The sequence below is a fragment of the Barbus barbus genome (assembly GCF_936440315.1).
Source record: "Barbus barbus genome assembly, chromosome: 24".
Classification (NCBI taxonomy): domain Eukaryota; kingdom Metazoa; phylum Chordata; class Actinopteri; order Cypriniformes; family Cyprinidae; genus Barbus; species Barbus barbus.
Window position 1 is genome coordinate 6,615,252 of NC_136752.1, and position 60,679 is coordinate 6,675,930.

The following is a 60,679-nucleotide window of genomic DNA, read 5'->3' on the forward strand; positions in this document are numbered from 1 at the left end:
TTCTCGAGGAATGGCTGAGGGTGGAGACATGAACATCCCCTCCGAGACTTCTCACAACATAGCAGAATGTCACCTAGGAATGAAGGGGTGTGGGGACACTGTCCACGATGGTGCTCTACGCACCTCCAACTACCTCAGCTTTAGTGTGCGTGCAAGTAAAAGTGATCGATAAAGTGTCTGCTGTCTTCCCCTGTCCATTCGATCAAAACAAACTCTTATTCATGATTTTCAAAAATGCATAATAACCACTGCCCTGTTGTATGCACACTCTTCTGGAGCTTCCCACGGGAGAATTACAGCATCCCAGCAAGTTTGTCTTACACTGTAAATGATTAAATGAATTAATGGAAAGAATGAAAGAATGAAGAATGCAAGTTCATTTCAGTTAAAACAACCCAGATTTTTAGTCCGGGACTAGGCTTAAGCCTTGTCTGTGAAACCAGAGGATTATTACTTAAGATATTAAATCTGAAAAAGACTTTCTGGAAAGAAAGTATAAAAATTAAGTGGTTTTATGCTTTAAAAAAAATCTGCTAATGAGGTGAGAAAAATTGAACCTTAATTCAAAGTTTGCTTTTCTCATCACACTGGCAAATATTTTTCTATTCAACAAAAATTCACTTATTATTTATTTATTAATTAAATGAAAACAAGATGTATCTATTTAATTTAGTATCTCGAGTAAATAATGTTTTAGAATTTATACTGGAAAACAAAACCAAAACAATTTGAGGAATTTTTTTATTTTAATTTTTTTTTTGCTGTGCAACAAATTAGAACATCATAAATAAAGTGGTTAGATTAATAGTAATGATGCAGGGCAATGCGGCTTACCTGCCTAATATATTATTTTGGCTTAAAGAGAAGACCAACATTCAAACAGTACGTAAAACACCAAGCTGCGACCATACATAAAATACTAAACAATCTCCCTCCCCGTAGAGCCGTCTGAGATGGAGAGGTCGCTTACCTGTAATTACTCCATGATTTGCTGCCCTCATTGGGACCGCAGCCAGCTTTTCTATACTTTTATGAGGATTTTGTGTGTTTCTTGTGGTCGTCGTGTTGCAATTAAAACTGTCTCTGAGCTTTGGGTGGCAAAGGCGCTGAGACAGACACAACTCGAAAGGAACGTCTCGCTGCAGGCACCCATGAAAAGCACAGGATGAGAAAAGCACAGTTAATTATGCTTGACAGGTAACTATTAAATAGGATTTTTGTCCAGGCCTTGGAGGTCTCTCTGTTGTAAATGAAAACATACACATATAATGCCCACTGAGACACATAGGGTGTAATTAGCTCCCAGTGATGCTGCTGGGCTGATACCTGGGCTGCTCATGTATATGCGAGCGCACAATCAATTCCCCTTTTTGCCTGTCTTCTGTCTTTATTAGTTGTTTGCTGTAACAGGTCATCACCGCAAGACTTTTTCCACTCAGACTTTGATGTGGGATTCGTGCGTCGGCCGCCAAGGCGCCTGTGATGGAAGACTGTGCCAAATCGGACCTTATCTCTTCTCATCCTGTCATCCATTCAGCTAAACGTAATCACAGAAGCCTCCATGTGAACGCTTTGGATACAATAAAAGATTTTGGTCACATAAAAGGTATTACGCCTAAGGCCACAGACTTTCACAGGAGTATTTTATGTTAGATGTGTTGGCATCCCCCCCTCCGCTGTAATAGCGTGGGGCCTCCAGTCTGTTTCGTTAAATTGCCTGCACATGCTATACATTCCGACAAACAATGTTCTTTTTATAGCAAATGGAAGGCAAATCTACCTCACTTTTCTCTGGTTTTTATTATTTTAGCGATACTACAGTGAAAGTACCATGAAAAACATTGTATAATCTTATAATGTCATCATATATTCCAAAGCCATGCACATTAAGTAAGAGCGTGCACAGCCATTTGTTATTTGTGACCCTCTGCAAATTATTTGCCATACGAGCAAGCGCTACACTGGACCACAAAACCAGTCATAAGTCGCATGAGTAGTGTATGGGTCAAAATTATCGATTTTTCTTTTATGCCAAAAATCATTAGGATATTAAATAAAGATCATTCCATGGAGATATTTAGTAAATTTCCTACCTTAAATATATCAAAACTAAATTTTTGATCAGTAATATGCATTGCTAAGAACTTCATTTGGACAACTTTAAAGGCGATTTTCTCAATATTTCGATTTTTTTGCACCCTCAGATTCAAGATTTTCAAATAGTTGCATCTCGACCAAATATTGTCCTATCCTAACAAACCATACATCAGTGGAAAGCTTATTTATGTATAAATGAATGATGTATAAAACTCAATTTTAAAACATCGACCCTTATAACTGGTTTTGTGATCCAGGGTCCCATTTGAATGTGTAAGACTTCCAGTGATATTCATTGTTTAGAAAACAGTCTGTTGTGCTACTTGATATTGCAAACTGGTATTTTGGTATCATATTGTTTACATTTTTACCATATTACTGGTTTGTAGCACAAATAGTTTTAGAGTTTACTTATACTTCAGTTATTTGTCGGCTAATGAATCAGAAGTCTCGTAAATTTAGGATGCTGCAAAATAATGTGGATAGTGGATTGCTGTTAATATAAAAAATGTTTATCTCTACACGCAAAAGTCAAAGTGATAGGTCAAGGACAGTATTTAAATGTGTGCTACATCCACATGAATCTAGACAAAATGAAGAAACAGCATTTTCACATTCACATTTCGCAGAGCATTTCCGTCCACACTAGCATTTTCAAGCTCTTTCCAAATGTTGGTCATTCGCACTGAAACGTCTGAAAATGCTTAAATCACTTTACTGCGTATGTGTAAAACATCATAAACGTTCACTGAGCTGATGCCAAGAAACCAGATGTAATACATTCCTCACACCATTATGGCGCAATCATTTTATTAGCAAAAAAATCCCACTATTCACTGGTGTGTCCAGGTTGACCACAGTCTAAAATGCAATTGCTGTTATGTTTTGCCTAGGGCTGTCAACGTTAACGCGTTAACGCATGCGATTAATCTAAAAATTTTAATGCGTTAATATTTTTTTAACACAAATGAATCGTTTGATAAGTTTTGGCCACAACTTTTTGCCGTCATCGCAGCACGGAAGGTAATCATTGCCTGCGTACAATGTGCATACTATCCATCCTAAATTCTATGTGATATTAGTCATTTTCAATAGGCCTACTATTTAGGGCAGATAGGGTGTAGAGTATGCACATTGGGATGCAGAGATTGTGTGATTATGAGGCCGGGCTCGACAAAAGTGAAGCAAACGCAGAGAGAGAGAGCGAGTATCCGAGAGAAAGAGAGAGAGAGTGAGAGAGAGAGCGAACCAGTGTTGCCAGGGTCACGGTTTTCCTGCACAATTGGGCTATTTTGAAAATACAGTCGCGGGAAAAATTATAGAGCCGTGGGTTGCAGTTTTTTGGGCTACTTTTATAATGTACTGCGGCCGCCCAAAGTGTAGCCTATATATACACAATTTGTCAATTAATGTTGATTTACTTGAGTTGAAATGACACTGATTTATTCTACAGAAGCATAAACCACTGATTATTACATTTTTAGATAACGTACAGATATATATCAAACTCGAATCAATATTTCCCAACTTAATCATGTCCACATATTTATTCATTTGGTGAGTAGTCATGTAATACGCAAGATAATGAACACTCACACCATCACTGTCACAAAATAAACCTGACTGGGTAAACCAGAGTTTGTTTTGCAATAATGACCGGCTGACTGTACATTATCCCTTACTTAACAGTCTTGTGACTCATAATAGGCCTGCCTTAAAAGGTTTCTTACAAGGTTTATCGCTAAAAATCAATCACTCATTCAGGAAATGAAGGGGATTTTTGCTCTATAATTCAAGGAACGTTTGTTAAGAAAGTAAAACGCAATGAAAGTAATAGCTGAAATGTGATGTAATATCAGCTCTGCTGTATGAAACTGCAGGAGCAGAATTCTTCAGCGGAAGACAACCAACACAGATGTTTATTCCAGTTCACAGTGGGAGTTCAGAAGTTTCATTCTCCAGCTCGCAAAGATGTCTGGAGAGGAATGCCGAGCTTCCAGCGCAAGGCCAGCCAAAGTCAGGAGGGCAGAAATAGTAAGAGGGATTAGAGAGAGAGGACAGCCCTGACTATTCACTCCTGGCACGAGCAAGACAGCCACCGGTACAAGTGAGGTTTTTTATGCATTCAATTTAAGTTTAATTACTTAAATCTCTGAGAGGGCACACAGGAAGAAAGCCCGGGCGTTTGTATGGAGCAGATTACCCCACTGCCCTGCCAAGCCGGCACATAGCTGCATCATAAGATAGAATTCAAATTCAAATGTGGGCTAAAGAAAATGCAGCTGTCACCCCTCTGGCCTGCGAAGCCCCTGCCGGATCAAAGATGAGCTGTCCTCCCTCTCTGCCTGTGTAAAAATGAGCTGTCCTCCCGTTGCCAGTGTCTCATCTCCCTGCTCGTCTCCCTGGCGCTCCTAATCCTTTGCTCCTGACGACACACTGACAGTCTGAATGAAGGCATTAACCCTGGAAAATAATTACCAATTAAAGCAAAGCACAAAAACATGAGCAGGTACGGGAAGTGTAGGAGCGGGCCGTGTTGTGCTTTAATCCCTGCGTCTTTTGGTATAACCTGTTTCACGCCGTCTACTCACGGACATACGTCTCACTACATGAAAACACCTAAGAAACACACGTCTGACTCTGTGGTGCGGTCTGTGTCTCTCATCTTAAAAAGTGGACCTAAAATGAATGTGGTTCAAGCTAGCGTGCAACCGCACCTGACTTGCTAATCCGTATCCAGGTAAAACGATCCTAAATCCACAGCCCCCTTCCTTCCCTTCTGATCGGCCCTGTGCTTTGTTAAGCCTCCGCCATTGGCCTGTGAAGGATCAGACGCTGAGATCCGTTCAGAAAGACCAGTCTGGCAGAGGACCAGTCGTTTGACAAATTAATCTGGTCTAAACGGAGGGGGGAAAAAACATGTTGACATTCTGACTCACCTCAGGACTTTAACAGATAGTTCTCACATAAGTCACAAGTCTGCACACAGTGACATCTGACAGGGATGTGAGATCAGAGGTGTGGAATATCTTTTAGACAAACAGGAAATCTGAAACACAGGAAATAATTGCAACTCTCAAATAAGGAAGGAATGATCAAATAATGCAAATGAGCTACTGTTCCGAAACCTAGTGAGCTGCCTATATGAGCGTTTTGAAGCAGTATGTGCCTCAACATATCCCTTCAAGATATTGGTAGACAGTGAGAGAAATTAAACTGTAATTTTAAAAATAATTATTTTACATTTGGGCTATGTATTATTTTGCTTATAGTGTTGCGGTGATGTTATTTTTGTAGGCCAACCCAGAAGGATTTTCCCCATTGGGTTTTGGATTATTGAAGAAAAATGGATTATGAACTTTTTTGTATTTTGAAGCCAAAATAAACAATCAACAGAAGTAAAAAGCTAAATGGCCTTCACTATAAACAAACTGCATTATGACTGCAACATCACCACCATTAAGCTTCCAACAACTAAATCGATCTTTTCTTTAATTTTTTTAATTTGCTGGATGTTTTGAGTTAGAATAGTTAGCAAGAGCATATTTAGAATACAAATGAGGCTGTGAAAGTGGACTAGTGAGTAGATGAATTTATCTGTTTCGGTGTGATGACATTTAATGTCCCCGACAACCTCTGCAGTCCCATTTAGGCTGTTGTTAGCAACCTTTTTCAAGAAAGAAAGCTTTAAAAAATCACATTACTGATGTATTTTATGTTGTAGAATAAAATATCTTGAGCTTGTATTAACCACAGACCTTACTGCAGGCAATTAAGCAAAAACCCATTAAAGAACGAATGAATGAATGAATGAATGAATGAATGAACTTCAAGACTATGGTACCGGAAGTGCTAAGAAGCGGGTGGGAGGGTGGGCATTTTCGAGGAGCAGGCACTGGGGGGCACATTCGAGGAGCAGGCGCTGGAGGATCTGACGAATTCCGCTCGAGGACCATCTTCGGACGACAGCGCTCTGCACGCGTTGTTGAGGTTTGCATCGTAGAACGCACAGAGCGTGTCGTCCGGATAACTGGTCATTTCCGAGAGGGCCAGAAACAGTCTGGTATGGTCCTCGAGCGAACGCTCCCCCTGCTCCAGCAGGGGGAGGAATTCGGGGCGAAGGAGGGGATCCATGTGGGAAACAAAATGGAAAGAAAAACACTGAGGGAAAAACAGAAAACAAAACAGAGGGCAGACGCAGAGGTCACTGCATTTAGGTCGGTTCTTCTGTCACAATTCACCAGGGAGCACGGAGCAAGGAGCAAGGAACGAGAAAACGAGGAATGCACAAATCACGAAACTTTAATAGTCCAACAGGAACACACAAAGCACAGGGAGCACGGGCAAGGAAGACATTCAAGAACCGGCAAACACTAACTGAAAGGACTGGGGCTTTTAAAGACAGGACAAACAGGGGAAAACAAGACACACCTGGACCAGACTGGGGAGAAACCGGGTCACGTATTTGCAGTGTGTTTCTGTATTTGTTTGTGTTCTGAGTATTTGCAGTGTGTTTCTGTATTTGTTTGTGTTGCGAGTATTTGCAGTGTGTTTCTGTATCTGTTTGTGTTGTGAGTATTTGTAGTGTGTTTCTTTATTTGTTTGTGTTGTGAGTATTTGCAGTGCATTTCTGTATTTGTTTGTGTTGTGAGTATTTGTAGCGTGTTTCTATATTTGTTCGTGTTGTGAGTATTTGCAGCGTGTTTCTATATTTGTTCGTGCTGTGAGTATTTGTAGCGTGTTTCTATATTTGTTCGTGTTGTGAGTATTTGCAGCGTGTTTCTATATTTGTTCATGTTGTGAGTATTTGCAGCGTGTTTCTATATTTTTTGTGTTGCGAGTATTTGCAGTGCATTTTTGTATTTGTTTTTGTTAAGAGGATTTGCAGCGCATTTCTTTATTTGTGTTGTGAGTATTTGCAGTGTGTTTCTGTATTTGGTTGCTTTGTGAGTATTTGCAGCATGTTTCTATATTTGTTTGTGTTGCGAGTATTTGCAGCGCATTTCTATATTTGTGTTGTGAGTATTTGCAGTGTGTTTCTGTATTTGTTTGTGTTGTGAGTATTTGCAGCATGTTTCTATATTTGTTTGTGTTGTATTTGCAGCACATTTCCTTATTTGTTTGTGTTGTAAGTATTTGCAGCGCATTTTTTTATTTGTGTGTGTTCCAAATGGGTCACTTACAAGGTTCCATTTTGGTTAACTATAGATAGTAGACAGCAAGGTAGCTCAGTGGTTTTTGGAATCTCGAGTCCTTCCAAATAATCGGTTGTGGCTAGAAGGGATACAGCTCCGACCAGAAACAAACAATAAAATAAATTTTCTACCTATTAGATTGTGTTTTATTAACTTCTAAACCAATTACGCTGTATTGATGTGCGCATGCCCAGTAGCGCCATACGTATCTTTTCTAGTCTTAACCCAAATAATCCGTCCCAATATGCAAAGCAGGCAGTTGGCAGGTCAACAAACACTGTAAATCAAGTACGCTCTCTGTGAACATTCCTGCGTTAATGTCAGTTCTCTGACACAATAATACAGTATACCTGAAACGGCTTCCCATGGACCTGATTATCATTTGACATGTCACTCTTCTGGTATTTGACTGATGTTGGCCGCTGTGATTAATTGAAGTTAATTCTTGCCTTGTGGCTTTGGGTGTTGTGGTCAGTTTACGCATGCAAAGAAACAAGGGTGGAGTATTGATTGGAAATAACAAAGAAAGTCTTTTATCTCAGAGATGGTGAAAACATCAATTAAATCAGCTGCTAAATAAGGGAGTGATAAATTCTTTCCCAATCTATATACTTTATTCTATTAGTGAGTCAAACCATAAAGGTTTATTTTGATAAAAATCAGCTTACAGAAGGTGTGGTGACTGTTACTCTAGTTCAGCCCAAACCTGTGTGGCCACATTTGTCTTGTTACCCAGATGCATCATTGTATCGGTGGTCATCAAAAACTTTCCCATGACCATTTAATAGCCACATATATACTGATCAGCAGATGTGTCAAAAACATTTAGATTGCAGGTCCTATTGGACAAAAAGTCACCATATGTAGGCTGATTTTTTTTTTAAACCATGCAAAACACATGCACAACATAGTGCTTTTAAAGCCCATTTTTCAAACATAAAAGTTGTATCTTTAAGCTGATTTAATAAGTACTATTTTGGTATTCAGCTTTTCCATCACAGGAATAAATTACAATTTATAATATATTAAAATAGATGAAAAAGCTATTTCAAAATAATACTACAAAATCATACATAAATAAACACAGCCTTAGTGAGCACAAGAACTTTCCAACTTCAAACCCCATATATATATATATATATATATATGTACACGTGTGTGTGTGTGTGTATACACACATACATTTGTTAACCTTAGCTTCAGTGTTTTCACAAAAAGTTGGCAAAGCTGTTTGTTCTATATATGTCACAAACTCCATTATGTTAAATTTCTTTAGAATAGTTTTAAGTTCACTCGTTCTCTATTTCTCTGTCTTTCCCTGATATACACACACCCACTCATGCAAATCAGCAGGAGAATGTATCATAGAACAGAAAATAAAACAAGAGGTAAATCAAACACTCATACACAGCATCATTATATTTCTGATTATGAATTAGTCATCTTCAGCATGTCGTGATCCCTTACATACCTTTGTTGTTTTCACTAACTTGAGTGACATGTCTGGAAATTAATGCACCGGTAGAAAGGTGCATCTCTTTGACTCTAAACTGCTGTTTTGCCGGAGGGAGTCACGCTGATTGACATTGCTGGGACATTTTAACAACAGTTGAATTGATTGTCTCTGCCACTGGGCATTAACACAGCCTAGGTTACTGTGTCCTTTCAGGCTTTCTGGAATTGTCTTTATTCAGCTGATCTGATTGTAAGGCCTCAGACAGTCAGGTAAATGATCAAAGACCTAAAGAGGTTTAAACGTTTGAGGTCGACATGAAGTTCCTGGAATTCTGGAATTAAGACTTGAGAGGGCTCTGAAAAACATTAAATAAACTTAGATTTTAATTTGGTGCCACAAGCTGGGTGCATTTTTTTCTGGGGGTCCTGCGCCAATGAGATGAAGAGGTATGATTTCTATAGGAATTACAAAACTCCTTGCCTTGAGCCTGATGCAGAAACATTGACTCAGTGGTGTCAGTTTGGGTTGGACGATTTTAATTACTAGTGGAAATAGAATAAATAAATTAATTCATTCATAAATTAATCAATACAAAACAACAAAATTGCATTTGAACAAGAACAAAGCAGTTATGGAGCCCCTCCAATCCCCAGACAGTGGCGTCTAAAGGATACACAGCCATGTACAGTTTCCAGAAAACAACTTGGACAGTTCTAACACTGATTACTCTTCATCCAGGACTACAAAGAGCAAGGACAATTCACAGATTAAAAAAAAAAAAAAAAAAAAAAAAAAAAAAAGACATGAAACCCATGCCCAGAGGAGTTCACACTTGGGTAATAGATGCACCACTGATAGTAACCACTAGTTTGGATGTTTGTGTGTGTGTGTGTGTGTGTGTGTGTGTGCACATTCATTTTAGGGGTAATTCCTTGATGGACCGCGATGAAAAGTAAATTTCCTTCAAAACTATACATTTGGTCTAGTTCCAAGTTTATTTTTTTATTTTTATTTTTTTTATTAACTTATTAATTAATTGATTGATTGCTTTTTAAAATAATATTTTTCAGCATTTCACCTACAACAATTATGACATTAAAATGTTACTAATAACAATAAATGTAATATATTTTCTTTTTCTTTGCATTTTTATATTGATATGGTACAAGATTATCCTATTTATATCAATGTGATAAAAGAATTGGTCACATTGGTCAAAAGTAATCTAAAAATATTAGGATTATATTACATAAATAGTGTAATGTAATGAATGCTTACTCATGCTGCATCTGCTTCTTTTAAAATCATATATATATAAAATCACATACATATATTAAAAAGAAGCAGATGCAGCATTAGTACATTTATATTCATAAAAAGGCATTATATTTAATCTATGTATATGATTTTAAATGTACTTCAGGTAAATTTGTTTGGTGAAAAAAAGTTTTCTGAATCCCTGCATTACAAGTAAATAAGCAATAACATGAATTTGTGCATTTTATTATGTTTGTAAGACAAAAACCTTCCAAAGACAAAGTAATACATGATTCAATTTGAGTGATAATTCAAATAAAAATTAACATGTTCATCAGTAGTTGATGTAATGTTGAAATGCTAAGAAAACACTTCTTAAAACTGTAATGATTTTTGTAAATCCAGTGCCTCTCAATTTTCTGTGTAATTACTGTATATCCACCTGACTACTGACTGGTCTTTGTGTGAATGTCCGCAAAACTGGAAGACTTTCTGACTGCATATAAACGGTAAGCTATTTTAGAAAGGAAATTTTAAAAGATGAAAAAGAGGAAATAAGGAGAATCAATAAATTAAGAATAATGTATTGCTATCGAGTGGATAATATGTAATCATGTAATCAATAAAAAATAAAAGCGTATTTGAAAATGCAATTTAATCTAATAACAAGTATAATATTTAATGCATAATGTTCAGTGCAGTGACACACACTATATTGCCAAAAGTATTGGGTCACCCCCTTCTAATGAGCATGTTTGACTAATTTAGTAATTTCTATGAGTACAAATCTAATGAGCATGTTTGACTACTTTAGTAATTTTTATGAGTACAAATCTTAATGTTAAAGCATATAATGATATTCTAGGGAATTGTGTGCTTCTAATTTTATAGCAACAGTTTGGACAGAACCCTTTTCTATTCTAACAGTGCCTCTGTGTATAAGACACGCTTCAAAAAGACCTGATTGATTCAGTCAGTGTGGACGAACTCCTGATGTGCCAAGTCCTGATCCCAGCTAAACACCTCTGGTGTGACTTTAAATGCAGACCTTGAGCCAAAAACTCAATCACCAAACACCAATGAATTGTACATAAGGGTACTGTCATTTTAGACACGTCCAAAACTGGAAATACAATTTTTAAATAAATGAATTATGTCCCCATCTTTGTTGCCACAGTTTTGTTTTTGCCTTTTTCTGTTCTAAAGAAGGGTGTGTCCCCACACTTTTGTCCTTATAGTGTCTATACAAGTCATTGGTGTTTGGTGATGAGTTTTTGGCTCAAGGTCTGCAAGTCACACCATGACATATGTCGCCTCTGGCTTGCTCAGTTGGGGACACATAATGTCTAGCGATTATCGTCAGTTTGATTTCACAGATACTATTTAAACTAAACTGAGCTAGACAATGACATCTCTGAATTCAATAATGAAATGCCTTTAACTGAAAATTGTTTAATCTTATTATTATTATACATTACTGACACTCTATCCTCTAATTTGATACTGTTACGTGCTTTGACACAATCTGTATTGTTAAAAGCGCTATATAAATTAATTAAATAAAGGTGACTTGATTTGACTTGACACCAGAGGTGTTCAGCTGGGTTAAGGACTTGGCTTTCTGCAGACCAGTAAAGTTCTTCCACACTGACTCAATCAATCATATCTTGATTGAACCATGCCTTATACACAGAGGCACTGTCATGTTAGAATAGAAAAGGGTTCTGTCCAAACTGTTGCTATAAAATTAGAAGCACACAATTCCCTAGAATATCATTATATGCTTTAACATTAAGATTTGTACTCATAGAAATTACTAAAGTAGTCAAACATGTTCATTAGAAGGGGGTGACCCAATACTTTTGGCAATATAGTGTATATTCAATAAGGTAAATGTACATTAACCACCTGAATATACGTATTCCTTCAGTTTATTTTCTATTGATTTATTATAATTTATTTATTTTATTTACTTTATTTTAATGTATCCTTGTAATTGCATAAATAATAAGTACTGAGTAGTATTAATTAATAGCATTGTCAGTCCTCTGCCGTGTGTGTCCTGTGTTCCCTTATTTGGTTTGTTTCCTGTCCTTGTTTAGTGTGATTATTAGTTAATTCTGTTCAGCTGTGTTTTAGTCATTAGCCTGTGTATTTAAGTTACTGCCTGTTCAGTTTTGTGTCGTCTGGTCTACTCAGTACTCCCCGATGTTCCTGTCTGTGTTAGCCTTGCCTTGTTTGGATTTATTAAAAACTGTTATCTTGAGTTTACTCCTCGTCTGTGTGTTCCTAGTTCCTCCCTGCTGTGTGCACAGTGACAGAAGACACCACAACAGTAAGTGGAGCCCCTTTTCATCGTTTTGTTTTTCTGTTTTTTAAAGTTCTTTTGTTTTGTTCCTGTTTGTTTTCTTCTGTGGCTCCTCAGTCATGTTCACGGGTTGCCGCTCCCTCAAGTCTGCCGTCCGCAGGGAAAGCCAACCCGCTGTCAGCGGCTCTCCCAAGCCCGCCGGTCACGGGAGATCGACGCCGCCGTCCGCGGCTCTACCTAGCACGCCTGTGGCAAGCCCGCCTGGAGCGCATGTGACTCAAGCCCGCCGGCCACAGTTGATTCAACCCCAAGTTCCCGTGGATCCAGTCCACACGTCACAGCCAGGAGTGCCGTTTTTAAGTCTTGTTGTGCCCACAGGAACATTTTAATCACCATGTCATGTCAGTTGGTCTTGTCCATGGAGACTCGTCGGGAGCAGGCGGCTCCTCTTGCCCCTTATGTCGTGGAAGTGGAGGTGGTTGCTGAGGGACCCTGTGAGGGCCCCTGACTCCTTGTCATGCCCAGAAGAAGCCTCAGCTTCCGAGCTAGCCCAGGAGGGCTTCCTGTTCCTGTGGGCTGTCTTGTTCCTGTTTGTCTAGCCCCGGAGTGCTGTCCTGTCCTTTTTGTTTAGCCCCGGGGGCTCCTGATTCCCCCTAGCTGCCTCATGGAAATTGGGGGGGGGGGGTCGAAGGGTTCCGGCTGGAGGGACGAGGCTCCGCCATGGCCTCCTATATCTGTCTGTTCTGCTCTGGAGGTACCTGTCCTGTGATCCTGTCCATGTCTGTCCTGAGGGGCCTCCAGAGCGCCCCCCCACTCCCCGGTGGAACTGTTAAGACCCGGGACGCGCCTTCCGGGAGGGGGGAGTTATGTCAGTCCTCTGTCGTGTGTGTCATGTGTTCCCGCCTCATGTTTCCTTATTTGGTTTGTTTCCTGTCCTTGTTTAGTGTGATTATTAGTTAATTCAGCTGTGTTTGAGTCATTAGCCTGTGTATTTAAGTTCCTGCCTGTTCAGTTTTGTGTCGTCTAGTCTACTCATTACTCCCTGATGGTCCTGTCTGTGTCAGCCTTGCCTTGTCCTGCCCTGCCTTGTTTGGATTGACTGTTATCTTGAGTTTACTCCTCGTCTGCGTATTCCTAGTTCCTCCCTGCTGTGTGCACCGTGACAAGCATTTATTTACTATAGATAAGTTTGGGTTAGTGTTAGTTGCTTGTAATTGCACATCATTTACAGTTATTACTACAGTCAATACATGTAATGTGTAACAAGAACAAATTAAAATAAACTGTCTTGATCTCTTAGAATAGAAACAGGTAGATATTCTATTTCGTCAGCAATTTTGAATTGATGTCATTGATCGATTTCTTTATTATTTCAAACATTTAGTCATGTACAGATCTCCACATGCAATCACTGACAGCCATACTTGTGCATTCAGAAAACACATTTAAAGCTTGATGTCAAGAATTAGACTTGGACCTTGATGAATACTGTTATCTTATGTTCACTTCAGCTCTAATAGTTTTTAGTCATTAGCAGCAGCAGAATAGAGTCTGTTGCCATTAAACCAGGACTGTGGGGTAAATCACATAAGGATATTAGCCAAAGAGCAGTGCTCTTAAAGATACTACACATTAAGTTAAATAATTACATTCTGAAGGGCAAATACAGCATTTCAATAGCAGTTCCTCAAGTGGAACCCTAGACAGAGTAGAGCGGGTGAAGCAGCGCAGATATACTTTATAGTTCACTGTTCAGCAAGGCCATTCACCGTGCTTGACTCAAGTAAAATAAAATAAAACTTAATACAGAAACGCTTTTCTATATGAATGAATGAATATCAATTTTCTATATGAAACGTACCTATATGAACAAATAGTTGCAATTTCCAGTTGAAATGAACACTAGAGCAGAGGCGGACAGTAACTAAGTACATTTACTTGAGTATTGTACTTAAAGGATTAGTTCACTTTCAAATTAATATTTCCTTATAATTTTCTCACCCCCATGTCATCCAAGATGTTTATGTATTTCTTTCTTCAATCGAAAAGAAATTAAGGTTTTTGATGAAAACATTCCAGGAATCTTCTCCATATAGTGTAGGTCAAAATTACAGTTTCAGTGCAGGTTCAAAGGGCTATAAACGATACCAGACGATGAATAAGGGTCTTATCTAGCGAAACGATCGGTCATTTAAAAAAATAAAATAAAAAAGTATATGCTTTATAAACACAAATGCTCGCCTGTTCTGCAATGCACGTTCGTGACGTCACATACGTTTAAAAGGTCACGCTTAATATAATTATAGGAGAAGATTCCTGGAATGTTTTCATCAAAAACCTTAATTTCTTTTCGACTGAAGAAAGAAATACATAAACATCTTGGATGACATGGGGGTGAGTAAATTATCCAGAAATTTTAATTTGAAAGTGAACTAATCCTTTAAGTACACTTTTTGAATATCTGTACTTGAGTATTATTTTTTCTGGAAACTTAAGACTTTAACTTCACTACATTTGAAAGACAAATATTGTACTTTTCACTCCACTACATTTCTATCAAGGTCCTACAAAAGTAAAAGTCGTTACTAATATATGTAGCAGCTCTGAAAGTCAGTAAGTTGTGTACATGAAAATATTACCTATAAAGCCACAGAAGAACTGTTGTGGGTCTCCTAATAAAACACACTATAGGTGTTGGACTTGAAGCAGCACTGCACAGACCGATCTGTGTGTGACATCAAAGTACTGCGAGAGTGATTAGACAGCATTTTAAACATTTTTGTTTTGATGTCAGATAACTCTTGCTGTTTTGCTTTTTTGTTGAAGCAGTGTTGCTTTTATAAAGTTATACAGCTACAGTTGTGTCGCTGTGTTTTAAAGCAGGTTTGATTTTTTCCCCTTCCTTATACCCTGTATTTACAGCAATTTTACTGTCCACTCTGTTCAAATGTGGATGAATGGTTACACATAAGTCGTGGGAAGTCGTGGCCTAATGGTTAGAGAGTCAGACTCGTAATCCAAAGGTTGCGGGTTCGAGTCTCGGGCCGGCAGGGATTGTAGGTGGGGGGAGTGAATGTCCAGCGCTCTCTCCACCCTCAATACCACGACTGAGGGGCCCTTGAGCAAGGCACCGAACCCCCAACTGCTCCCCGGGCGCCGCAGCATAAATGGCTGCCCACTGCTCCGGGTGTGTGTTCACGGTGTGTGTGTGTTCACTGCTGTGTGTGTGCACGTTGGATGGGTTAAATGCAGAGCACGAATTCCGAGTATGGGTCACCATACTTGGCAGTATGTCACTTCACTTATAAATGTGTGCACACACTGTCAGAGCTGTGTGAGATCACTACCATCCTGCTTTTGTTATTTTTTATTTATTTATTATTTTATTTTTTTTCCCATAGGTTTTTAACATTCTAAAAGCTCTTTATTCCAAAGATACTACAAGCTATTCATTGTATTCAGTAGGTGTAATGCATTGTAACTTGCTTCAGAGGTATTGCAAGTAGTAGTACAACAATAATAAAACAGCGCATTGACATAAAAAAGGAAATTTACTTTTGGTACTTAAGTACTTTTAAAAGCAAGTACTTCTGTATTTTTACTTAAGTAAAAATCTGTCTTTAAAACTTTTACTTGTAATGGAGTAATATTTGACCAGCAGTATCTGTACTTTCACTCAAGTAATGGAGTTGTGTACTTTGTCCGCCTCTGCACTAGAGGCAGCAACATTCTCACAACTTGTATTCCTTTTCACAAAAAGTATGATTTATAGGGCCAGAGTTTTAATTAAGAAAGCCTAATGTTCACACAATTCCTTGCAAAATGTTATCACTTCAAAACAATTTTAACATGCTTTACTTTTGAGCATTAGCATCACATATTCAGCTTCATATGGGGTTTCTAATACAGTAGGTTTGCTCGGTAGCTCACCTGATACGGCACTGCACTTATGAGGTGAAGCTCATGCTGTGAGTGCCATGTATTTTCAATACTGTTTTGCCAGTGACATCCAGTGGTCCTCAGGAGGCATTTTCATTTGTACTTTGACATTCTGTTCCAAAGAAGAAAAAAAATGTAAGTGGGTGTATGGGTGATCTAAAACAATTGTGACTGATAAGACAAATTTTTCGCAAATCATATGGAAGTTGCTTTGAAAATTGTTTGAAAACGATTCCATTATTGTCTCCATGTAAACTACAAAAACTTGAATTTGTGAAACCGGTGACACCATGCACATGCAAATTATGTGTTCAGTCTATAGGAATGTGCACATGTGCGTCACCAACTACTGGCCAACGTAGCGTTTAAGTTGTTTTCATTGATCCTTGTGAACAGGGATCGTTTTGACTACGTTGTTGTCTGTACGCCAAACTTTTCAAAAATGCAAAAATACACTTCAGCGTTTTTAGTACAATCGTTGTCATGTAAACATACCTCTAATTTAAAAAAAACTGTCAACTTTGCCCACGATATGGCACAATGTAATTTCTTAAAGTCATTGTTTTGGTTCTTAGAATGTGTAAAATCTTACAGAAACATATTCAAAACTATATGCCGAAGGAGAAAATAAAGTATATTGATCACACAGTGCAGTGTATTGCTTGTACAAGGGCATCTTTTCTTTTTCAAATGGCATTCAATAACAAAAACAGTTCAGGATGTACTTCACAAGACATGCCAGAGGAAGAAAAGGAATACATTTGAGCAGGTCTTCATCAAAAACAGAGGAGAGAGAGAGAGAGAGAGAGGGGCCACGAGGGGAGAAATAAACAGATTAGAAAAGCAATTGACATTTCCCTAAAGCATGCAAGGGCTTATTTGCATCAGTTCACCAGCTCATGTTTTATTTATCTGTGATCACAACCGATCGTGAGGAAAATTAATCAATAGGAAAGCCACCCGGAGCGCCCCCATACCTTTACACCCTGCATAGAGGTGACGGATTTCTCTATCCGAGGAATGCTTGGAGGAGCTCCATATGGCCGGGATCAAAGGTGTTGTTCACTGCACGGTTCTGCTTGGTTGCCAGCCACTGCCGTTAATTAGAAAACAAGATCAGAGGCGGTATTAAAATCCAATTAAGCCGGAATGAACAGATTGCCAAGTGATGTTCACTAATGTATTACCGAGCACCATGCAAATTTCAGCGGCTGTGTTTGGTTGGTGTCGTGTGTGCGTCGCATGTGGGTGTGCTTGTGTTTATCCCCTGTCTCTTCCTCCAATCTTCTGCACTCAATGAAAGTTCTTCAAATTGCCTGACTGATCACACTTCAGCAGCATAACATTACCTGGAGGGCGAAGATCCTGCCAAATTGTGAAGAGCAAAACAAATCTCATGCCAAACAGAGAGAAGGGGGTTTACATGGCCTATATGTGAGGTTCGGAGTGCTTCTTTAGGATTATTCCAACAACCTGAGCAAATGATCTTGTTGAATTGGGCTAATGATGCAGATTCCCATGGACATGAGGCATCTGAACTGCGGAGACATAAGTGCCTCCAGCTGGTGGTCCACAGCCGACTGTGCTGCGAATGAGGGGCTCACATAAAAAAAACTAAAAAAAACACGACGCCACATAATAAAGCCTAATGAGTGACAGGAAGGAGACCTCGAGTGTCAGGAAATTGCCCCGATGCAAAGACATACAAATAATGGCTAATTAATAGGATTTTATAAATAGAGCCATGCAAAATGGATGAAAGCTGGAACGCTATTAGTACGGCAGATGACCTTGTGTCATGTGTAATGCCACGTTTGCGTTACACTAGAAATTTGTTTATCTGGTACTCTTTCTTGCCAATATAGCACACATGCATGTTCATCAGTTTCCAGATTGACACTTGGATTACCGTGATCATGTAATCAAATTTAATCACCCTGACCAGCTCATCTAGTTAGCTAGAAATCACATTTCGCTCTTTCTTAAACAGCTATCCATGCATTCTGCCAGCATTTAGATCATCGAGACAAGCAGTCCAGTTTTTTGGCTCATATTTGCCACATTTTCATCAATGGGTCGAGGTTTGACTAGATAGCTTGGGCAGTTAGCATCTTACTCCTTCATTCAAAAGCAACCACCATTACTTTATATTAACTTTTAGTTTTAAATAAAAGGATGCCAGTATCACAAATGGGGCAACTTCTGTGTATTACTGCAGTTGACAATTAAAATTATTTAATTTTAACATAGACAGAACATAGACGGCTAAGGGATACATAATTATAAAAATACATAATTTTTCATGCATCACATTCATATAAACTGTTGTTGCATGTTCATTTCACATCATCTTAGTAAAATTAAACAGTGTTAATGTTTATCTGTATTCACAACCCGACACTTTCAACTGACTATAGCAATTAAAATAACAAAATAAATACATGCATAAATATAAATTACAGCAAATGCTCCTCTCCTGTTTAACTCTTCAATGGCAAATATAAAGTCAAAATCAACACACACACACACACACATACACACACACACACAAAGTCTCATTTTATACAATAACAACACCGTCATAGTAACACGACACTAAATTGTGATAAACATTAATAATAACATGTAACACAAATAAAATGTAACATAAAACATTCTAATTTACATTACTGATAACACAAATTAGAAGAGCTTTTTTATCAAATTTATCCATATTAATTATACAGTATGTGATGTGTCACACAGGGACTTCTGGGATATGGTAAATCATAGTTTTTATTTACAACAAACATATACATTTGACAGTATTTCACAGTAAATGTACCAACATTAAAGCATTTATAGTTTTTCCATTATACATGGTATGGTAATGTACAACTGCACTGTAAAAAATAAGTGTAATTTTAACTGTAAAATTTAGTAAAAACGCTACTGAAAAAAAACTGTTAATAGGTTAACAGTAAGTTCCCGTACTATATACAGGGAAAAACTGTAAAAGATCTAACCAGACATTTCATGTAATTTTACAGTAAAATACTGTTAATTGTACAGTTTTTAGAAGTAAAAAAATAACAAATCAATGTATAATTTACAGTCAAAAACTGTAAACTGATATTCCCAGAGTTCCCTGCGTGACACCACATTTGAAAGTATTTTGTTTAAATAATCGTGTTTTTTAATAGTTTTTGTTATCAGTTATGTGCATTTGGGCTTTATGTTACATCATCTGTTGTTTAATGAAAGTTTATTGCATTATTTAAGTATCACGTGTGTTACCATGATGTGTTTTGTGTTTGCATGAATGACTCTGTGCACCTTCTGTATATTAGTATATCCTTCTGCTTGTGGCGAAGCTACTTGTGATGAGCTTTGATTCTTCATGTGGCTTTCTCTTTTACCACCTGCATTATTATGGTGGTTGTCAGTATGTTAAAGGTACAAAACAGATTTTAATAGCAGTGTGTGCTGTTGAATTTAGGGGTTTACCTTCAAATGTTCTTGTTTGTGGATTACAGTATTATACTGTACATTTTACAGTTTTATTCTGTAAATGTGTTTACAGTTTTTCTATAATTTTTACAAAATTATTCTGGCAACCACAGCTGCCAAAATATTTTTTTTTACCGTGTAACCAATTGACAGTTTTAGTATTTGTACTGTTTTTTTTTTCCTGTAAACTTTTTTAATAGTGCACTGTTATAGAGTTTTATGACTTACGTTGTTTGAAACTAGATAAAATGTGGCTCTGAATACAGTACCATTAATGACAGATTTGAAGATATTGAATCTAAAGCATTTCCTCTCTCACCTCTCAACTTCACCCTCTAGCGCCTCTCTCTCGCACCACAGAAAAGTCTATTTTTCTTAACCTCTTAAAAGCTCTTTAATGAGGTAGAGTCCTTTAAGCCGAGGGACAAAGAGGACCCTCATGCGGGAAGATGTGAGCTCTTCTCCAGCCACCTGTCCAAACACAGGTGACTGCGTCATAAAGAACTTCCATCAGCATGCACAATGGGAACGCATCCTACAGACATGCTCACAATGACCTCTGGGCCCTCCAGACCCTCCCATTGATTCCCCAGCATGCACTTGAGACACAAGAGGTCAAACTCCAGGCAGCCCAGATTCTCCACCGTAGCCTATTTTACTCCGTCTGTTCTAACTCAGTGGTAACTTCTGTCTTCCTGTTTTGGAAAATGATCGGTTAGCTCTTGACTGCAGTGATTTGTGTGCTGCATTTCACTTAAGGTGGCTAATAGTAGTATCAAGGTGGTGGCTATATAGACTTAATTTTGCAAGATGTGGAAAAACTACAGAGGGTTTGACAGCTTTGAATTTTATGGATGGTGTTAACCAAAGACAAAGTGGCTTATTCGATTTATTTGACAGTCTAGAGGGTTTAAATGTGAACAGAAACACAGCACAACCTGAAGTGTATGGGATCCTGCTGGAGCGGTTGAGTGAAAGTATCTGTCTTCACTTACCACGTAACAAGCTCAGTGCTGAGCAGACACTTCTCAAGATGTCTTGCCATAAAACAGACAGATATAAAAGTCACTTGAATATGAGGAGCTAATTATGTGCTTGTAAAAGAAGCGCACATATTTATTCACACAAGAACCGAAGGTCTCTGCCTAGAACCAGTCCTGTCAATCAAAATTTTGTAATGTAAATGATATATTGTGTTTCACAAGTTCAAATTTTGGCCGATTTTGCAGTTCACTGCAGTTTTTCTGTATGTATGTGTGTGTGTGTGTGTGTGTGATACATAAATCTAGGCAGATATAGTTAAGATATAGATAGATACAAATGTAAGATATAGAGGTATATAAAAAATTTAAAATAATATAATATAAATATAACATGTAGAGTCTATAAATATTAATTTTGTGTACATTTGTTTTTTTAAGAATTTTTTTATTTACATTTATTTTAGAAAAATAAACATTTGATTTAGTCTCTCTTGTTTCTATGCAATTATATATGCAATTTAGAAGCAAAATTACAACATTGGTTTAAGAGTATCAAAATGTTCATTTTCACCTATGAATGGCTTTTTTTTTTTTTTACTTGTTTCTGCATATTTTAACCTTGAAAAAAAAAAGACACTTATACACATGCAGCTTTGACATTGATTTATGGCATATCTGAACCATTTTACTTGCGGTATCTTCCTTCTATTAAAATGCACTATGATGAAGAATACCTGACTATTAAAAGACGAAGAAGGCTAGAAGTTTATCCAACCTTGAAAGTTCAAGACAAGAGATCATCTTTGCTCTCCGTGTCAAAATTCCTCTCGAGCCACTGTGAACAGCACAATCACCTAGTGATTAGCTTCAAACAGAGGAACGATACGGCTCTGAAAATAAAACAACCGACGAGGCTTGCGCACTGAAAGATGGCTGATCTTGTACTCTGTAATTAAGCCAGTCTGCACTTGATGAAAGCAAATTCAACTGGCGGGGCTGCAGTTTCACAGCCAGTTTGCTTTTACGACATAATTACAGTCCAAATCAAATGAGAAGATTTCATATTTCGGCGGGACAAGCGCGGACTCCTGTGTCAACAATTACACTGACCCCCCCGAGGTAGAGAAGAGGCAGTCTAAATAGTTCAGTAATTCACCTCTGTTTGGATGCTCCAGGGAGGTCTGACTACAAGAATCCCAATGACTGCAACTTGGAGAGAGTGGTGGCAATTATTCAGACCGTAGGTGTGGTTTTTCATTATATACAGGCTACGCTTCACTGTTTCCCCCATTCCAATGTGTCATCAACTATCTCCAGAGCTTGTATCAGCATGACCTGAGCTCATATTTCATTTATACAAATGGAATTGTTCTGCAGGGGAAAATTAATATCGGACTGTGCAGAATGGGTGTCAGCATGACATTGAATACAATGGTGACTGAAACAACATAGTTTCACACCCTCACCCCCTTTTCTTGGGTGACGTACGTCTCACAAGCTTAGCAACTAAACAAAACAACGGTTGTTAACCATTTTAAAAAACTACATTTAGTTACTGTTGGGGAATAGCTAACTAGTCGCAACACTAACTTAAGTATATTTTTCTTCAGCTTTTCCAGTGACAAGTTACGTTAGCAGTTTACACTGTTCTGTGTGCAGGATATTTTTACATCCTCCTCCAAATAGCTTTAGTGTTGAAATAGCAATTTGAAGTTACTTTATCAAAAGTGTTGAGTAGTTGAGTAGAAAAAGGTCAGTAGTTGAACTACTTCAAATTAGCAGCTTGAAGCTACCATGCTTCAGCTTCTCCCACACTGCTTTTGTGTTATATCTGCACCCTTTTTCAAATTCTCTGCACTAACTGAGGTCAAAATTCTGCAGAATGTGTGTAAATACGGTCAGATTTGGCGAAGGGAGCTAAAAATGCTACACTTATAAAAAAATTAAAAAAGGGGATTTTTGCAGTGATGCCATAGAAGAGCCATTTGGGCTTCCCCCCAAAAAACTTTCAGTCAACAGTTCTTAGTATGAAGAATATTTTGAAACCCAGACTCATTGGAAATATGTGACTCTGCTTACATGTTTGCACATTGCACAACCTAAAATACATTCCTCTGGGTAAATTTCACTGCACTTTTCAGGTGCATGTCCACAAGAGGTGCTATAAGCAATGTCACGGTTTTCTCAATTCCTAATGCAGATTTATTCAATGGCTCATGTCATGATAAAAATCACGTCTGTAGGTACATTTTGCTAAATTTATTGCATTTTTGTAGTTTGTTTAACAGCACTTTTGAAATAAATTGTCCAGTGACTGGCGCTAAATATCATGTTCAGTTCAAATTTGAAAAATTGACTCTGCTTGACTGAGCTCTGCATATAACATACAGGGAGAAAAAAAATTAATTCTACTAATTCATTCCCTCGTTTTAAGTAAATTGTGCCCACAAAATGATAATTTGTTCTACTTCCTGTCCACATAACAGCAGCAACATGTTTATTAGAATTGCAGACAAGAAGTACAACAAATTATTTTGTGGGCACGACTTCACAACGAGGGAACAAATTAGTAAATAGTGAGCATTACTTTTTTTCTCCTGCATGTCATGTGTGGAGCTCCGTACAATGCTGTACCAGGTGAGCTAAAGAGCAAGTTTACTACAGTATAGCTGTACAGAAGCAGTTTCTGTGATGCAAACATCAAAATGTATTAGTTTGCGAATCATGCAAGTCTTTTGAGATCATGACATTATGATAGGAACCACACAAAAATAAGTCTTTATTTATCGATAATTTGTCCATGCATAATTTGTGTAAAAAAGGAAAAACGTTTGCTGTTTTTCTGCCTCTAGTGTTTATTTCAGCTGGAAACTGCAGTAAAAATCTATGCATGTATACATACATTTTTATTTAGTTTTTTTAGAAATGTATGCCGAGTGACATTTCCTATAAGCCTGGGTTAACATTTTAACAATCTGAAGAACCTTTTTGTGCAAAGTGCATGGATGTTGAAGGTTCTACATAGATGCCAAAAAAGACTTTCATTGGTAGCTGCAAATGATTCTGCATGCTAACCACAATATTTAATGCATAAACACACAAGGGAAGGGAGTATGTAGAACTTTGTGACAGGCTAAATTTACTGATGCAAATTTGCTCTGTGTAAATTTGCTGGTGTAGATTTTGCACAGTCCTGAGTCATATATTTAACAAGAAAGATATCAGTTTAGTTTTCATCCTCATACGACAGTGACTCAGTTGCACGGGCGGCATCTTAAACTAGGACAGGAAGTACGTATATATGGTCTTTAACACCAAAAATGCTTTGTTCCTTTAGGTCATATCTCTGCTGCAGACAGATCTTCAGAACCCACAGCTGCTGAATAGCCACAGCGCAACCACACTTCCCTGCATCTCTGTTTTATAAAAAATCCTATCCATACCCTCTCATTCCCACGGCAAGCCAGCTGGAGCAGATTTTCCCTGGTTGCCTTCTTGTCTGCCTCATGGGCTCGTTCCTGCTCAAAGGACACAGTTTGATTGGTCAGTGGTCAGGGGAACGGAGATTAGTAACTGGATATATAGAGCAGGGGACTGCTGGGAAGACTCCCTGTCATCCGGTGAAAACCTAGGACTCTGCGGTCGCGAGGAATGGTCAAGGCGCGAGCCGCAACCCCTGCTGACACCCCATTTGTTGCGACCGCATTTCATTCAGACCCCTCATTTGCCTGCCACTCTCTCTGTGTGCGACCTATTTGGATCCTAGTCGTTTTGGCCTGACAAATAAGGGGCTACTTCACCACCATAGAGAGATATGTCTCTTCCCATGGCAGACAGAGGACAGCTCAGTGGGACCTGCCATTACGAACGCCCAAAAGGGACCTTAAATGGTGCGCCATATCTGAACTATGACACCAGCTCATGTGGGGACGTGGTCAGAGCTACTTGGCAGCTCATTGGTCATAATTAGAGTGTGAAAAAAGTGAGACCTCGAGGGGAAACTGGTGCCATGAATGAGGCTCTGGGAATCTGACTTCTTAAGCCACCGGGGACGTGCTGGGACCGGGACGTTTGCGGGCAGAAGATGTCTCCCAGATGTCCGGCTCCATTGTAACCATATTCACTCCTCCTTCTTTAAAGGGACATTCACTACATGCTTCTTAAACATGGAGGACGAACAAAACAACACAGGATGAATGAACTATGGAGCAATTGTTTGTATACATTTATCTCTAGGTCAGACTGCTTTTAGCCTACGGGTCTCCACATTGAGTGGCTTATTCAAGAAAATGTCTATGCTGTGACTGGCCATGTGTAAATGCTCTATGAAGAGGTTTTTTAAGTGCTTCCCCTCCCCAACATGAAACATTGTTGGAGCTACAAAAGACCCACCTGCCTAACAAAAGACAAGACGGGATGAGGCAAGATGGGAGAGGTCAAAAGAGGTCAGACAAGATTTCATGTGCTCCACACTTAAACTAAGAGGAGGAAGGGCAGGTGCAGTGAAGATGGAGGTTGTACAAAGTAGTGAAGTGCTTGGGTCAAAGGTCAATTGCAAATCAGCTCTGCTGGGCTTAACTTGCAAGTGTAAGTGGATTATAATGGAAAATGAGATATGCATTTAGACTTAATAAAAAAAGTGTTTGCTGATTGCAAAAGACTATCTAATGATAATGTATGATGTAGTACTAACATGACTTTTATGACTTTTATTTTAAGTGCAACCATATAACACAAACAAAAGATTGTCCTGGATGTAATTACACCAAAAAAAAAAAAGAATATCACAAAAGATTATTTTCTGGTTTGTTTTCATTTTTATTTTATTTTTTTACATCCTCCTGTGGATGGAATTACCAAAATTATGAACAGATATAGTGACAAAACATTTGAATAGACTCACAATTTCATAATGGACTGCAAAATATAAAGATTTTTTGCGTCATTTCATAAAATGCCACTGAAATTACAAATACATTGAAAATTTAACAATGAACAAAACATACACGCGCATATATCCATAGAAATTTACGGAAATACCTGCACCAAAAAAAAGGAGGGGAGGGAAAGAAACAAAGGGAAAAAGGAGAAAACCCTGCTATGATATTCAATATTGTAGAAAAACAGAGGACAAAACATTTGTCTCATTTAAAACACATATACAGAAGAGCTCAGTATCCTTACACTTCAACACTGTAAACATCATATAAAGACAGTGTCATAGTTTTTTTTTTTTCATTCCAATTATTTGTTTTACATCCACTGTCAATAATTCTCTAGTCCATCTAAATAAATCAGTTAAGAAATGGCTTAGTAATTTCTCAAACAAATCTGTGCGTTAAAACTTTCCCTTAAAAATGAAGCACACTTTACATTTCCCAAATAAATGAACAGTCATCCTTTACGACTTTATTTGATTTGATTCCTCCTAATGAACTTAAATGATACTGGTTATGATCATTTGTTCATGGATTGTTTTTGTCCGCTGTATAGCAGGAGTTTGAACTACATCAGAAGATAAAGGCTGAATAATAATTTGAGGCACGTCCGTGTTGTCTGTTTACATCTGTCTCCGAAAGCCATTGGTAGCACTTAAATTCGACATGCTTTCTTGACTACAACACATTTCCTCTTGATTTTCTTTCAAGTTACGGCCACTTCCTGTCATTTACGCAAAGAGAGGTTTGCTAAGTATTTGACAAGTAGGTGATAAACTACACATCCGTGTTTAAAAAATGGTTATCATCATTGTGCTGTACATTTCTTTATGATGTACCCAGATGATGTTTCTTTATGATGCTGACTGATTTCGAGTGGGCAACATGTGCAGCTGCAGCTTAAATTCAACTTTCTATTCAAGTCAAAAATAATATGTAAACTGTAAAAAGCCATGAATATAAACGCCAGGATGCTGTAAATAGTGAATACGCGGATAGAGAACAGTGGTGTATGCGGGGTGGAGGCGAGGACTATGGTGTAAATTTGAGCTGATGTATGAAAGGAGACAGGTGGAGGCGATTCAGTGTGTAGGAACAGAGGTCGTAATGAGGAAATCATTTAATCCCAGGATCTTTTCGAGGACAGGCAGTCACCCAGGGCTTCTAGAGAGCCCCAACACAATTCAGTGATTGCGGTTTCAACAACGCACAGGATGGTGCATATAATGCTGCTACAGCTTAATGGCCTGTGTGTGTGTGTGTGTGTTTACTCAAATGATTTCTACAGGTGAGCACCTGTGTTTTATATTGGTGTCCAAATAGCTGCTAATTCATTTTTGATTCCATGATAGATTGATTTGTGAATGAACACATCCCTTTAAAAATGTAATTGGAATGCAGCATTAAAAAAAAATTATCCATATGAGCCTATGATAACAAGTTGATATGTAACAAGCTTATGGCTTCCCTTAACAAGTGAATCCAGGTTGAATTAGTCAAGACTGCGCAATAAACATATTATAATACCATTAACATATGAAAGGATTTGACCTTGTACAATGTTTGGAAAGCAATCAAAAATAATTAAGGGATAGATGAAGTTGGAAGAAATGGCATGGATGTTATTTTGAGTGAATGTAAACATTTTTATCTTTAAAAGTAAAATCTGGCCTTTAAAAAATTGTCAGCCTTTTGAAAAAATATGTCGGTAATGCAACACTGGTGGCCTCAACACTGTTTATTTACGGGAACCATAATAATGTAGAGGAAATATAGTAATTTTTGTTGTCATTTGCACGGCATCATTCTCATACACATCATGGTTGATGAACTTGCATTTCATTTCATCTCATTCATTTCAAAGGTTGTCAACAGAAAATCATTCAGATGCAGTCAAACTGCCTATCAGCAGCCTATAAACATCCCTGGTTTTTTTGCCCCTTAAAATTGTTGAATATTTTATTGTCAAAGTGACATTCAGTGCTTTACATCTATCTACTGAATATAACCCATGATGAGTGAAAACTTTCGCAGATTTTTAGAAGCTGACCTCTTCTTTTAGAAATTACCCATTTGTTTCCTTTGAGGAAACTAGTTTATAACACAAAACTGGCTGAATGCCAAAATCTCAGTATTTGTCATATCATAAGATGGGGTGTAGAAATATAATTTCAGGAACTGAATGCATTAGAAACCCATCGTTAATGTACCTGCACATGCCATGTATCATTACAAATAATCCAATAAATACAGAAATTATTGCACAGTAGAAAGGCTCCATGAATTCCTAATGGACTACTCCTCTGTTAGTTGCTGGGATATGCAAGAAGGGTTTTAGAACCGCAGACTAACATTTCCCTGTGTTCTTGTTTCTCAGGTGGCAGTTTGTTTTCACAAAAAAAAAAATCAACCAAATCACTCCAAAAAATATATAGTCAAGAAAAAGACTATCCAGCTAAAACCCATAATGCAGTGCATTGGTAAGTGGTCTCAAGCTCTGTCAGCCTGCTCAAGTTTGACCTCATTGGTCAGCAAATGCTCTCCATGCCACTTCTTCATGTGTTTTTCCAGGGTGCTGTACACGCTGAAGGGCATGTGGCAAATATCGCAGCGATACACCTCTTTGCCAAACTGCCCGTGGGTCTTCATGTGCCGGGTAAGCTTGCTGCTCTGGGCACAAGCGTAGCTGCACAGGTCACACTTGTAAGGCCTCTCACCCGTGTGGCTGCGCCGATGCACGGTCAGATTACTGCAGTTCTTGAACACCTTACCACAGTACTCACAGGTGTCACTCCGTCGACTCTCCTTGGAGCTGGGTGGTCTCCCTGGCCCAGGACCCCGCAGATGGAGGTGAGGTGTACTGCTGCCACTTCGCCCCGACATCCCACCACCTTCCAGAATTTCCCCTGGAGGGGTCGAGAAGCGCAGGCTGCCTGTCTCCGATGAAGAGTGCTCTGAAGAAGTACCGAAAGGCGACTGCCTGGAGTCGCTGAAGCCCAGGAAGGGCTCCCTTATGAAGTGGTGGGATCTAGCATAACCGGCAAGCAACTGAGAATACACATTTTCGGGGGATATGACGGGCACCTGTGGCAGCTCCACATCCTTCTCTATCTTGATCCTCTTGGCGGAAGACCCAGTGAGGCTGGAGCTGGAAATAGGCATTGGCTTTCGGTGGAACAAAGCTGAGATGTGGTCCTCCGGGCCGCAGCCTCTGCCATTCACCATGGGCCCCCTGCCTCTGTCAGTCTCTCTGGATGCCGAATCTGTGTCCATCTCCTTGCATGGCCTGCTGCTCGGTGGCAGTCTCAAGTGATTGTCGAGGTTGTTGTATTGGCTTTCTGTCACTCTGTCAGTGGACAGAGGTTTCTCCTCTGGGGAGGGTCTAGGGCCATTCTCTCTGTTTCTGCTCAACTCCGAGTCCATGCTCAAGTTGGATTCAGGTCTGCTTCCATTTTGCTGTTGTTCCTCTTCTTCCTCCTCCTCTTCCTCTTCCTCCTCCTCTTCTTCTTCCTCCTCCTCATTATCCAATCCCTCCCTCGTGCCATTTTCCTCACTGTTCTTAAGCCCCTCTCCAGCCGAATATTGCCCTCCCTGCTCAGGTGAACTCCCCATAGAGCCTGACTTGTGCATGTGCGTCTTCATGTGGCGCTTTAGCTTGCTGGCCTGCGAACATGCATGGTCACAGAGATGACACTTATAGGGTCTTTCGCCAGTGTGGCTACGTCTGTGCACAATCAAGTTGCTTCGGAACTTGAAAGTCTTGCCACAAAACTCACAGGACTTGGCTTTGCTGACCTGATTTAGTGGTGGTGAGGAATTGCATCTGGATGGAACTGATGGCGGCTGTGAGGGTGTGGTTAGAAAAGGTAGAGGTTTGGAGCCAGGCTGGAACAGAGTGGGGCTGAGAAGCCGATGCATGGGAGGCACACGGTTAGGTGAAAGAGGTGGAGTGGGACCACCATTGTTGTTATTGCCCGCCAATTCACGAAGACGCTGAGAGAAGCCCATGGATGGTTCAATGCCCATGGGTGTCAGCCGCATCACCCGCTCAAAAGCACTTGGATGCTGGGACAGGAGACCCATCTCCTCAGGGCCAAGGCGTTCCAAAGGATGGCGGGGTGGCGGAGGGCTTAAAAAGGGCGGGGTAGATGGTAATCGGGTTTCAATGTATCCGGGTGGTGGAGGATCTCGTAGCAGTGGGGCACCCATACGCAACAGCTGGAAAGGGTTGCTGCCATCGCCCAGAAAGCTGGCTAGAGGGGAACGGGGCAAGGCGTCAGCCCCTAGTGGTGGAGGAAGGGCCATGCGAGGGGTAAGCGAACAGCTAGTAGGGTGGGTGTCTAGGTAGATGCGTATCCCGTGGATGTTCTGTGCATGCTGCAGCAGAAACCATGCACTGGTAAAGGGTTGCTTACAAGTGGTGCAGATGTAACTGGAGGGCTCATCTTTTCCTGGAAGACACAAAACAAGTGGACGGAATTAATATATACATATTAGCTATTAACTCTCTGATTTGGTGCGAGGGGAGGTTGAGATAGCACACTTTAATAGCTTTCTATGTCATTTGCGCATCTGTTTGTTCTCAGTGATGGCTTTGAATGTAATCAAAGCTAAGAGTCCTCTACGGTGAGGTTCATGGATCATTTCTTTTTAAAAATTAAACAGGCAACATGTGAAAGACATCTCATTGCGGTGCGGCGACAGCCATTTTATAAGATTGAATGAAAATTACATCACCCTAAGAGGGGAAACAAGAGCTCTCTGATAGCCTAGCGGGTTATCTACTGTGCGGCAGGGCCGGCTGCTCTCTAAAGCTGTGTCAAAGAGGATCTGCCTGTATGTGACTCACCCAGAATCTGAGTCACACTAGGGGGTTAGTGAGAGCAGCAAAGCTCCCTGAGGGCTGAAGCCTAATGCAGATGGCAGGTATCGCCCACAGGCCACAATGCATTGTGCTAATGCTAATGTCAACCAGGCGTTAATATAGAACTCCCTATTCAACACCCCGACACCTCCACCCTTCACTATTTCCATATGGAGATAATTCTGTGGCAAAAGAAAGAGAAAGGGAGGATTAAGAAAGAAAGAAAATGAAAAGGAATCGTGTTGATAGGTCCATACAGTGACATAGTCAGGTGTACAGCTACTGACAAAGTTACATTTATGTGATGTGATATTTTCAGTGAAATGCTGTCATGTGCATGACTTCACATCAATTAAAAAATACTTTCACATTATTATTTTTTTTTTGTACTATATAGTTGCCTAATAAACACCTGACTGATGTAGTGAAGAGAAAAGTGGAGGACACTGAAAGTGGAAGCATTTGTGTATGACAGGTCCACAGCTTGTGTTTGGTTTGGCTGGCCTTTAAATGGACACCTGGCAGGAGTGATTTTGGACGCTAAGAGAGTAACAGAGAGAGAAACTGAGGGGACATGTAAAAATAGGTGGCGGAGATTAGATACTAAAATACACACAGGCTGTTCATTTTCATTTTCAGGCCCTGGACAGGAGCCCAAGTCTGGATAAAATCAACAACGGACATATTCTGCACCCAACTCTAGTTCCAAAAAAGCCTCATTAACATCCTATATTCCTCTGATGGCTATACAGGACTCAACATAATGTGGGATGGACAAAAAGTGTGCAATAGAGCATTCGTGCATGCACAAATATACGCATTTGCTGTGTGCGCTCGCGCTCTTACCCCGACATAACTGTGTGCTTGAGCTACTGCAATTTGCATCCTATCACATCATACAAAAAACACCATATGTTACTAAGGGACCGTGTCAGCTAACAGACAGGCAGACTTAATGACGACCAAAGACAAATTTCATCAACTTTCCAAACAAGCCAGAACGAGGGAGAGAAACCCATAGTGAATAAGTTAAGATATGCTAATGACCCATCAGAGATCCATGTCTTGTGACAGCAGCTTGTGTGGCACGATGGTGTGAAATTACCCATCAGGCACCTCAGGAACACAAATCTCTGTCTGATCATGGTCCATTGGGTCCTACTGTGTGTGTGTGCCACACTACATAGGCCTGGGAGGACCGTGTCACAGCAAAGAGCTCCAGCCAATAAAAGTGCTCATTACGGAATCATCGCTGTTCGCTCTGTGATTCAATTTGCAGTAATTACCGCGGTCCGCGTCCATGAAACCGCTCGCTGCGGGCCGCAGAGGTCAACTGCCAGTTAACAGAGTGTCTTTTCTCCTCTCAATGTATTCAACTGCAAGAGCCTAATAGCCTAATTTTCTTCCCTCTTGCACTTCAATAAATATTGCCGGGCTTACAGGTTAAACAGCTAAATTGAGTTGTGGCTGTTATATTACAGAGCTGGCTGTTGGTGTGCATGGTGCTAACAACTCTGCAGCAGCATCCTTGTTGTGTTAAACAGCGCTGGGATGTCTATGTGCATGTCTTTGTAAGTGTGTGTGTATATAGGATATGTGATTAATGACACACGAGCACGCAGAGGGGGTCTTACACTAAACTTATACACTCTCTTGGGTTTAGTATTACAAAACCTCACCGCCAATTAGTCCATCCTCTGGGACCTCCAACCTGGGTTTAGATATGTTGATTTCAACATTTTGTGGCAATTAATTTCCTTTTAAGAGCATGAATGCAGTGACAGAGGAGTGAGGAGGAGGGGCTGGAGGGTGTTTTTTAATTATCTGCGAACAAATCTGGCAGACATGCGAGCACTGCTGTTTCACAAGGGAAACAACATTAGCGTTAGCTACTGCTGTCTCCAGCATTACCCGAGCATGAACCAATCACTTACTGAGGCTGGACTAATGGAATAGTCATGTGATGATGTGCAAACGCGTGAAACTCGTTTGAAGTTGTCACAATGCAAGGACATATGTGCGTGCGATAATGTGCAGCTCGTTTGGTACAACGCAAGGACATATGAGCATGTGCGAATGCGTGAAACTGGCTTGATGATGCCACGACGCAAATATATGCATGTGTGCAAATGTGTGAAACTCCTTTCATGATGTTACAATGCAAAAATATATACGTGTACAAATGCGTGCAACTCTTTTAATGTTCACATCGCAATGATGAGCATGTATGAATGTGTGCAACATATTTGATAAAGTCATAATGCAAAGATATGTGAAATGTGTCCATGATATGGGTGTGTGTAAATGCATAAACCGTGTGACCTTTGTAATCATATCACAAAGACAGGTGTGTGTGAAACTTTTTTTTATGTCACAGCGCAAGGACATATGAACATGCAAATGTGTAAAAACTTGTATGGCATTAATGTGTGTGCAAATGCATGCAATGCCTTTGGTAAACATATCGCATAGACAAGTGCATGTGTGAATGCAGGCAACTTGTTTGATGACATGAGAGTGTACATATGTGTGTGCAAATGCGTACAACATGTTGGGTTGCATGCATTTGCACACAAATAGATGCCCTTGCATTGTTATATGAGTTTTACTTACATTGCAAAGACAAGTGCAGTGTGATGTCACAGTGCACAACATATATATGTGCATATATCAACACTTGATAATATCGCAGTGCAAGGAATTATATGCACATGCAAATACGCACAACTTATATGATGTCAAAATTCTAAAATAGCAGTGCAACAACATATGCATATGCATGTGTGTGTGTGTGTGTGTGTGTGTACAACTTGGGCCTGGCACTCTAACAGCTCTGCCCCTCGAACCCGCTACATTCCTAGCTGTCGAAAGCACAGCAATGGATTTGCATAAAGAACAAAAGACGAGGTGATGCCATGGGGGCTATGACACGCCTTCACTCCCCTCCGGACCCCCCCCCCCAAACATCCCCTCTGTGCACCTGTCACAAGCCTGGCTGACACCTCACGCCGCAGTAACGCGGGCCCTCATTAGCATGCCTGTGATCTGGGGCTCCCAGGGGCTTGTGGGGCCTCAGCTCGCATCACTGATGTCTTGTTTGTGATGATCGTTGCTAATCAGGGGGCCAGACCACTATGCTAATGAATAACACAGAGGTGCAGCATGTAGTGCAACTCTGCTGTCTGTGCCACCAACACACTCTAGGGGATCGGTGATGTGATTTGGATGTGAGCGTTTGTGAAGGAGCTAAACAATATCTATGCACTGCTATGGGAAAAGTACCATAGACATTTGTTATTTTTTAACAAACTTTTGAACTATTGCTGATTCTTTGAAGTCAATTTTGTTTAATTGCTATTTCTATGCCACTAGTGGTACCAAATGGAAACGCAAAAATAATGAGTGTTTTCTGACATTGACCTGTTAGACAGATAACACTGCCAAACTCATGCCATTAGTTGAATCATTGTTGGTCAGGATGGTCAAAAAAAAAAAAAAAAAAAGTCTTTTGAGAAAGCCACAGTTTACAACTTTTTACACTTCTCAGGGAAATCAACAGCTGCCGCTGTACGTTAAGATTTAAGAGTCTGAACACCTAAAACACCTTCAATTTTACAGATGGTTGATTGAATATCCTTCTTTTACTGTGTCTTTCCGTCTGTCTGGATTTCTCTCAGTCCTCATGATAGATATGACTGTACATTGATTGAGCTGTGAGCCTTAACAGACTATCGTATTGTCTTTGATAGATGATTATGACAATGAAATAAATGATTTTGGCAGGAAGATGATGAGTGAAAAGCCAGACCACATACTGGGGCCAAAACCACCATACCAGTTTCCTGAGGGGTGTCTAATATTTTCATGTTAAATCCCAGAACTGAGTGCATCTTCTTTGATATGCTCTGCTTGTGGGAAATAACCCCCTAAAATGTAGTTTTAATAAACAGAAATATTAATGTATATTTTTTCTTGTTTCCAAGAAAAACTATATAATAGTTCTAAAAATCAACATAAATATGATAGGGAAATAAAATAAAATTAAATAAAGGGGTTGTTTTTAGATAATATATGTTTATTGTATATATATAAAAAAAAAAAAACATGTTGTAAGGTTCATGCTCAAAATATTTTCAGTGAACTAAGAGTAAGAAACTATATTCCATGCAAACAGGATATTAATTTACACAATTTTGATCCTCAAGTAAATGTATCTTATAATATTTACACTTTATAAAACAAAACCACTGATTGAGAAAATGATTTTTACAGTGCAAATCTGTTGCCCTAACAAGAAACCAAACTTTATAACCCTGAACCAGGCGCTTAGTGTGGAAGCCTGCTCTACAGCAGCGATACCATAAACTAAACTAATAATTACCTTTATCAATTTCTCTATAGTCCTTTTTTTTACCCATAATCCTATCGTAGTTCATTGCTCTGGTGGATGACAGTCATCTGTGATTCCTGGCTATAATGAGGACAGACAACTGTATATGAAAAGACTCCCATTCTACAGTGGAAAAACTGTGTGAGGATAGTGGCAGGAATGGTGGTTAAGGCACACACACATACATACACACGGCTGTCTCCGGTCTAAGTGAAAGCAGGCCTGTTGCAGTAACCGTTCCAATCTGTCTCCATCTACAGGAACACAGAGGAGGGACATCACAAACTGCCTCTGGAAGAGAAGCAACTGCGCACTCACAGCACACACACCAGCATACCGATGCATATAAACACAAAAGACACCTACACAGTCACACCCACTATAAACTAACAAATAAACTCATATTTCCAAACCCACTAACACACACAATCCTCTCAGCATTTCCTTGAATTCTCTGGGCCTGCATTGCACTGCAAAGAAAAAAAGATATTTTCCTAATCACTACTTTGGTCTTGTTTTCTAGGAAAAACACCTAAACATAATTTTAAGCAAATTTGCATTATTTAATGTATTAAGGATCCACTTAAACTTTTTAACGTTGCCTTGGCTGATATGGCAGTCCTCTGGGACTTATATTGACACCTAATGGTGTGGATGCAAGTAAAGTGTTTCAGCTACCGATGCCATAGTAGAAATATAAAGCAAAGCCATTGTAGAAGAGATAAAGCAAGTCAAAAAATGGCATCCCTGATGAGATTTGGCAAAAATTATGTGAGAAAAATCCAGTCATTTCAATGTGACTCATGATGAATAGCATGATGAATAATTTTACTTGACTCCCTATGCGGATTTCCTGTCAGGTTCAAGTTTTTATGAGCTTTGACACAAATTCGCAGCGGCGACCAATAGCAAGCCTCCTGATTCGTCGATTACCTCTGTGTGGGCGGAGCTTTGTAACTTTGCAACAAAGCAAACCTGAAGATCCACAATGGACGAGGCTCTTGTTCGGATGTGTCTACACATTTTTGCATAAAACTTCACCTCAATATTATTAAACTATCCATGTTCGGAGAGAAGTTAGAGTTGCTTTAATAGCGTTTATTTCATTGCCATTATTTCTATACAATTTAACAGTTTTTCTCACATTCGTTCCTGCTTTTTTTCACCTGCAAAATTTCACAGGGCCCAAAAAAAAAAAAAAAATTAAAAACATTTATCTGGTTTTGAAGATTTTTAGATATATTTACTATATAAAACAAGAGAAGAAAATACTTAATAAAAATTTTTTGGCAGCATTTACCACCATACCCGTCCTATACATACTGACACACCCACATCAGCCTTCTACTTCCTCCTGCAAACTCACTGCCAGTCTCATGAAGAAACAGGCCAGCCAAGGGTAGCGTAACCGTCTAACTGAAAACACATGCCACCCTAGAGTGCCCTGTCATCATCTGATACTGCCAAAGCGAAGACGTCCCACGGTGCAGACGGGAAAGGACAGTGAAAAACAACTGGAAAGACTTCTCTGTCAAAAAGAGCTATGACTCTTGGCTCGGTGAGAACAGAGAGAAGAGCATTAGCACAGCATTTTGTGGCATTGCAAGAAGTCTGAATCATAGCTTGGAGTGTGCGTCACCGCGTTAAGATCTGGCTGGCGTGAAAAGGCGTTCAAGAAGAGCTGCAGGAACTTGATGGATGACAGCGGTGCTTGCGGCTGAAGGGAGATGCGGAAAAGCCAGCGGCGTGGAGAGAAAAAAGCAAATAGGGGGACAGCGAGGGACCAGTTCAAAGCAAACATTGCTCCATGTCATCGCAATCATACCCTGGATGACAATCAAATCTCCCAGCCGTATATCCAGAGGTTAACGCTAATAGCTTGACCTGAGACAGAATTAAAATAGTCTTGTGCGGTTACTTTGAAAAAGTTTTTCTGTAGATCCTTTTACTCCTTTCAATTTTACACGTTCAAGAAAAAATAACCGTTAACATACTCATTAATCTCTGTTTGGCTGGTGCAGGGAGTCCCAGAAGTACACAATTTGAATTGTGCCATCTTTGCTCTTGGCCGCTTAGATCTGGGCACAAACGTTCAATCACCTAAGCAGTAAATCTGACTACACTGCGAAAAATGATTTTCGGCCTTGTCATTTTTGTCTTATTTTCCAGTACAAATATCTAAACGTTCTTAAATCTAGATACAGTTACTTTAGAATAAAAATTACCAAGTCTTGTTTTCTGATTATTCTTCTTTTAAGCATAAAATAAATTTTAAACAATTTTTCAGAAAACAAGTAATTTTTCTATGTATATTGATTTTAAAAATGCTTAGATGTTTGTACTGGAGGTAACGATTTAGTTTAGGGGTAACACTTTAGAATAGGGAACACTTGTTCACTATAAACTATGACTTTTCCCTCAATAAATTCCTAATTTGCTGCTTATTAATAGTTAGTAAGGTAGTTGTTAAATTTCGGTATTGGGTAGGATTAGGGATGTAGAATAAGGTCATGTAGAATAAGGCATTAATATGTGCTTAATTAGTACTAATAAATAGCTAATAATTCTAGTAATATGCATGTTAATAAGCAACTAGTTAAAATAAAGTGTTACTGTTTAGGGACCAATTCTATTAACTAGTTGCTTATTAGGCATGCATATGACTAGCCTATTGGCTGTTTATTAGTGCTTATAAAGCAGATATTAATCTGCATGACCATATTTTAGATATCTTAATCCTACCCCAGTCCTAACAACTACCTTAATAACTATTAATAAGCAGTAAGGAGTTTAGGCAAAAGTAGTTAATAGTGAGAATTGGACCCCAAACTAAAGTGTGATTGTGCTGGTTCTGACTGTGCTGATTGGCCGCTGAATGTTTCATCAGAATGCATGGCTAATTCTGATTGGCTGTTAATGGATAAAGATGATTTTGAATGCAGAATGGTGTAGTTACGCTATCTACCATCAGGAGCTAACCGTACCATGTTAGATCTCGCTTCTTGCATGTGTGTGAGCAAGGGAAGCAAAAAAGAATGGAGAACTATCCCGTATGCGAAATAATTGCCCTGGTATTTTTTTGGATAACGTGTACTATAATGGTCTCCAGCTGGGCCCAGGCTTCTATACCCATTTAAAACTCACTGTAAAAATCCCCAGGCCCTCAGCGCGCCTTCCAAAACAATCAGGGCCCTGTAAAACAGCTCTTTAGATGCCTTATGTGCGCTGGATCTGCGACACATGCCAGTCATGTGAATGGGTTCCACTTCTGTTGCGCTCAGCAGGACCATTATTAAAGCATTATTTGATATTTAGTTGGTTTATACTGGATATTTAATTACTCATTGGACTCTTGAATCTGCATTTTTAGATTAATGCGGTGTTCAGAATGTATATTAAATAGAATGCATTATATAAAAACAACAAAAGTTTCAAACATTCGTATGCTGCATTAGAAGTACAATACTTAGTCGTTGCATTGTAATGTCTACTTGGCCTCTTGGAACTAAAAAAACCTGATATCTAGCCTTTTAATGCTGCATTTGGCAGTCCAATTAAATATCAAGTAAAAACATTTTAAAAAAAGATGAAAAAATTGTGTCATATTATTTCTGGGTCATTTGCCACACTGGAAATGGAAGGTCAAGTGCATTGCATTGTGGGATAGAATGATAAAATAAATTGTTACCCCAATTTAGTCAACTACAATATTCCAGTTGTCCCTTAAATTAACATTAAGTAACTTAAAATTTAAAGTTGACTAAACTAAAAATGAATTTGGCGGGGTAGCAAATTATTTTAAGTTTTTAAAGTGTAGCAGCAACTTAAAAGGAGTACTATCTCTTTAAATATGGTGTTATTTTTTTCTCATTTTAATTGAACTTTTCTTGCATTTAATGTGCATCTTCACTAAATAACATTATAATAGATTTAATTAGCAGATGCTTTTATTCAAAGCGATTTACAAATGAGGAATACAACAAGTGATTAATCATAAAGAGGCACATAACACAAGTGCCGGTAATAAAAGTTCCGGACATTGTTTTGAATAGTACAAGCCAAAGGGAGGGATTAAGGTAAAAGAAAAAGAATATCATTTTTAATTATACATATTTTAATACATATTAATTTTAGTATAAGTTCTGATTTTCACAATGGAATATATACTGTTTTTTTTTTAAACATGCATGTTAAACTTTATCATTTTTGTGTCTAAAACACTAAAATAATGAATTTATAATGCAGCTAAGTTCTAATTTCCGCATTGAAAATGAAATACTTTCTCTGTTTATCTCAGGGCAAATGTTCAAAGTTGTAGTATGTGAATTATAATTGTTATTTATACTTAATACCACATGTTTATCCAAATCTGTTTCAGACCACACACACAAACTTGCCTAATACCCAACTTATCATTAAAATCCATAGTTATAAGTCTCTGAGCTCTACTCTTGGACTTTTTCAACCGGCTCTAACCAGCATCCCAGAAGTCCCTCCTCTATTATCATCACAAATATACATTTTTTATTCAAACAGTAGACCTTTGTTCTTTTACATCTTTCATATATAATGTTTTATAATGCATTTTATAATTTGACACAAAAATTAACCTGTATGTACCATGTACCTGTATTACTACCTATTCAAAACAATGTGCTGTCCATGTACATGTAGTGTGTAAACGTACGCAGATTAAGAAGAGAAGGTTCGTATCTTCAAACTGGCTGACAACAATGACGGTTAACTACTCCATGCCAGTCATATTTATGAGAATAAAAGTCTAAGTTAAAAGAGAGAGAGACGATTTCTCCATCGTGTGTCATCTCGCCCTCAGCCCTCCGCTGAAGCCCTCTTCATCCTCTGCTGGGGGAGATCAGCTTCTCCCAGGGCTGTTTTCACAATGATGCGTTTTCAGCTTTTGGCACAGCTCCCTGCATAGCTTATGGTTAAGAACAGTCTTTCATCTAGCCAATGCCTTAAGCAAACATACCAGGAGGGCCACATCTGCCGCACACTACATGCAAGAACAAGCCCTCACTGGCATGAATAAAAACTGATAAGATCGAGGGTTTATTCATTCAATGGACTGCCAAGGAGGGTTTAATACTGAATTATCATGGCGGGTTCTCACCCTACAAATCTTCAGACTGTAATGTCATCAACCGCTATCAACATGACAGAGCAGCCCCCTCCCCTTATTTTGGAGTACAACACTCACGTTCAAGTACTCCTTGCTGATTTTTGAGATGGGAAAAGACCAAAAAAGATGGCTAATAAAAAAAAGAAATGCTTGAAATTTGAGTGTGTTCGCACGATAAGATAAAAACAAATGTGACCCTGGACCACAAAACCAGTCTTAAGTCTCTGGGCTAAATAGCCAAAAATACATTGAATGGGTCAAAATGATAGATTTTTCTTTTATGCCAAAAATCATTAGGATATTAAGTAAAGATCATATTCCATGAAGATATTTGGTAAATGACCTACTGTAAATATATCAAAACTTCATTTTTGATTAGTACTATGAATTGCTAAGAACTTCATTTGGACAACTTTAAAGGTCATTTTCTCTCTTTTTTTGCACCCTCAGATTCCAGATTTTCAAATAGTTGTATCTCGGCCAAATATAGTCCGATCCTAACAAACCATACATCAATGGAAAGCTTATTTATTCAGCATTTATGTTGTCAAATTTACCCTTATGACTGGTTTTGTGGTCCAGGGTCACAAATGGTTCCTTTTAACGTATTCAGCTCTATATAGTGCCAGTAAAGTATGGCAGAATGCAGTAATCTGCTGCAAAATGACTAGCAAGATTAGGAATTGCAACATGCAAACTGCATTGAGTTTGCAGCATTATTTGATTTAAAATGCATTATTACTTTAGTGCATTAAATGCTAAAAACACAGACAGTTTAATCTAAAATTAAATAAACAATGTTATCAGTGGCCACAGTTTGTTCTTGCTGAATTCCCACATTGTAAACCGACATAATATACTGTAAAAATCCATATGGCAATAAGCCACGAATAACATTGTTTGTGATTTGTTTCTTGTTTTTATAGTGCAGAAATGATCAGTAAGAGAATCAAACAACAGTAAAGGGAACTTTCATGGAAAGCACACAAGTTCAAACTCATCAGGACACATCAGAGACCTGAGGGGGAATTCAACACTGTGACTTTGTATAGTGCCAATAAAGTATGCCAAAAATCAGTGGTTTGCTGCAAACTGACCTGCAACGTGCAAGCAATGTTTTGGAACAATTTTCAAGCATTACTTGATTTGCATTATTCCGTTAGCGTATTAAGTGCTGAAAAAAACACAGACGTGTGCAAATAAGCAATGTTATCAGTGGCTCCAATTCATTCTCAGTGACTTCCCACCATTAATATACTTTAAAAAATGCAGACGGACTAAGAAAAAAAAGTCAAGTTGTATTAGAACTACTTTACTTTTATGGTGCCACCCAGCAGGACTCCACACACAATGACAGAAATGTGCCACCAAACTCTGACACTAAACCACAGCAACGGTCGAAAACAATGCTGTTTACTGCAGTATAATTCAATGCAGTCTGCAAGATCCCGTCTTGATAATGACACTGTTTTTATTACCATCCTTTCAAATGTTCACAGACCCTGAGCTTTTCTAAACTCGACACGAAAAATGTTTGTTGTTGGTAAACCATGTGCCACGTAGAAGATGACATTAAAGTACAGATAGACTGCACATGTTGCAAAGAGTCGTAACCCAAACTCCTTTACTGTCTGCCTGAGACAGCTGCCAGAAGAGCCTTCTTCTTTGGGCATCAGCATGTGTGTGGCTTGGCTGCCTGATTGTGACACTATAGTCAGTGTTTGGCAAATAACTCTCCACGCAAACACTTTCAAGCCTATCGTAATGTCTTACTGGTAAAGCCATCCTAATGTCAAGAGGATAAGAAATTGCTATTTTTATATTTCTGCATTGTATGTTGCCACATGAAGAATTTTTACCAGCTATGTTTGGAAATAATTTGGAAATATTTATTTAGAAATAATCTGCATGTGATTTCTAAATATTATTAAATAATTACTCTTTGCGATAACCATTCTTTTAGAATCAAACAATTTGGGAAAAACAAACTGTAACCTATTTCAGTAATACTTTATACTATTGTATAATAATAATAATTATTATTTTTATTGTGATTATCATTAAAATGTTAAAGAAATTTATAGTAACAATACCATTGTAGTATAAAATTAAAAAGTGAGTATTCAATAAAAAATAATGGTATAGTATAACTATAACATTACAATATCACTATTTATGGGTTTCAGAGTGGCACTGTGTTCATTTACACATTCAGCTCATTATATGGTATTTCAGCATCTCAGAGAGGCTGTGAGCTGCACACTGGATCATGAGATGATTTAATAACCACACTAAGTCATATCGCATTATTGATTTCATTATTATGATATATCGTGCAGCCCTAGAGGCCAGCTTAAACCAGCAAAGACCAGCAAACTTATTAAACATGGCTTTTTCCGAAGGGTAGGTTTTAACTTAGAGCTCCAGAGTTCCATTGGTAGCCGTGCAGATTATACCCAACGTTCATGAACCACTGTCATGACTTCTCACCATCCTTGCTATTTCGTATGAAATATTTTACTTGAATTCAGTCATGGCTAATTTAACAAAAGAGCGATAGTGAGACAGAGAGGAAGAGGGGGGAAAAAAGCGTTACACATCTGGTCAACACCATCAGCACATGCTGAAATTTAGTGGCGACGCTCAGTCCAAATTAGTGGCGAGTTTTATTCCCCGCTGTGGAAGGAAAAATATCAAATCTGCTGCCATATGACTACAATAAAGTGGTATGTGGAGCGTTTGATGCCTTCATGTGGGAGACTTTAACTCTTTCCACCAGGGCTCGGTGTGGAGCGCACATGCAGCGCTGTCCTGCTCTATAATGCATCCAACATGGACCAGGTTGACCCCTGCTGGCAGACAGCACCAATCAGATGGCGATGGGGTGGTCTCGTTTGGACGAATCCCAAAAATATGCAGGCCCGAAATCCCAGAGGCCTTAACCACAGGCACCCTGTAACAGAGATGCTGGCATAGCTTGGGTGTTGCAAGGGATCATGGGTATGGTTTCTGTGAAGCGCCAGGCATCATGGCTTTGCGTTTTACTACTAGAGAGCCTGAAATGTATACAGAATACTGTCCATCAAACACTACAGAGAGATCTAGTTCAAAATGGTTTTAATTGGGATTTTAAGTCAACATTAAGAAAAAGTACTGTACTTCATACATACTATTACTAATATATATGCCATGGTATTTACATAGTGCTTCAACAGACATCAAATGATACTATGCCGCTATTTGTCTGTAGAATTAAATGATCTTTCCTTGAAATTAATTAATATTGTCTGTAAAATAATCTGACTGTTAATAATCTGATTGCTGTTGAATTTGCTGAATTGAAAATGAATTGATCTTAATCTATAACAGTGTTTTCAACTGGTGTGTGGTAACACAAAAATGGGTCGCAGATCTATTCGGATAAGGTTGCATGCAGTAAAAATAATGCAAATCATAAAATGCAACTATTTATCTATGCATAGCTGCATAATAACAATGCATAAAACATACTTTTCAACTTTAAAAAAGGATGGAATGACAAAGACGACAAATCACGTGTGTCCAAACACTCACGAATATGCACAAACAAAAAGACTTGTGACATGCTCGCTCTTACTCTTGAACAAAATCATGCAAAAGAAAATATGACACAGACGACATTAAATACTCTTGTTCATTCGTAAAAAAGGATAAATATGGTGAGTGTGACCACAATGTGTTTTTAGCAGTGAATTTTTGGCTGCCGAGGGCATGAAACCATCAAAATTCAATTTACATTTATAAAACAAACTGTAACGACTGTAAATCACTATTTTGCGGTTTCCTTATGCATTTATAAAGCTGTCAGTTTTCCTATTCAGCCTACATCATTTTAATAACTTGAGGTCTTTCATATTGTTGAGTCTAAATGTTTGATTTTAAGGTTTATTTAATCATTTGTCTAATAAACAATCGTGTTCAACTTATAATATGGGTTCTGAAGCCATTTGAGTACCACTGATGTAAAACAAAATTTAATACTAAAACCCTTTGGAGATTTATGTGAAGATCTTATGGTCAAGGATAACCATCATTTCCTTAATGGTGTAAACGACGTGTGAAAACTGTTTCTCTGCACTGCTGGATCTGTGGTTGATTTTGCATAAAGATGTTCAGAGACAAAGAGATTTTTTTCATCTGTGCATTTACAAAAAGAGTGCTTAAGACAGTACCTTCATGAAAATTCAAAGGCCGATCCTTGAACTTTCTAAAGACACTGTGTATTTAAAAAAAAAAATTATCTGAACTTCAAAAAACATTGCTTTTCTTTTAACTGCAGGACTCAGAAGAGCTGTTTCATATGCCAGGATATTAGCAAGAGCTTGGACACAAAAAAGAGGAAAAAGGACTGTGAAACTGACTCATCAAATTCACTTTCTATTCTGCTTCAGTCCCTGACACACACACACACACACACACACACACACAGTCTGAAACAGCCACTGTAACCCCTAATCACAACCCCGAAGGCTGGACATCAAATGCTGCAACGTTGAAAACAGATGATCAGAGGTAATTAACGCAGTTTCATATGCAAATTTAATTAATGCAAAACTACAAAGTCATTATGCAAATGGCGTCTTCTTGAGCCGCTGTGCAAATATTCATCTCTTGGAACAGGGATCAGTCTCCCCATCTTTAGAAACTCTCTCACAACACACACACACACACACACACACACACTGTTCTCTTAGGATCAGGTATGAATAGTGTATTTATTTTAAACTTCTTTCCATTGATACCAGACTGGGGCCATCAGAGCAGACAGCTGAGAAGCAGGAAGACACGATTTGGCACAGGAGTGAGACAATGAGACTGTTAGGCCGGCACGGTATGAATATTCATGACACTGATTACTTTCCATGATTAAAGCCTACTCTAATATTTAAATGAGTGCATGCTAGGTGATTAGAGGAGCGTTGGAAAGGACAAGCGCATGATGCGGTACACTTTCTCCTGTGTTCATGGAGTATGATTAGCTAGATAGTTCAGAGATTGATTAGAAAGTAAGGGAAGTTTCACATACGAGGTATAAGATTTGAAAACAACAAGAATGACGCTGGCATTCACTTGATGGGATATTCTATCAGAAACTGCAGGTAATGAGCACTTTCCTTGAATATGGTACATATTGGTGTCCTGTTAATTATTCAACACAGTAGACATCCCAAATAGTTTTTTTCAGAGATGTATTAGATGCATTGAATTATTAACAATTATCTAACAACAACAACAACAAAATCTAGCATGAGAAGTGGTTAGTAGCTAGTTTTAAAAACGTCTCAATCTTCTATATTAGAGGAACAAAAAGAAGGAGAACTTAAAGACAGATTTTTGGCATAGGCATAAATATGTGAATATTAAGTAACAGCATTTAATCAACGCTTTATTTTAATGGGATGTAGTTACATGTACTTACTATGGTAGTAACAGTAAACTATGCATAATTACAAGCAACTAAACCTAACCCTAACCGTCACCCTATACATTTAGTCCTATTTGTTATTTTTCTTCCATAGAACACAAAAGGAGATGTTTAGCAGAATGTTCTTGCGGCTCTTTTCCATATAATGAAAGTGAATTGGGGTTGTTGCTCCAAAAATGACAAAGATCTGTAGTCTGTACAAGTCATGCACAACAAGTCTTTTAAAAATAATAATTTTGTGTGAAGAATCCTATTTGCATATAGGTATATTCAAACTTCTGCAATCAGTTCTGTATGTGCGAACATTAATTTAGCGAGTTAATTAAATTAATTATTCTTAATATACGATTTGTGATTGCAAGTATTTATTTTTAATAAAACTGCACAAATATTCAGTTGATAAACTCATTAGTTAACAGTAAAAAATGAAATCACGATTCCCAGAATCTGAGTGATATCTGAACCTAAAGATTCCCCCTAACGTAAATTCAATTAGACATTTTTCAACTCCGCTCCCCATTTGCAAAGCTATATTAAAGTAGATGACAACAACATTTCCACATTTTCTTAACCAAATCTAAATAAATATATGCTATCTTAAAATGACTTTTGAACAGAAGAGCCATTCTAGCATGGATTAAAACATTTCCATTGAGATGTGAAGGGTTTAGAGACCCATCAGGCTTGGCATTTTGGCCCACAGCATGCATGGCTTTTGCCTCTAGGCAGCCATAGCTCCATATTGTATTTAATTAGCCCCATTAAATATAATCTAATTTGGCTGAAATTTAAGACAGTTAAGTGGCAATCTAATGTGTTGAGTAAAGCTTTCATGCTCTGGAAATATTTAATTCAAGCCTAAAGCACCTTCCTACCCTGCATTTCTGTGGATAACCTTGACGGCTTCTCCACTTCTGTCAACGAAGCAAAACTAAAGCCAAAGTTGTTCAGTAAAAAGTTCAGATAATACAACCCCCCCCCCAAAAAAAGCTTTGAAAAGGCACATTCAAACAAATACAGAAAACTAATAGCCTTGTATAATTTAGTTTTTTTTTTAAGTATTGACAAGGCTGAAGCCTGCTGACTAGAGTAGGGCAGCAAGCGTATGCATGTGTTTGATTTGTCTTTATTTGTCATATCCTGACTAGCAAGTGAAGCATTTCCTTGTCCAGGCTGTGCTTGCTGAGATGTGGGCGGCACTGTGCTGGAAGATAACATGTGGCCCCTCCAGGCCCCGCACGCTAAACTGAGTCTTTAACCCTCTGAATGAGGAATCTTCTTCATTAATCCCCACACTATGTCTCTTAGCACTTGAATTTTAATGGGCTTTCTTAGCCTTTTTTTCTTAATATGATGATATTTCCCCCAAACATGTCGGGTGAGGATTTCTGGAGTTTTTTTCCTCTTAGAGAATTGGTTTCAGCTGCTGGCTCACTCAGGGCTGTTATGTTTCACTTATACAGATGAGAGAAAGAGAGAGAGAGATGCTGCGTCTTGCTCTAATAAAATCATGCAAGGGGTTTTAATCCCTCTTGAAGGCCCAAGTCAGAAGAAGAGGACCTTTTGAGAGAAGCGATCCAGTCAGAACTGCTGTGTGTTGAAATATGTGTGTGTTTGTGTTGTAATAAAGAGAAACTGTGTATGTAAAACTACACTCTTAAAAACAGTTCACCCCAAAATTTTTGTCATCATTTACATACCCTCACATCATCCCAGCCCCATATTATTGTTATTATTAGCATTATTATTTTTCCAAAAAGGAAAAGCAAGGCTGAATTTCGGAGCTGGATGGTGATTTATACTTGCTAAGTACCCAAATGCAACATCTTAATGGCAAGTCATAATAGCTGTGTGTGATTAACAGATCAAAATGTATTGATTGTTTTGGTATTTACTGAAACTCACAAATATGATTGAGTTCAATTCAAAAGAGGCAGCTTTGATATCACTGATGCCAAGTGCCATCAGTTTAAAACAGAAACTCAGACCTTCTGCCTAATGAATCTCTTTTTGTTTTACAGAAGAAAGAAAATAATATGGGGGTTGAAGCAACATGATTTGTAAACAAAAGTAGGCAAAATACTCGTTTGGGGTAAAATATTCCTTTAAAAAGTAAAGTTTTAATTAGAATCCAATCCAATTTTATTAAAAGAACCTTTATTAAACAAACAGCTCTGGTCCTGGGTTGTATTTGGTCAGCGTTGCAGCCTTGCTAAAATATGTAATAGAGGAAAAGCTATAAGGCAAAATCCTGTTCACTAATATACTTTGTATATCACTGCACAGCACCTATAGAGACCAACTATTAGTTTACATATCATAGACTATATATTCCAGTGGAATGATGCCATTTTTTTTTTTTTATAATATTGGTTTTAATTATATACTGTACTACACTAACTGTCACTAAAAGTTTGGAATAAAGTTTTTTTTTTTTTAAAGGTCTCCTGTGCTCACAGAGGCTGCAATAATTTAATCAAAAATGCAGTAAAAACTGTAATATTGCGAAATATTATTAAAATAACACTTTTCTATTTTAATATATGTTAAAATGTAATTTATTCCTGTGATGTAAAGCTGAATTTTTAGCATCATTACTCCAGTCTTCAGTGTCACGTGATTCTTCAGAAATAATACTAATGTGCCGATTTGTGTATTGCGAGCAAAGATATGTTTAGTATTGCGAACACAAAAAATATTTAAATATATATTAAATATATATTTTGTTAAAATATATTAAATAAAAAACAGCTATTTTAAATGATTTTACTGTTTTTACTGTATTTTTATTGCATAAATGAAGCATCATTGGCAAAATATTAATTATTCCAAGTTTTTGACGTAGTATATATTAAAATATAATAAACATGTAATACATACATAGAAAATAAAAGCAGATGCAGCATAAGTGCTTTTAAATTCATAAAAAGGTCATCCTTTGGGAAATAAGTGTTTTTAATATAAATTTTTGTAGGTGAAATGTTAAAAAATATTATTTTAAAAATCAATCAATCAATAAATAAACAAACTAACTAAATGCATAGTTTTGAAATAAAGCTACTATCTATGGAAAACCTTCAACAGAATATAGCTGAAGAACCGCAAAAAGGTTCTTGACAAGAAAAGACTACTTGGTTGGTTCTTGAAGAGCGCACTTATTTCAAGGATAAGTAAAAATCTTTGTGTGTGTTTGTCACTTCACGTTTCTCTTTCCTGCCAAGCTTCAGAGACTAATAAACCTTCCCCTCCTCCAGCCTTCAGTGTAAAACACCTACCTGTTGGGACGCCCTCCTGCTTGGGGCAGATTCCTCTGGCAGGCGTCAGTCGTTTTTCCTCCTCTCCTGGCGTGACCTGGATCCCAACCTCCACCGGTCCAGACCTCCGGCAGACTTCCGGCCGTGGGGGTCTGGGGGACGGGGAGCCGCCACAGTCGGTCGGCTTGTCGAAACAGGAGCTGGGTCCGGGGCACAGTCTCCTTTTGTGCTCGATAAACACTAGAATATCTCCCAGGGGGAAGTTGGTTTGACATTGACCGCAGGTCAGCAGGTCACTCTCTCCGGCTCCGCCCACAGGGCTGGCTATGGAGCCCTCTGACGCATCATGATCTGCTGCAGCTGAGCAGTGAAAGAAGAGGAAAATGATCAGTTAATGCATGACTCTTTCATAAACTCATTATGGTTCATAATAATAAATGGCTTACAATAATAAATTTTGAGCTGTAACAGATCAATCTGCCACAGATAGTTGCAAATAACTGAGCCAAATACATTTCAATATTGTTTTTATTGGCTATTTCTTGTTGTATTTTCTAATCCATTGTTTTTATCATTGATAAAACTCTATAAGGGTCTAAGTCAATGTTTTGTTCATCTCAGTCTTACAGGATTTAATGTTTTTGTCAAGTATTATATATATTATATATATTTGACTGTTCACCAATGTCTATCATGTGGGATTTGCAAAATTAGCTTCTAGCTACAACAGTGTGAGCAACATTTCATGTTTGCCAAGTACAGGTGAACATTATTTGATTTCTAGAATATGTCATACGTTCCCCAACGGTAACCACATTCAAGTCCAGACTGAAAACATCTGCTTGCGTTCTCAAATTAACCACTGTGCGAAAATGTAGCTGATTTTACTTCAGTTTTTACTGACTGAGCTGCATTATTTTTATTCAGGTTTATTCATACTTTTTAGCATTTATTTTAATACATATTTGAATTAGCTTTTGATTGTTCTTTGTTTCTTTTCTCTTCTTTATCTACGTACTATATTGCAAGTCTTCAGAAATCATATCAGAGATTTGTATGGGGAATTTAAGTTACTTGAGGTGTTCATTGAGATTTTCTCCGCTTCATCTGTCTCCAAATCATATAATGATTGATGTAAATGACACATTGTACTTAAATTGTAGTCTGTCACAAAAAGTTATTACAGGAATTCAGGAGACTGAACATGAGTCAATTTGATTACTTTTATGTTGTTTATTTAATCATTTATGAAAGTTGACTGGCATTGTCAGAATGAACTGGCTTTGTATGGAAAATACCTGCATGAAGATTCTTCAAAACTTCTTTTTTTTTTTTAAATGAAAAGAGAAAAAAACGCATCCATGTTTGGAATGACCTTAGAGTGGCTAAATAATGACAATTTAAATGTTAGACTTTTATAGATCTTCTACATCTCCCTTTATTATGTAAAGCATTTAAATGAACATTTTGGTCTATATAAAATATGCAGGATCATAAATACATATGCCTTGCCTTGACTAGTTTGAATTTTAAAAAGTTGGTTTAACTAATTAAAGTACCTGTCAAGTTTCTAAATGACAAATTGCTATTGGTGTGTCTGTGATTTTTGTTCTTCAGTTATTGTGAGCTGCAAATCTGTTTTTCAGTCTGGCTATCAAACTGGTCCAGACATGATTAACTTGCTTGCTTGGGGTATTGCATGTACTGTAGACTCTAGACGACAAATGAGGTCTTTTAAATGACTTCATGGACCGAAATTTTCCACACATTTGCAGCTATACTCACAAATCACTGCGAGCTGAGCACGTCCAAATAGAACTGGATAGAATCTGTTAATGAAAATGAAATATCTCTAGTATTAGCACAAGTTACAAGAGTCAAAATGGTCTCAGTCAGCCGTTTGTGGAGCTGAAACGTCTGATTCTGTCCTCATGAAGCAAAATTCACAGTTCACACAGTATAGACTAACACCTGTGAGCTGCACAGTAAGATCAGCGGAGTGTGTGTGTGTGTGTGTGTGACAGGTAGTACAGTCGCAGTCTTGCAGTGGTATCTGTGTTTCCGGTCTACTTCTCTGCACGCTGGACGGATGTTGGAGAGGTGCACATGCACCGTACAGGTATGTCGCAGCAGACAATCTAGCGCTCACAAAAGCCGCAAAACAGCCTCAAAATACGCTCTCAGGCATTGGTCGCCTCACGTGTCAGTGCATCGCAGGTGCATGTTGGGAACAGTGGTTAAGGAGCTTGACAAACAGCCGTTTTCGTATGTGAAAATCGGTTACATCTTTATCACCTCGTACCCTCGTGAAATTCCCTGTTTGGCATCTAGATGCCATTTGTCCGCATTATTATTGATGACGAAACTATTTGCTGTGAAATGTATCTGGCTCAACACAAAACCACAATGAGATACAAAACAGATTTACAGATAGCGTAAATGCAGGAAAAAAACAGCAGCAGTATGAGATCCGACAGCAAATCAACTCCAGTCTCTGCCTGAGGGACAAACACACACTCGTTGGCTGCACACTCTTAAAGATAAAGACTCTTTATTGGCATCTGTGGTTCAGCAGGAACCTTTAACATCCACAGAAACTTTTCAATGCACAAAAGGTTCTTAAAATGTTCTTCACATTAAGAAAAGAAATGGTTCTTTTTAGAACTGCTCACTGAAAGGTTCTTTGGGAACCTAAAATGGTTCTTCTGTGGCATAGTAGCAATAAAAAAAGCTTTATTATTAAGAGTGTAGGAGCCATGGGAAGAGTTTTTAGAATCAGCATGATATTTAGATTCTTTTAAAAGAATATTCTTGTTCTGTTTTAAATTTAGAACCTCCACTATCACAAAGCTGACCAAAGTCAGTTTGAGCAGCATGTGATGTCTAAACAGAGTCTCGCATGCGTGATCTGAAGGACGCCTGCGAGAGCAGCACCGGGCCGCTGCCACACACTCGGCTGTCTGCAGCTCTCTCTCGCCGGCTAACAGGAGACCCCCAGAGCAGTGGAGTAATGCCAAGGGAGGAGAACACAAACATAGTGGGCTTGGCATGGACCCAATGCCACGGAGGGTGTGCTGGGAGGCATCCACACCGTCCTTAACGGGCCAGACGCGAGCAGTGGACACAATAGAAGAAGGTGTATGTCTGTGAGAGCCACAGGTGTACAGCAGATGATGTGTGTGCTGTGATATTTCAATCAGAAGCTGAAACTTAAATCTTTATAGAAAATAAAAAGTGTGGAAAATAAGCAGTATATCTGATATATCGTTAATTACGTACACCATCATCTTACTGTAAGTTTTCTATTAACAATAATTCTGTGAATTTACAGATATTTGCTCACTACAGTGGACTTAAAATCTTGGACCTGCAATCTAATTTAAACTAGGAAATGAACATTAGATTTTAAAACAAAGAAACATTATTCTGTATAATGTGCAAGATTCTTCACACTGATCGTGTGAACTTTAAACCAAAAGTCTTGCACTGAAATATAAGAGACGATCTTAGAAACATTCTCAAATCATGCTGCACGACGTAATCATTTTTTTTTTTTTTTTTTTTACAAACTGGAGCTCATGCAGCTGTTATTAAAGCAAACAGATTTTCTGAAAGTAATCTATTTTTTTTTATTAAACTAAAAATGTTATTCTGATAATATGATGTACAATTTAAAAAAAAAATAAAAGTAAACTTTTATTAGTGGTCTAAGATTTTTAAACTTCATTTAATGTGAAAAGAGGAAAAGATTTACGTGAAGAGGAAATCAGTACATAGAAATAAATAAGTGTGCAACTAAACAATCTGAAAGCAAAAACAGTGAAGTAAATAAAATTATTGATAATTTTTTAGTTATTCTATTAAAAAGCATTTTAATAATGCAGTAGTAATTAGAAATTAAAAGAGAGCATTTGTGATAAGATAAAGGTCATATGAAACACTGATCAACTATTTTGATTATTAATCATTTTTAATAAATCATCTGAGGTTAATCATAAAAAAAATTATAATAAAAAAACACAGCGGATGACAGAGAACAACTAGCGCATTCAGAACAAAGATTACGAGTGATTTATATTTGCGGAACTGTTAACGTCTCCAGCATGTGTTAAAAGATTTTGTCTAATGGGATTTCTGAGCTCACCAGGTGCATTTCCAAAAAAAAATAATCCATGTGCTTGATAACGTCTGTTTCTTATCTTCATTTAAGGCCTATACACTGTAAACTGCTTCTGGATGCATGCCAAACAAATGCGCACACTTCTGAAATGCACATGTGCGTGCTAACGACCCTTCCGAACCCCAAAATTTCACATAAAGCTGTGTGCTGGAAATCAGAAGCACAAATATTGCTTAAAAAACTTGGTTGGAGGCAAGGACACGAAATGTTTAGGAGCAATAAGCACAGTGGGCACAGAGTCTATATTACTGCTCCCCAGGGTGAAATCTATACTCCAATAAATTGAATTAATTACCTTTAGCGTAAGATAAGAGATTTATACTGAGCCTGTTGTGGGAATGATACACTTGGGAGGAGAGATAGCAATTCAGGGTATTAACCATTATAAATACAGTTATCACGTTTCCTGAAGGCAGTAATCAGATTCTCAAAGAAAACACACACACACACATACATCCTCTTTATCACTTTCCTTCTCGTAAGGGCTTACAGCACCCCCTATCAGCTTCAACCGTGCACATTTACACTCCACTGAAGCTGTGCAAACCAGCAAACACGGCACTCATAATATAAACCGAAATATTGTGCAGTGGAACAGAGACTCGCCTATAATATTTGCCAAGTCAGGTCAGACGAGTCCGATCAGCGGGTAACCACACGTCCATCAAACAGCTCTCAGCTCACACGGTCTGTGAAAGAAGTTCTCTCGAAGGCAGCGCTAACACATACAAAAAGGCTGGACATCACTATAAAGTAACTCCTAAAGACGACAGCCACTTGTAAAAGGCTGATGTGACCCTTTTCCACTCTTAGAAATCAAAGGCACTGTGGTCCGGCAGTTCATGCCTTGCCTTTTATTAGCATGATGACCAGCGGCCACTAAAAGATCACGGAAAACGTCATGTGAGCATTCAAAGAGCTGACATTCACAGCCATTAAAGAGTCGTTTTACATTTTAAGAGCCAGTAAGGGCCCTAATGGACGGCCCCCACCCACATTTTGACGTTTCGAGCAACCCATCCAAAAGTCGAGCGACTCATGTAATGAATCAGACATGTTCACACAATTTACATACGACTTATGAAGAAGAAAAAACAAAACTAATGAGTTTCTTTGGCACTGAGGCAGTTTGCGGATATCTCAATACGAGCGGTTTCGTCTCTTAGACTTCCTCAAGAGCCCGTATTTGCATCTGCAAGAGCCCTGCCATTTTAGCTCGTGGCTTGAGATGTTCTCTTTAATGCACACACCTGTACGTGTACACGCGGGCGGAGAGAGCGCCCCGCGTTTATTTCAAGACGTGAACTATGTTGATATTCCTGTTCCTTGGTTTTCTCTTTGAGTGTGATCTATAGGTCTTGTCGCTCTGGGCGGAATCTCTCTATCGTGCAACCTCCAGATAACTGACATGTTTTGTGCCAAAAGCATTGATATAGTCAAATGAGGGCACTTTGGTTTTCCCCTGCAGACAGACAGACAGACAGACAGACAAACACCCCAGAAAGAGACCGTGAAGACTGGAATGGAGGTTGGCGTGCAAACCCGAACGGAGTCCACTAAAAAAGTGTCGGTTTACACTCTGTACACATGCGATAGAGTGTATAGAGCGCACAATGTAAACTATACATTTGCCAACTGACACACACACCGCCAGACTAATTATGTTTGAACTAAACACGTATTTTAGACACAGTGTAATTATTCTGCTCAACACACTTACACTGGATGGCTTTTGCTGTACAAACATACATATTTAAGCAAGCAATAATGTATGAGATGTTTCAGTATTTATTAGTCACAACAACTGGAAAGAAACCCAAAAATGTATTCTGTGAAAAAACTAAAACCAGCTCACTATCAGGTCAGGTGAAATAAACAGGCAGACTAGCAGTGGTTTGAATTTAAAGGCCACCGGCTCTCTGTAAGCCCACCCACTCCTTTAACACATTTTCCTCATCTCATGTCTTCACGTTTTCTAAAACGATAACATCACATCATTAACAGCGCTATTTTTGACGTGTAAAGACCATCTACTCACTACTGAATCAGATATTTTCAGGAAGGCACGCCTTCGCATTGTGCCCACATTCTCAGAGAAACCAGAAATACCAAAATGAATAACAAGGCAGAACGTAATGAGCATCAAAAGTCATGGTAGATCAAAAAAATGGCACACATTTCTAAAAAATAAAATGTTTGTAAAAATGTTATATTTTTATCAGGAATTATTTGATAAATGCAAACACGTCTTGAGGTTAAATAAATCAACAAATTGAAAAATATTTGAAATAGAATCTTTGGAGTTTAATTCACAAATACTACAGGGTGATGTATTAACCGTGAATACACTTTTATTGTATATACTACAATCACTATTATAAGCATGTGTGAACATCGTTGAGCTGTTATAAATTAGACAGAATAGGTCTTTTTTATTGTAAGCGCTTTCCATGATGTTACTCTCAATAGTTTACATTGCAGCTAATTTAAGCTTTTTTTATTGTGCAAGAAAAGCTTTTAAGGGAATAAAAAAAAACTAGGCAAAAAGAAAACTTAAGGGTTTAGAGTACTTGGTGCTTTTACATAAAGTTTTACTAGTGGAAAGAGTGTGTAAAGCATCTTAGATAAACGAATAAATTAAAGATGAACACAAGGAGTGTGTTTTTTGGACGATCCATGCATGTGAACCCTGATATTATAAAACAGAGATTATGATAAAAATAAACTAATTAAATATGTATAAGCACTTTAGTTTTTAAAAGTAAAGCAAAGTCGGAGCCTTTCAAATAAACTACATAATCTTGATAAGCCATGTATGCTTGTGTATGTGTGTGACAATAATAGAAAATAGGTGAGGAGTGTGTGTGTGTGTGTGTGTTGAGTGGGACAGAGCAGATGAACTATGAATTATGATTTTATGTTCAGCACTTCCAGTTTGTTTAAATCAATAATTCACAGTAAATGATAAAAGTATCAGAGTAGAATACATTGATAGTGTTTAAAATAAATAAATAAACACAATAAAAACTAACAGGCCTCAATTGTTGGTAACAGATTATGGATAAATATAGCTATACCTACATTTGGCTCACTGTTATTATTTGTGGTTCTAATAAAGTTTAGTTAGGATTGAGCACATAATTAAAAGACTTGATGGTTTTATGAGCTGATGATCCTAAATGTTTAATGCATGTTCAACACTGTTACATTAAGAAAGAAAGAAAGAAAGAAAGAAAGAAAGAAAGAAAGAAAGAAAGAAAGAAAGAAAGAAAGAAAGTTTTCTCTGCCCCTATACTTCATAATAATCAGTGTGATGAAGGTGGCAGAGGTCTTGTACTCACTCGGTAGGTTCTCCCTCTGTGTGAGGGACAGATGCTGTGGGTTGCCTTGCTTCCGTCGGGACATCGCCCCGCATTTACAGCAGCATCTCACGGGCACTCGGACTAATGTGCGCGCTCCAGAAGACCTCTCCAAACTTTCCTCCACAGCCCCGGTACTGTTCCACCGCGCTAGTCTAGTCGTTATCACGGCACAAACTAACACTTGTACTCTGTGAACAGACTAAGTCGCTTTCGACTGGCATTAACTATGTGCCACTTAACCTGAGATAGCGATGCGTGAAAATCACTCCGACCCGCAGCTTCTTTAACCTCTCACAACCTCGATTCCAAAACACTGTCTTAAAATTCAAATATGCTTTGTTGTTGTCCTGCTATAATGGAAATCCAAGATCCGTGGACGGCGGGCTCGCCAGGTGAGAGAAGTATTTTGCACTGTCCTCCATGTGCGCTTGGCATCAGAGCGCAGAATGGCTCAACCTCTGAAGACAACACCTCCTCTCCAGATCAATCAGGACCCGAGCAATTACGTCTCGCGTTCACGCTGCTCTCAGGGAGGACCCAGCGCCTGTGTGTTGTGGCAGGGGTTGCCTCTGAAGCATGGAATGGGATTCAAGTTCAAGTGCGGATGTGATGTGACGCGTGGCGCTGGGGGCGACTAGCGGCGGCAGTCTGGGGACAGAGGGTCTCCGTGCCCACCAGCAAAGCTCACTGCACTTTTTTTTTTTTTTTTTAAAGACCCTGCAAAATTTACGTGTGGGGAAAAGACAGACAGCTTTGGTTGCAAGAAATTCACTGACGATACGTTTTAGTGACTATACAGGAGTGCTCGTTTACGTTGCAGCTCAAAACCGTGCATTTCATTAAATGAAATAATATAGTCTAGGCTACCAACAAACTTCAACAAGCTAAATTTGATTTGCACCTTAAAATACAACTTGCTGATAACAGAAGAGCACGTGCTGAATTAAAAGAGCTACACAAACAGGGTAGGCCTAACACGACACGTTGTAAAATAATGCAAGAAACATTGCATAATAAACGGAGTAAGCAACCTAAAACACTGCAATGTAGCCTATAGAACTGATGATAAATAAAATAGCCCATTGTTAAAAGTGATGATGTCTGGGATGTCATTTTACAGGTTTTCACTATTAATTATCAGGTAAAATAGGCCTAAATGTATGTTTTAATATAATAAAGTGTATTGTTTTATTATCTAAAAAAAAAATCGAAGAATTTTACCGTATTTATAAATTCTTAAACATTTTTTAAATGCAATGCATGCTTTTTAATTCACTTGTAAACTGTAAAATAAATGTAGCACTGCTCTATTATCCGGTTAAATCGAAATATTTATATATTTTTAAATTTAACTTTTTTTTTTTTATTATTAAAAAAGCTGTCGTGGGGATATAGCCTACTATAATAATGCACAATTTTATAGAAATAACGTAAGACTAGGTATTTTAGCGAAACTGTGCTGTATTTTAATAAAATGCTGTGCTTAAGAAAATAAAAGATGTTACTAACATCATGTGCTGTCTTTTGCATTTAATTTATAGTAAGGCTAATAAAGATAATAATTTAATAATAATTTAAAATTTAATAATCAATCTGTACAACACATTGTAGATCCCCAACGCTGAGATTCAAGGTACGTGTGCTAGGCCCCCTGCACGTGTGTGTCCTGTTTCCATTTAAGCCAATAGCGCCACCTGATGGTCTTCAGTGGACCTAAAGCGTGTTCACTGAGACGGGGGGTTAGGGCAGGTTTCACCACATCTGCTCCAGATCAACACATAGAAGGGAAAAAAGAGCATAGAAGAGACCGGGGCTAGTTGTCACAAAGGGTGTATTAGTCCATCTTATACTGAAGGTTTTGAATTAAGTCCCATTACATAGGCCTAAATGTGTTTCTTTGTTGGTCTCAAACACTTAAGACAATTTAGATTTCACTTTGTGAATCATAACTATTTTACAATTTTATGTAGGCTATATGTGTTTATAGAGATGCTCAAAATATCTTTAAAATCGAAAGTACCCTGATAAATAACAACTGCAGGAAAAAAAAAAAAAAATCATATAGCCTATCCAATTTAGTCTTAATTTTAGAGCCAACAAACAATTTAAGCACATTTTATAGATTTTAATGAAAAGACAACTTGCCTTTTTTCCATCACAGGAGATGAACTATTATAAATGGCATATCACTTCACACTGAAGCAATAACTTGCATACAGTGTATACTGTTAGTGTAGTCAAGCCCCAGAGCAAAGTCAGATTCATCAATAAAACATGATTTTTTTTCATTAAGGGTTACCGTTGTTGCCTCTGGGAGAGGAACACCATTATACAATGGCAACACGCAAGACACTGAAAAAATGTTACGCTGTTAGTTTGGTCATGTTTCAATAGTGACTTGCAGGTAGACTGCATTTTTTGGGGCATCACAGACACGTTCTCACATGCTCACACTGCTCAGTGACTTGAAACGCATGCATTATGTAAAACTACCCACTTGAAACACTGTCTCTGTCTTCACTCTGAAATGTGTAAATGGTAATCAAGAACAGAACACACCATGCAGGACACTCCGGGACACAGAATTTGTGGATATTTCTGTAAAACTCTTAGGTTGAGAAAATAATGGCAAACTGCACACTTGACAATGACATATAAGCATCTAATAACATATAAGCGTCTCAACTCTTTGTGCCAAAAACAAAAAAGCTTGGTAAAGCCAATATAAACGTAAACATAATGCTATAAAAAAAACATCAACTAAACAATAAAAAAATGCTATTTTAATAATAATTTTTATATTAAATGTTTTTAAAAAATATATTTTTATAATAATAATAATCTTAATTTTCAACATTTTGCATTACTCTAAACAGACTAAAATGTATCAAATAATATGACTAATGAAACCCTTTTCACACAAATATAACCTTTAATTGTTATATATACACAATGAGGCAATATTTGCTCATAACAGGCCTATGTAATCTAATTATATTTAAATTAATTTGACAAAGAAACTATAAACTGTTCAACAAAAGGCATTTAAGCAAAACATTATTAAACAGTTCATAAGTGTAATGTAGCAAGGCCTATTGGTTTTACTGTAGGCTTAAAAACAGTTTATCAGCTAAAACTAAACATCTGGGAATAATATTGTAAATATGGTAGCTTCAACAATAACGGCAAGCAAAATGTTTATGATCTTATTAATTATTGGCCTTTATGTAGTGTGTCATGTCCACAGTGGACTGAAGATCTGACTCTTAAAATCTTGGTCAATTACTCCCTCTAGTGGATTCATTTGCACAACTCAATCTTCACAATTAGCTGCCGTTTTTACTCATAAAACTATAAAGCCTTGGAACTACTTGAGGTTGAGTAAATGATGACATCATTTTTGGGTGAACTATCCCTTTAACTAGCCTAACAACAATTAAGAACAATGCCATTTTTTATTTTATTTTATATATATATATATATATATGACATTTTTAATTTTTTTATAGGGAGCCTTTACCATGACACGTACGGTTGCACATATTTTAATGCCATAACAGTGGCATCTCAGTCTTTTGAATTCTTTTTAAACTGTTTCAGTGTTTCAAAGATTCAGTGGTTAGAGATTAAGAGATTTAATTTACATCAGTGAACAAACATTAGTCAGCAAGCACCTTCAGATTTAATCTGAACACCTCTCTGCCATAAAAAAAACGTGCAGCAATGAATTGGCTCAACAACAGCAAAAACTAATATTACTGTCACATCGTCTTCTATTAACACACAAATTTCACTTCAGACCGTGGCACTGGATCTAAGCCGCCTGGCCCCAGTTGTTGGTCTCGGATTTTGCTCGCCATGCGCTCCCTTTTTTCTGGAGGTGACCGGCTCACACCTGCATTGTCCTGTTAAGGGAACAGACATAATGACGTAATGCTAAGCAGAATAAATGTGTGAGAAAATCTAAATATATATTGCTTCTACCATTTCAGTATGAATTGAAAAGGATATGATACAGACTAACTTAAATATTGAAATATAATACATACAGTTAAATAGCGGATTCGGAAAACAGAAGCTTTAATGCTTACGTTTTTAAATAAGCCTAAATTTTAAATAAGCCTAACTAACCATATTCAGGATGAGCTGGGACATGGGCTGTGGGGCTTGATGGTTCTGCCTCCCCAGTTTAGGCTTCAGTGGCACCTTGTCAATTTCCACACATAGTATTTTTTGCGGAGGTGGCTCCCACACATCTATATTGTCCTGTTGAAGAAACAGACATAACCATGTAATGCTGGGAAGATTTAAGGAGTGCTTCTTAAATCCAAAGATATATTTTTCTATCATTTTGAAATATAAAG

General features: G+C 38.2%; 1 protein-coding gene across 1 annotated transcript; it reads right to left on the minus strand.

Annotated features, from left to right (window-relative positions):
* Positions 1 to 25,557: 25,557 nt before the first annotated feature.
* bcl11bb (BCL11 transcription factor B b) lies at positions 25,558 to 56,873 on the minus strand. The gene is made up of 3 exons (XM_079374967.1): positions 56,295 to 56,873; positions 48,795 to 49,133; positions 25,558 to 30,112 (listed from the first exon to the last, which is right to left on the minus strand). The coding sequence occupies exons 1-3, from the start codon at positions 56,356 to 56,358 to the stop codon at positions 28,152 to 28,154; spliced, it is 2,364 nt and encodes a 787-aa protein (XP_079231093.1). The 5' UTR covers positions 56,359 to 56,873; the 3' UTR covers positions 25,558 to 28,151.
* Between the last annotated feature and the right edge of the window lie 3,806 nt (positions 56,874 to 60,679).

Bases quoted from the DNA above. Each gene is read 5' to 3' on its own strand.
- bcl11bb (XM_079374967.1), bottom strand. From the start codon at position 56,358: ATGTCCCGACGGAAGCAAGGCAACCCACAGCATCTGTCCCTCACACAG. The intron at 49,134-56,294 runs GTGAGTACAAGA...TTCACTGCTCAG, and splicing joins ACAGAGGGAGAACCTACCGA to CTGCAGCAGATCATGATGCG. The intron at 30,113-48,794 runs GTAGGTGTTTTA...TGTGTCTTCCAG, and splicing joins GCAGGAGGGCGTCCCAACAG to GAAAAGATGAGCCCTCCAGT.